Here is a 72089-nt window from a genome sequence, read left to right as displayed (position 1 = left end):
GGAATTTCTGAGGGCATACTTACTACTGTGGAGTAGATTTGATCTCAGCCTCTATAGCTCACATGTAGACTAATAAACAATCCTGGAATTTTATGTCAAGTGAGCAGACGTGTGGCGCACTGGGCTACATAAAAGAGGCTTAGACACTGGTTCTCGATTTCTTGGACCATGTAGCTCATGCAGAGAATGAGTAGATCCCTGGACCTAGAGTCTGGGTGGCCTAGTCAACAGCCCGACAGGGGTGGGGGAGCACTGTTCACAGTCCCCAAGTGCTGCAGATGTTCCTAGAGACCACACTGGGAAGAAGGAGGCGGCAGTGACCTAGCTCAAGGGTTGAAAGTGACTCTCCGCAGGGCTGTAAAATGAGCTGTTAGTGTTAATGAAATAATTAGAAGAGTCTTTTGTTCTGCGGCCCATAGGATTACACCACTTGATGCGACTTGTAACCAAACACAAGCCATTAGGCTTGATTGCTAGTTAACTTCAGTTTGGGGGCAAATATTAGGGGAAAGGGCTAATGCCTGCACTCCTGACAAAACACTCCTTACAACAATAACAAGGTCTATGTAACCACTTCTTGCACTGAGCAACTAGAGTGAAGGGGAGATAGTTTATAAGACAGCAGCCGCGGGCACCAAAGTAACATCTCTTTCCATAAAAACATCCAGACCTTAACTCTAAAACTCTAAAACCTGTGACGACAGGCATGCTCTCTTGGTAACCTTCATTGACCCTGGATTATGTACATTATTGTCAATGTCCCAGCGTAATCACAGGGTCCTCAAATGGGAGAGGAAGGGAGCAGAAGCTGTCAGACACTGGAAACAGAACATGAAGAGGGTGTGAAACATCTTACTGTTGCTAACTCTGCTCTATTGGCCATGGCATACTCACGGCCTCAAGAAGCTAAGAATGCTCCGTAACTGACACCTCTCAAGGAAATCAGATTGGGGGTTCTCCAGTCACAAAGGTCTCCAGAAGGGAAGGAAGCCTGCCACCTTGTAGTTCAGTGTTGACTCTAACCAGACTCCAGGTGTAGATGAAGGAACTGGAAGGTTTGTGTTGTCTTAAGCTATTTTTTATTCACTTGGCAGCAATAAAAACTATTATAAAGCACACGATGGCACGTGCCTATAGTCCCAGCTGAGGTGAGAAGATGACAGGAATCCAAGAGTTTCGATCCATTTGGTCAATAAAGCAAGACTCCGAATCCAAACAAAAAGAACAAAAGCCCTAAGCCTGCTATAAGCAGCAGCCTCATTACTGGAAAATAGTGAGACAGCATTTTAGGCATAGATTTCAGCCTGGAACCATGAACATAGATGGAGATTGTAATTCAGCTGCCAAAATAAATGCAGCAAAAACCAAAACAAACAAATAACAACAACAGCAACAACAAAACCCACCAGGAGATTCTCTCCTCCCACCCCTTTCCTTTTACAAACTAAGAAAGGAACCCAGAAGCAACACCACCACTGAGCCACAGCGATTAGAGATTTCAACACCCGCAGTTTCCATAGGATTCACAGACAGTGTAGGCACTGGGTGTAGTCGCAACACTTGGGAGACTGGGGCTAAGTATGTTATATAAAATAAACATTATCATTTTATAGCAAGTTCATAGAGCCAGAGGAATGGAATTACCTGTCCCAAGACAACAGGGTAGTCACAAAGTCACTTTGGATGCATCTTGCTTGTACTTATCAACGCCTGGGAACTAAGTGGCTTAGCGTTGGCAGTCTCAAAGGCCTAAAGATCTTGTGTCCTTACAAGCTTGGACATGCAGTAGCTAAGCATGAAACAGACACCCAGAGATCCTTGACTCAGTAATTACATCAGCAGCTGGGGACAAAGAGCAAGCCACCATCACAATGGGAAAGCCCCTCCCAGCCACCTAGAGGCCCTGGGTAGGCCCCCAGTGCTCTTAAAATTGCACAGGATTTCAGCTTCACCTACAGTGGTTTCCCTCTCTTTACAACCTGTTCCAGGACCTCAAATCCCTGGCTCATCCCGGTATTCCCAACCCTAAAATCCGTTTGAGTTGGGATTTTCTCTTTCAACCCACCCAGTGAAATGGAAGGTTTTCCATTTACAATAAAGTACATGACAAAAATTTCAGCTTGTTTGGTGCATGAGGCAACTCCCTCTTAGCCTCCCCAGACTGTTAAGAGCAATGTTGTGAGCGTCCTCATGGACATTCTGAGGTCTGTGTGTCAGCTCCGGAGAAGGGGCTTTTAAAAGATGGCCCTGGGAGGGATTGAAGTCTCCTTAACAATTGCCGTTTTCCAAATTCCCGGAGGCCAACCAGCTTTTCCACGAGCGACCTTAGTATTCAGTACCACCCTGTGAAGCAAGGCTTTCCCTTTAACTGACGAGAAAACAAGGTTAAATAGCTTGCTTAGGACTAGCTACCAACAAAAACAAATGGCACTCATTGCCTAAGGTTCTTTTCAAAGTCCTCCCTCAGAGTGAAGGGTGGCACCGCACCCATGCACCAAAAATATCTGCTAAACAGTTTTAAATTTGGACCTCGACCAGAAGAAAAGCAGTAAGTCATCGGGGCTGAGGCTACCCCTCGGCTCCCCCGCCGCTGCCTTATCTGAGCAGCGCGGTGGGGTGGGGGTGGAGGGGCGTCCCCCGGGCAGGCGCAGAGGGAATGCCGAGCTCCTGAACCGTGGGTGGGAGCAAAGTAGAGGCTTTAGGGAACCGGCCTGCGGCAGTGTGTTTTATTATAATGAAGAAGGCCGGCGGAGCTACAAGCCGGGGAGAGACGTCCCGAACTACTAAAAGGAGAAAGGCCTCCCCAGAGAGAAGAAACAAGGACAGCTTACCGAACGCATGCGCTCCCGCTCCCGAAGTACCCCCACCTCTCACCCCAGGTCCTGCTACAGCAGACACTGCGCCCTTGCTTACCTGCCACCTCGCAGTTCCGTAGACCCAGACACCGCCGTTTCTTAGTGCTGGAGGTTTTTCTGCTGCGTGCAAGCACCTGGTTTCGGGCTCCGCCAGTTGGCTGAACAGCTACGGAGCTCCTCTGGCCACTCCCAAGAACTGATGGCCACACCCCCAGCCGCAATTCAGTCTTTGCCTCCTATAGAGGGAGCTCGGCGGCTAGATTCTCAAAACCCAAACAACTGGAAAGACATGCGTCTGTCTCCCTCTGATTCCTTACCCCAAATTGCTTCTGATTTTCCCTCTCTGAAAAAAGTCACTCCCCAAAATGTTTTTGTGGCCATGTTTGCTGGCGCCCAGAGCTCTCTCTTTGCCCGTCGTGGGTATCTTTAGCTACGGAGTGTTTTGTTTGGAATCATAACAAAATTCTGTCGAGCATTTGAAAACTTCTGTGGGCTGACCAGGGACCAGAACTACCGCTCAGACCTTCCCGAGAGCAGGTGTAATATGAAGTTGCCACTTACCAATTGGAAAGAGTCACATCCAGTAAAGAAGCAACAGGAACAATAACTGAAAAAAGAGTAAACAGTCCAAGAGGAATCCTCCAAGGGGAACAGAAGGTACTTGAGAATCGGTCTGGGAAGCTGTGGCATCTCAGGCCTGCTTTGGAAAGGGAAGAGCATACATGAGACAAAAATCCAAGTTAGGCCATGGGGATGGGGGAATAAGGGATGGGAGAAAGGAAACAATGATCCAGTTAGAGGTTTTAGGGTTTTTTTCTAAATTTATTTTATTTTATGTGCATTGGTGTTTTTGCCATGGGTGTTGAGTTCCCTGGAACGGGTGTTACAGTTGTGAGCTGCCATGTGGGTGCTGGGAATTGAACCCAGGTCCTCCAGAAGAAAACCACTGCTTTTAACCACTGAGCCATCTCTCCAGCCCCTTAGTCTGTTTGTTTTAAAGTCTTTCAGCCCTCAGCAATAAGAAGTAAATTTTCATTTTTTTTTGTGGGTTTATTTTTTTGTCATTTTCTTTTTCCCCCAGTAATATCTATTCCTCCAAAACATGGCCCATTCTCCCTGGCATGTGGTGGGTTCTCTCTGTTCTGCCATATCAGAAAGAGCAAAAAAGGCTGGGACTCCACTCTTTCCCTAGCCTATCAATTACAGAGACTGAGCTTCAATCCCTGCTATAGAGGAAGCACATGGACACCTATAGAGCAAAAAATAAATAAAAAATAAAAAAAATTAAAGGGGGAAGCACCAGATAGGACATCCCCCAAACATATATCAAAATCCAATCCTTCCTAAAGTAGGTCATCTTCCCAGGTCTGGGCCCTTCTCTACTCTGGAAACTAGTAAGGCTTTCCGTAAACAAATCCTTCCATGGGAATGTTGCTGCAAACCTTCCCATTTAGGTGATCATGAGCAACATCTATGCCCTTCCTAAAGTCTTAACAACAAAGCTAGGCAGTTTCCCCAGAGTCCACTCTGACGGACTGTGAGTCTATTCACTTTCCTGCACAGCACAGGGCACACTGGAGAGTCAGACGTGGTGTCTTTCCTATAGGTGGGAAAACCTGGCCCTACATGTTACACTTTCCCTCAGATGCAGAGAGGGCCACCTGCCCTAGTCTTCCCAAGTTTGAATGGTGTAGCCCATCCTGAAGCCACATGCTGGTAGGGTGGCTTGCCTAACAGGTGAAATGGAGTAGCTGGGAGTGAATCCACAGATACTGAGCTCTTGCAGGGACAATCATAAAGCCGCTGGCATGCGCCCTTCATCATGATCCTTTGCCGAGTTCCAGGATCCGCAGGACCCAGATCCTGGTTTTCCTCTATGCACAGTGACTTTGAGTCAGGACTGCTTTGATAGTGTGCCTGTGTCCAAAGCTCTTTGTCTTGTATACATTGCCTATTCTATCTCCTAAGATCTATTCTTTTAGAATTCAATGTTCCTAAATTCTAAAATCCCAAGTATTTTGATACCAATTTCTTGATTTAATTTTTGAGATTCTTTTTCCCTACCTCCTAAGAATTTAGCGTTCTCCAGTGTGTGGGCTAATTTTATGTTAACTTGACACAGGCTAGAGTCATCCAAGGGGAGGGAACCCTAATTGAGAAAATGCCTCCATAAAACTAGCCTGAAGGCAAGCCTGTAAAGAATTTTCATAATTAGTGATTGGTGGGGGACAGCCCAGGTCATTTTGGGTGGGGTCATCCCTGGGTTAGTGGTCCTGTGTTCTGTAAGCAGTTTGAATAAGCCATGAGAAACAAGCCAGTAAGCAGGATCCTCCAAGACCTCAACATCAGCTTCTGAGTTCTTGTCCTGACTTCCTTCAATGATAACATCTGGAAGTGTAAGTCAGATAAACCGTTTCCTCCTAACTTGATTTATCACAGCAATTAGTATCGCTGAGACACAGGGTAAGCTGAGCTGTTGTCCCTGAAGACTAGTACCTCCACGCTACTTTATTACCACTTGGGAGTACCTGTTCACAAAAGACTGCCATTTTATTTTTTCATAAAGTCAGGAACAAAACATGGAAATCAGCTTTTTTCTTCTACTCCTGTAGAACTTTAAGACAATTCTGAGGCTATTTCTGAGCCCTCTCAACCTTAGTGCCTTAGTGCCTCCCACCCCGTCCCTGGGAATCTAACAACTATACATGCATGTACTGAAATGTTGGGAACTTCCCACAGATGTCCATAGATATTTTATTATTATTATTATGTTTTTCAAGACAGGGTTTCTCTGTGGTTTTGGAGCCTGTACTGGAACTAGCTCTGTAGACCAGGCTGGTCTCGAACTCACAGAGATCCACCTGCCTCTGCCTCCCGAGCGCTGGGATTAAAGGCGTGCGCCACCATCGCCCGGCGTCCATAGATATTTTGACTCTGTCCCTGGAAAGGAGTCAGAATGACCCCCAGATGTTTCCCGTTACCTCGTCTGATCTGGCAATCACTCTCCAGCTCTGGCTCAGGCCATTTGTTATTAGAAGCCCCCTGAATAAGCCAATCCTAATAATTGGAAAACAACCCCTGAGTTCCCTCCCCCCTTGTTTCTATGGCTTTTTGCTTTAATAATGGCTTGTGACAGGCATTCAGGGTCCTTGGCATTGAATGCTGAGTGACCCTGAATTAAAATCCTCTTGCTTTTACAACAACTGCGGTGTGAGAGTGTATTCTTAGGGTGACTCCTCCTTGGTGGACCCTAGGGCCCAACACTCCCTCATATCTATTAACTAATCAGACCTATTTACCATTTAGGTATTGCAATTTCACTCCCCAATTCATTCTGCTCCTATTGCTTCTGCCCTAAATTATGGTCTCTAGCTTGCCTGGGTCACTGACTCCTCCATATCAGACCTCCATGTTAATTCCTGCATTCCAGATCCCTTCTCCACATTACTGTTAGAGACCCAGTTTATCTACCTCTTTAACACCTTGCCTTGCCTTTAGGTTTTTTTTTTTTTTTTTTTTTTTTTGGTTTTTCCAAATAGGGTTTCTCTGTAGCTTTGGAGCCAAGCCTGTTCTGAAACTAGCTCTTGTAGATCAGGCTGGCCTCGAACTCACAAAGATCCTCCCGAGTGCTGAGATTAAAGGCGTGCGTCACCACCTCCCAGCTTTGCCTTTAGTCTTTAATTATTCTTCCTTGGCTGGTTGCTGTAATCTCAGCACATGTGAGAAAGAGGAAAGATCACAAGTTTAAGGCCAGCCTGGGCTACATGAGACTCCCCCCCCCACCTTGTGCTAAGGATAGAAAATCTGGAACACATCTGGGCCTGGAACATTGATGACAATGTGCCATGTCAGTCCTGAACTAGTTTCCTCTGAGTTTTCTTTAAGAACCAAATAATTTTGGGGGGAGGGGAGGGGTTTGAGACAGAGTTTTTCTGTAGCTTTGGGACCTGTCCTGGAACTCACTCTACAGACCAGGCTGGTGTCGAACTCAGAGATCCGCCTGCTGCTGCCTCCTTAGTGCTGGGATTAAAGGCGTGCGTCACCACTGCCCAGTAAGAACCAAACTATTTAAGCTACTGCTAATTTAGGTATGTCTCATCCGGAGGGTCAGACAAATATGTGAAGAAAATGTGTTCTTGAGAGGCCTGCAGGTGGACTTTGCTCCACCAGAGTCTGGTTAGGAGAACATTGATGTCAATAGTTAAATTTCATTTGAGAGTCTAGAAGAATGGCTCAGCAGTAAAAAACACTGACTGCTTTTCTAGAGGATCCAGTTTCAATTCTCAGAACCCAAGGAACCCCAATGACCTCTTGTGGCCTCTACGGACACCAGCCACACAGGTGGTACACAGATTTAACAAAAAGCAAAACACCCATACACATTAAAATTTCTTCTAAGAATTTCAGCAATGTAGTTAACAGAGGCTTATCAACTAATCACACTTTAGTGTAACCTGGAGGTTTATTGTATATCTAGTTCCTATTAATAAAACCGTAGCCTCCTGGAGGTAGCAGGGCGGCTCATGAAACACATGGCCTTCATTGAAGCAGATTGCTCCAACAGTTTGTCACAATCCTTCTTCGAGTACAGCTATGGTGCAACGGCCGACATAATAAGCAATAGCCATGAGTGACTTTTCTCCCACTTCATAGTCCTTGATCACCTTTAATTTCATTTCTGGGTCAGCCATTTGATGACAACTTACTATCATTATCTTGTTTCATAAGGAGGTACAAGACACTGAAGTTTATGACTGAAGACCCCTTCCAAAGGTTATATAAGCCGTACACACTTACATGTAGTGATGCTTTCGTGAGTCCTCACACAGGCTGTTAAGCTGTTCTCAGTTGCAGCTGTCAATCATCTGTATTCCTGTTGGTAATCTTGAGAAATTTATGGGCCCATCAAACTGGGCTTGGATGGAATCTTCTTTTGCTATTATTGTCCTCTCTCCAAGAAAAAAACATGTAACAAAGTCTGTTGAATATTCCAAGGAGGCAAATTCTGAAGGCACAAAAGGATGGCAAGGGAGCATGGGACCAGCTTTGGGAACTTTGACATGGTTTTTAACTACTGCTTTATTGGGAATGTCCTTTTTGAAGTTCATCGTGTCTATGTCCCCTTCCTGTGCATTATGTTGGAACTAATCCTCAAAGCAGCTTCATGAAGATGGGGGATGGTGGGTTGATGCAGTTATAAGGACTGTTTTCATGAGTGAGACTAGTGCCCTTAAAAAGACTTAAAGACTTCTCAGCCTACAGAACTAGATTTTATTTTTAAAGTCAGTTTTACTCTGTAACCCAGGCTGGTCTCAAACTCACTATGATCCTCCTGCTTCAGTCAGCCTTTCAAATTGGAAACGGTATGAGTCATGAGTGCCTAGCTACCTTTTTTTTTTTTTTTAACTGTAAACCATAATCAAAGGAGTTTCATTGCTGGGGCAGTGGTGGCACATGAATTCAATCTGAGCACTGAGTAGGCAGAGGCAGACAGATCTCTGTGAATTCAGGGCCAGCCTGGGCTACTGAGCAAGTTCCAAGATTGGTGTAGGAGGTCCTTCTGTATTTGTGTTGCTTTCATTGTTATTAAAGAAACTGTCTTGGCCTTTTGATAGGGCAGAACTTAGATAGGTGGGGAAAAGAAAACTGAATGCTGGGAGAAAGAAGGCAGGCAGAGAGAGCCGCCTTGGAGTCACCAGGTCAGAGATGCTGAATCTTTACTGGTAAGGCACGACCTCGTGGTGACATACAGATTATTAGAAATGGCTTGAATCAAGATGTGAGCGTTAACTAATAAGAGGCTAGAACTAATGGGCCAGGCAGTAATTTAACTAATACAAGTTCTGTGTGGTTATTTTGGAGGTTAAGCTACCAGGTGGTGGGACATAGCCTGTACCTTCTACAACAGTTTGGCACCCAACATGATGGACTAAATCCACTTAAAAACCTGATAGGGCTTAAAAGGGAGAGTTTAACACAGGTTTTTGCTGTTTGCTCATAGCATGCCACAGATTTTCTTGACTCAGCAAAAAAAAAAAAAAAAAAAAAAAGCCACACGAGCAAACTCCAGCTATGGAGCATTCGTGGGCTTGGATGTTTGTGTGCTCACTCGGGGTTAGAGTAAAGTAGCTGAGACCATGCCTTTGGCTCAGTTCTTCCTGCCTGCGTAAGCAGCGGATCAGGTCTACTAGAAAGTGGCAGTTTTGAAATACCAGTTTCTGGGCTGTGCTGCCAACGCAACCTCTGTCTCTTGTGGGAGACAGGGCATTTAAATGGGGTTTGTGAATAAAGTGCTATGGTATGCCCAAAAGGGGAGCATTGCGCAGCTCAGAGGCACAACTGACTCCAAGGCACAAGCAGCTCCACCATGCTAGCAGTGCAACAAGCGGCTCTGCCATGCTGTACTGGGCAGGGCGAGCCCACAGTAACTGTTTTTGACCCATGAATGTCACAGCTTAGATTCTTAAGCACTTAACGATTTAAAACTGCAAAGCAAAACTGTTCTTGGGCAGTAAAGAATTACAGATTCACAATAGGACAGATTCACACATAAAAGACCTCTAAATGGGTCACACTGTTGAATAAAGGTATGTAGTAGTCTTAAAAGAGAAAAGAATATAGAGTCAAAAAATAAAGTTAATGCTTTTTAAAAAAGGGATAAAGTGTTTAAAGAGACAGAGTACAGATAGTTATAGATTAAAAGAAAGAAAAATAAGCCATGTAAAAATGGAAAATTCAGAGTCTGGATTATGCATATTGTTTTCTTTGAATTTTTTGACTGCGAAGGAGCTAAATACAGAAAGACATTTCATTGTGTGGTCTGCTAATCTAAACCAGCATGTATATCATAAAGGTATCTTGACTTCAGAATTTGGGTCTAAGGATATGATGCTTTGAAAAAGGTTCTTCTTTTGTTTTCACAGAAGATGAAACCCTGTGGATTGCTTCTATACTAATATGGTATGATAGACCACGCCCTCCTGAAAGGTTGTTGTGAACACCCCTCAGAAAATTACTTCACCTAACTGGTAACTGAGATGAACCTAACACATAGAATACACCATGAAAGACCTGATTAACAGCGCCCCCATACCACAGGAAGAAGTTTGGAGAGAAATAGTTTCATCCATATTTCCAAATATTGTTTATAAATGTTCCTTTACATTTAAAGGGGGATATGATATAGATATGGATAATTTACATTGGTATAAATTTTGCTTTGTTGATATAAATTTAAGGTCAATTTTCTTATATGTATCTCTGATCTTGATTAAGGTATTGTGGTTGTGTAGTTCACTTAATGATTGTTAATGAACAATCATCACTAATCGTCAAGTTTGTAGTCATGTTTCTAACAGTTAGATAGGTATTATTCATTATCTTTCAAAGACTACAGAATATGGCATTTTAAATGTTTTAATAACTTAGGACTTTTTAGGACTTTTCATGACAATGAGACACGTCTGCTCCTGGCATCACCAGCTACTTCAAGAGGAACATGGGCACTGAAGAGGCTCCTTATGGAGTTTGCTAGCCACTTGCCTGGACTGTTACATAAACTGGACAGGAAGAACCCACAGAGAGAGGACTGCTGAACTTGCCTAAAGGTGAGATGGTTCTTCAGGGTTCCTAGTTCATGAAAGAGTCTGTGAGACATTGTGCAGGACACAGAAAAGTGACTGAACTGTCTTTGAAATTTCCTGCTTCATGGAAAAGTCTGCTGGATACTATAGGCCTGTAGGTGGAAGATGGATTCCCCAATGATAAAGAAGAACTTTGGGTGACTGTCCAGGCAAAAAGATGTCTCTTGTCATTTCTAGAGTTTTGGAAGTTGCTTACTTCTCGTTTACTTAGGTAATATTATATCCTTCTGGAGTCTTTGATGGAGTTGAAGAATAGATATAGTTTTCCTTTGTTGTGATAAAAGATAAAATAGATATAAATATTGTATCTGTAATTCTTGCTTGATAACTGTTTTGTTATATGTAATTTTACTAGGTTAAAGTAAAAGCCTTTCTTTTTTGTTTAAACAGCAAAAGAGGAAATAGTGTAGGAGGTCCTTCTGTATTTGTGTTGCTTTCATTGTTTATTAAAGAAACTGCCTTGGCCTTTTGATAGGGCAGAACTTAGATAGGTGGGAAAAAGAAAACTGAATGCTGGGAGAAAGAAGGCAGGCAGAGAGAGCCGCCTTGGAGTCACCAGGTCAGAGATGCTGAATCTTTACTGGTAAGGCACGACCTCGTGGTGACATACAGATTATTAGAAATGGCTTGAATCAAGATGTGAGAGTTAGCCAATAAGAGGCTAGAACTAATGGGCCAGGCAGTAATTTAATTAATACAAATTCTGTGTGGTTATTTTGGGGGTTAAGCTAGCCAAGCGGCGGGATGCAGCCCACACCTTCTACAACACAAGACAGCCAAGACTACACAGAGAAACCCTATCTTGAAAAAAAAAAAGCAAAACAAAAGGCATTTTGTTATCAAAGCCTAAATGAAACAACTGACCATTTTTCAAACAGGGTAGCCTGAACAGTATTTGGCAGCCTGATAATAGTTATATATCACTTAACAATGGTGATATAGTCCAAGAAATGAGTCATCAGGTGACTGTGTGGCCAGGGATTTCCTAACTGTGAAAACACCAGGGAATGTATTCTCTACAAACCTAGATAGAAGAGAGCTTTGCTCTGGCAGTTACTGCCCTCCACAGTCAGCTTTCCTAGCTTTTAAAACTTAGTCAGCTGTTCATATACCTTCACATTGAGTTTGCAGGTTCACTACTCACTTTTGCATTTTTAAAACAATCACCAAATCATTTTAGATCACCCACAGCTCTCAGTAATTCCGATATCCCGGTCAGGTCCACTCTTCTCTTTCAACATTGCAGACAAAGCCTGCTTTGACTGTGGTCATCGTGATGTTAAGAACACACTTGTGTCAAGTCAGGTCATTACAAGGTTCTCCAGACCTGATGCTGACCTTTCTTGAATTTTCTAATTCATTGCCTTCGATGAGGCACATGTTCCAACAGCTTATGTCACGCATTTGTTCCTGTTCTGAGTGTATAGCTATGGTGAAGCTTAGTAAGGAACAGCCATCAGCGAATTTCCCTCCCCTTCATAGTCCTTGATCACTTTTAATTTCATTTCTGGGTCAGGCACTTGATGACAACTTACTGTCAACATCTTGTATGCTTTGGGGCCATAACAAATAAAACATGAGATTTAATCAAACACAAGAGAAAATGACACATTCAATAGATGTGATGTACACCAGATGAGGTTACTGTTGGCTTCTGTTGTTGAAACATCAGGAGACTGTAGCGTTTTATGAAAAATAAGTAGGAAGCCCGGCGGTGGTGGCGCACGCCTTTAATCCCAGCACTCGGGAGGCAGAGGCAGGCGGATCTTTGTGAGTTCGAGACCAGCCTGGTCTACAAGAGTTAGTTCCAAGACAGGCTCCAAAACCACAGAGAAACCCTGTCTCAAAAAAACCCCCCGAAAAAAAAAAAAAAAAAGAAAAATAAGTAGGAAAATGACTCAAAATATTCTGACTTGTCATCGTAAAGCAGCAAGTTTGCTCATGGTCCCTTAGAGGGGGCACTTAGCCTTGATTATGGCTCTCTCTTCCTAAATTGTCTCCATGAGAGAACTGTTTAAGAGGAAAATTGGTGGAGAACAAAGAGAGCATAATCAAAGCCAGCAGACAACTCAGAATGGACATACTGCACTCTGGCTGTAAGCCAACAAATACCATTACCATCTCTTAGTCTTAATACTAAGTTTTTGGGAAATAGGCACTTACACAAAATCGTTTTTAAAGTATGAGTTTTTGACACTTGAAGGATTTCATTCCAAACTCTCAATTATGTAATTACAAAAAACAATTTTCATGTTTCAGGAAAATAGCCTTAACCCTAACATAAAATTCAGATCACTTACCACAAAGTTAGACAAATGTATATAAAGAAACAAAACAGAAAGCGTATTTACAAATTTAGACTCTGTGAGACATTGTGAAGTATCTTCAGCAACATTCTGCATACTTTTACAAACAAATTACATTTAAAATGAAGAATTTGTAAATAGTGTGAGAAAGGTCATAGCGTGAGAACTTTAACTTTAAAGTCCAAAGTTATGTTGAAGACATTAAATTAATGATGAAAATTTGCAACACAAGGTTTGTGTGACAAAGACTAAATTCAAGGACAGAGAGAGCAAACTATTCCCATTCAAACTGTCAGTTAGTTCCCTGTGAGTATAAAATATTAACAACCATGAAGAGGATAAAGCTAATTACAAATTTTGTTAGTTTCTAAACAACTAAAAAGGGATCTTTTCACAGTTTCTTTCTATGCTTGTTTGTGTATTTCTGCCACATGTCAAATCCTCATCCAAAACAATTTTTCCTTCACTTTTGTGTTTTTTTTTAAGAAGAAAATATTTTTAAACAAAGAAACATCTGTTCTTTAGTTATAGACCCACTCTTCCACTTCCTCCTGGAAGAGAAAACAAGATTCCCATTTCTTCCTCTACCTATGAAACAACCCAAAGCGATCCAACTCCTAATGTAGTGACGTGTACAACGCAGGTCTGGTACACAATTTCATGCTAGTTCTGCTATATGCTGAGCACAGTTATTTACATTATTGACAAATCTATTTAACAGAATAGTCATCCCAGCATTTCCTTCCACAGCAGCTAAAACAGACGCGAGCAGCGGCGTCTGCGGATGGGAACATCAAAGACCCTCCTCCGTCTCTCCTCCCCTTGAACCTCATCTGACTCATTCTCATCCTCATCTGAGTCCTCTGATTCGTCCATCTCTGCTGAGTCATTTTCTTCCTCCTCCTCAGCTTCCTCTTCCATCTCTTCATACTCATCAGGACCCATTTCCTTAAAAAAGAAAAAAAATCTTTTGATGAGAAGAATATCTACCATTTCTTATAATTCTATAGCCTAGAATACAGATAACTAGACATGCTGGGCACAAGTCTTTACAAACTTGGAATATACAATCTTATAATGCAAGATTCTAGACTGTATATTGTACCACATGTTAAATAATGCTCAATATGGTTTGAATGGTAAATACATTAAGACAGTAATACCTATTCTTTACATAGTAGCTGGTAATTCATACATGGAGGTAAGTATACTATTCCTAATAACCCACAATAAAGTTTTAAAGAACTCATAGTAATGTGTTTATTCTTATAAATCTGTTAACAGAAAAAAGATGCGACAATATTAATCAGCTATGACCTCTACTGCTAATTTTTATGCACTGTTCTTAAAATATTTTTATTAAGTTCCAAAGACACATCATCTTAAAGATCAGTAGCACTTTTGAAAAAGAAATATTTTTCTTTTTTCAGTTGCTTATAACAGCAGCAGTCACTCATTATCTCCTAGTTCCTGTGGTTGGGTATCTGAGAAGCACTCAATGGAACACTTCTGGCTTCAAGGCTCTCATGATGCTACAGTTGAATGGTGACTAGAACCAAGCTTCACCTCAAGGACTTCTTCCCTCTTAAGTCTGGTACCTGGACTGGGATGATCCAAATAGCCGGAGCCTGAAGAGTGTGCACCTCCTTCCATCGTGGAGCTGGGTCTCTACATGCCTTCTCCAGCATGGCGGCTTCATAGAAATGGACTTCTCACACTAGGTCTCATGACACCAAAGGCACGTGCTCCGGGAGAAAGAACTAAGCTCAAGGCATTGCCCTTTTCTAACTCAGACTCAGCCAGTGTCACTGCTGATTCCCAAGACAAGCGCAGTCCTAAGATCAGTCAATGCTGCAGGAAAAGGGAGATTTGGAGGCCCTGGGACAGACTCCTGTGATGATAGACAGGCAGTGTCAAACGTCCTTGGACTGTCATTCTGCTTAAGCAGGCATCCCTAATCAAGCCGTGGCTTTAACTTGGCTTTTCTTATACACACCACAAGACTCAATTGTTGTTATACTGGCTAGAATTTGAACAGCCAGAGCTCAACTGGTAATCTGAATACTGAGAAACTTAGCACATAATGTCAGTAAAAATCCTTCCACCATGACTTTTATGGCATTAATATCATTAGCACTGCTCTGGCCCCCGTTTTTTTTTTTTTTTTTAAGATAGGCTCTCATGTAGCCTAGACTGGCTACTCTGATCTTGTTTCTAACTGCTATCCACCTTGTTCTCTGCACTCAAGCCTCCTTGTGTCAAACACACTAAGCCCACAGTTGCTTAAGAATCCTCAAAGCCAGCACTTCTTTGGCTGATTAGCCAAATCGACTTGTTTTCTTCACTCCTTTTATATCTCTACTTACCTCTCACTAAGGCCTTTCCTGACACATCTTATACTAGTACTCTTTTTAGCCCCTGATTTTCTCCACCACACTTGTTACTTGACACAAGAGCACATGTTAGCTTATTTCTTCCGTTTAGAATATAAAATCCAAGACAGGGGTTTTGGTTGTATTGAGTACTACAGTATTCAGACACATGAACAAACAAATGAAAAATTTAGGAGAAAGAACTGTGTCATTTAGTATTTATTATAACACAACAGTAACAATCAGAAAATATACACAAAGAAATATGACATTTCATTATTTTTTAAATCTACGGAATGACATTTTCAAAATTCTGTAGGAAATACAAAAGGAGGGATAGGGAAGGCTTTGGAAATTTTAAAACATGATCATCAGGTAGTATAATTATTAAATTAATGAAGAAAACAAGAACTGTTAAAGGAATCAAATGTGATTAGAGAGAAATACTCAGATGAAAGTGTACTATACAAACAGCACATAAGAGAGGAGCAGAGAAGAACGGACACAAGGAATATCCATAGTGCCCTCAAGCCCAATAGATACCCCATCCAGGGATGTCATTGAACTATGCAAAGTGTATTAACAGTGGCAAGTATAAAGGAAAAGAAATTATGAACCCTAATGATTAGTCAGACTGGTAGAGGCAAAAAAAGCAAAACACAATTCAACTTCCATATCAAGGAAGAAAACAGAAATAGGGTCAAAAAGCACAACCCCACTATCTTTTTAGTTTAAGGCACAATTCTCATTTCTATTGACTGTTCATCTTTGAGAAAAACATTTTCTGTGAAGCAGGGCATCTACATTTTCTTGTAGTTAAGTAGAAACTAAAACTCTAAATAAATACAATTGAGAGGGTTGAACATGTAAAGGGTTTATTTACTGTAATTTTAAAACAAACTGATGCTATTATAAACGCTCTCTTCTAATTTCTAATATGGTAAATACTGACACATCCATGTAAACAAGTTCTTAGGAGTCGTCAATGATGCTTACACATCTAAGGAGGTGATGAGACACACAGGCTTGAGAACCCCTGTCCTTAAGTAAAACCCATACCTTTACATTCATTGAAATAATATTAAAAACAAGAAACAAAAGGATCAAGCTGACCCATTTTGACTGCCTGTCCAAACATACCTCAATGCTCTTACTCTTAGGACAGGAACGTTATTATAGATGGTAACTGAAGAATTTCTCCCATAAACAGACAACAATCCTAAGCACTGGCACACAATTCTATAACTTCAAAATGCATGAGGCCATCTGACGAGAATGAAGCAAGAAATGGACAAAGCCATAACATTAACTGAGTATTTCAACAATAATCTCTTCAATAGCTGAAGCAACAAACATGAAAGAGAGCAATATACAGATGACCTGACAAACTGTCAATCAATCAATCAGCTTGGCCTGTCATTTATAAATTCTTACATGGCAGAATATACATATTAATTTCAAATACACAAAGATCATTTGCCAAGATAGATAAATTCTTCACATAATTTTGGGCCATAAAACATTAAAAAATATTGGCAATACACAGTAAGTTCTCTAATCACAGTAATATCAGAAATCAACAAGTAAAAGATAACTGAAAAATTTCCAAATACTTGAAAATTAACATATTTCTATGCAGTCATAAGTCAAAGTTACAAGGGAAATCTGAGAATATTTTGAACTAAATATTAACCAAAACTATCATCAAAATCTGTGCAATACAGCTAAAACAATGCTTAGAAACAGGGAAGGCCTACAACCAGTTATCTAAACTCATACCTTTAAAAGCTGCATAAAAGTGAATTAAACCCAAAGTAGGTGAAATAAAGACAAACTGCACCAATCACTGAGATAGAAAAAAGCAAACAGTAGAGAAAATCCATCAAAACTAAAGCTGTTCCTTTTTGAATATCAATAGAAAAGATGTGATAAAAAGGATGTAAATCACCAATATTAAGAATAAAAGAGGCCGGGCGGTGGTGGCGCACGCCTTTAATCCCAGCACTCGGGAGGCAGAGGCAGGCGGATCTCTGTGAGTTCGAGACCAGCCTGGTCTACAAGAGCTAGTTCCAGGACAGGCTCCAAAACCACAGAGAAACCCTGTCTCGAAAAACCAAAAAAAAAAAAAAAAAAAAAAAAGAATAAAAGAGGATATATTTGACTACAGATTGTGTAGCCATTAAAAGGATATCAAGGGAATATTGTGAATAACCTTAAGCTAGTAAATTCAACATTTAGGTGAAATGACTAAATTCCTTGAAAGGCACAAACTAGCTAAACTGAAACAAGAAATAGAAAATATACATATTACAGAAATTAAGTCCATGTTTGTAATTTCCCCACAAAGCAAATTCCAGTCTCAGACAGCTTCACTGATGAATATCAACCATTTAAGGATAAGATGGTACCAAGCTCATAGATTCTGGGCTAACCAAAACTGGAAGTCTGGTCTGGTGTAGGCATGGTGGCACACATCTAGCACTTGGGAGGCTGAGGCAAAAAAACAGTGAGTTTGAGGCCGGTCTGGGCTACATAATGAGACCCTATCTCAAGCCCTCCTTTTCCTCCCCTCCACCCGTCCATCACAGAGAGCAGCAAGTACTGGGAACATGTTTCTAGCATTCTCCCATTGGAAAGAAAGCTAATGGTTCACTTATAAATCTGGACTAGTACAGGTCCTTTACACTAAGAAAATGGACCCTCTTTCAGTAAGGTTGGTGGCTTGTCCCTTTTTCTAGGACTATCTCAAACTCACCCATTCCAGGAGCTAGGACAGCATTTCTAAGTACCCGGTGTCTACAACACAGATGGATTCTGAATATCCTATTCCCAAGCTGTTACAGAGGACTTCACACACTTTGCGTATTATTTTACAGTCCATAAGTTAGGGTTACTGCTGTACCTATCACAAAGTAACCTTAAGAAAAGATTTATAAAATATGCCTGGTTGACTTGAAAAATAATCACAGGGGACTGCTAAAAGTATATTTTTATCCAATAAATTCTCTGTGAAGATATCTATAGATATTAAATTGGGAATCTTAGTAAAAATACTGTAGGAAATTGTTTTCCAATTCTTAACCACAAAAGTCAGTATTAATTGGTCTCGTTTGGTCTTTTCACATCATCTGATACACACAGGCCAACATAGCTATTGTTGACAACAGTGGAAAAGTTTAACCTGAGAAACAAGTAATAGTTTCTTGGCTGAAAAGTAAGGAGGAGCTAAAATAAACTTATTGGTTATCTCCCTTCATATATTAATACAACCCTAAGATACTTCCTCAAAATGTCCACTTCTTTTTTGGGGCAGGGGAGGGGGACAGGACATCATTTATGAACTACTCATCTACCTAAACAAAGATGGTCCTCAGAATACAAAGTCATGTACTCCAGCACTAGAAAAAAAATTTAACTTACCAGTCGGGCTATAGACACCCTGAATGTTGGACATGACATGTGGAATCGGGGGATGGCAACATTAAAGACCTTGTCCTTAAAGTAGAGAAAATGGAAGGTATAATACCCTTCCATATAGCCGGATGTTGTAGAAAATGTGGTGCAGCTTGTGTATTCGTATATCCGACCTGGGCTAATAATTGGAAATTCGCCTGCAGAGAAAACAGTAACAATAAGCCCAAGTATAAAAAGCACTTCTTCTTTAAAATAAATATGTTCTGGAGATGTTGTATAAGTAGTTTGAAAGTAAACTGCACAATTAGGAAAAGAAACTCTAAAAGGATATGCAACAAAGTACTGGCAGTGATGAGATCTCGAGGGCTTAATTCCTCTTGATTTACATTTTAATCAGATTTTTTTGGCTGAGGACTTTTTGCATGTGAAGGGCAAAGGACAACTTATGTGAATTCTTTCCTTTCAATTGTGGGTCCCAGAGATGGAACTCAGGTCATCAGGTTTGGAGCAAATCACCTTTGTCTGCAGAGCCATTTCACCCGCCCTTAACATTTTTATTTCCCAAATTCTCTACAAGGTAGCAGGTGGGGAATATCAAGTAAAACAAAACTTCAAAGGCACACATTTTTTTCAAAGTTGACATAATCTTTAAAACACAAATAATAGAAAAGTGTCACAGTTGAAGTCGGGCGGTGGTGGTGCACACCTTTCATCCTAGCACTTGGGAGGCAGAGGCAGGCGGATCTCTATGAGTTCGAGATCAGCCTGGTCTACAAGAGCTAGTTCCAAGGCAGGCTCCAAAGCTACAGAGAAACCCTATCTCGAAAACACACACACACACACACACAGGTTCCAAGGTGCATCCCTAAATGTTCTGTTCAGTCTGGATAAATGTCAGTTACTAAGAAGGGTCTTCACACCAACAAATGGCAAAAAAGAATTAAAACTGTAATATAATCCCTTAATACTAAATTCTCTCTTTTTAAGATATTATTTTATATTTCAGTCAGCTGTGGTGGCACACACCTTTAATCCCAGCACTCAGAAGGTAGATGCAGGTAGATCTTTGAGTTCAAGTCCAGTCTGGTCAATAGAGTTCTAGGCCACCCAGAGCTACAGTAAAACCCGCCTCCAAAAATAAATGCATAAAGCTGGGCGGTGGTGGTGCACGCCTTTAATCCCAGCACTCAGGAGGCAGAGGCAGGCGGATCTCTGTGAGTTCGAGGCCAGCCTGGTCACAAGAGCTAGTTCCAGGACAGGAACCAAAAAGCTACGGAGAAACCCTGTTTCGAAAATCAAAAATAAATAAATAAATGCATAAATAAAAAATAAAACTGTGTATTTTAATTATGTGTTTATGTATGTGTGTGTGCATATGTGTATATAAGTGTAATTGCTCACAGAGACCAGAAGGCATTGGATCCCTGGAGCTGGAATTACAGGTGGTTGTGAACCACCTAATGTGCGTGCTAGGAACTGAACTTGGGTCTTCTGGAAGAGCAGCATCAAAGGAAAATTAAATCTGTGCTATTAACTTCATCATTCACCTCCAAATTATATAAAGAATACCGATATGAAATTTATTTTACTGTACTGTACCACCTAACGCACAGAACATAATAATAACATTAAAAAAAAAGACCACAAGAATAACAATCAAAGAATCCTAGGTGATCCATGGAAAGCAAAACCTATCCCTGTATAATTGAATTTGCTATGGTTTTAGTAAAGTTGAAATTTCAGGGACTAAAATGATAGCCTAATGACCACCACAGACTATATTTATGGGTACACAGTCTAAACTTTCTTTGAAGCAAATGACAGAGAAATGCAAACTTGGGTGACTTACCAACTACTCCAGGTCCTTGAACTTCTTCCACATCCCCTTTAGCATTTGTTATCCTCCAGTAGCGACTGTCCAGCTGACAGGCCTTTTCTGGAAGTGCCTCCCTTGACATTTCAATCCTGGAGAAAAGAGCAGAGCATTTGTTTTACCTTTCTTTTTAAAGAATACTATAGCATTTGAGTTAATACTATAGAAGACCTTCAAGGGAAATTAACAAATCTAACCCAAAGTCCATGTTAGTTAGCCATAAGTTCTCAAAGACATTGCTTTAACTATGCTAATTCTCCCCATGGAAATGCTTTCACTTAATTTATTTAAGTATTTTTCAGTAACAACCAACAATAGAAGGGGCCACAAAAATACATGCAAACACTGTGGTAGCAATCATCTTTGGCTGCTCAAATAAATATCCATTGGGCAGACACTTTCTAGACACAGTGTCATGACAAACTTCTGAAGAACTCAGACATTCACTCATACAAATCTATGCAACACAATTCTTTTTTTTTTTTTTTCCATTAGCTTCTAAAAAGCTCAAAGTACAATGGCTCCAGTTACTGGGATTCTACTTCAACTTCTACTTCTAGATACTATCATTTCCTCTTTCTCTAGGAATCTGTGCCTCTAATTTTCATATTGAATACCCTGCAGTACCAAATGCAGTGCAGGAAGGTGTTTCTATTTTAAGCAAGTCTTTTTTTTTTTAATATTTTATTTATTATTCATTATGTATACAATAGTCTATCTGTGTGTATGCCAAAGGCCAGAAGAGGGCACCAGACCCCATTACAGATGGTTGTGAGCCACCATGTGGTTGCTGGGAAATGAACTCAGGACCTTTGGAAGAGCAGGCAATGCTCTTAACCACTGCGCCATCTCTCCAGCCCTATTTTAAGCAAGTCTTAATTCTAAGCAGGATCTAAATAAAAACAAACATCTAAACTACACTTGTAGCAATGGGTTATCTTTCTGCTTAAGCACAAAATATTTCTGAGTACAGGGAATTTAAAGCATTTGTTTTTTGGTATTTAATCAAATCAAGCATTCAATATTATGTATGACACACATGAAATACTCCATAAATATTTATTGCTCTTTAAAATTGAATATAGAAGACAGGCCACATGAAACTTTATATGCATGGTTTTCTGTTTGGCAATGTGAAAACTTCTAGATTACATTATAAATCTAAAATAGAGTTTTGAAAATTACAACTTAGTAGTTCAGTTCCCGCAGCAATTGTAACAGTAATTTATATTCAGGACACATACAAAAAACTGTAACTTATCAAACTCCTTTGTGAACACTATATTGTTGAAAATTGACTAAATTTTCTGCAAACTTCAGCAGGAAACTAATTTTCAAAATGTGCTTTAGCAGGACGGCAAAATGGTTCCGTAGATAAAGGTATTTCCTGCCAAACCTAAAGACCTAAGTAGCATCCCCAGGATCACAGAATAGCAAAAAACCACTTCCCACAAGCTGACCTCTAGAAACTATCCACACATGCATACACAATAAGTTAAAAATTTAAGTGTACTTTAGAACTAGGGAGATGGCTCGATGGGCACAAACATAAGGACTGGTGTTTGGAGTCCTAGAACCTACTTAAATACTGGGTAGGTGTGGTTGCCCGCCTATAATCCCAATGCACAGGAGGCAGACAGGATCCCCAAACAAGATAACTAGTCTAGTTATATCGACAAGTTCTAGGCTAACGGCAAGACCTGCTTCAAAACTAAGGTCAATCATGACAGAGGAAACTCCTGATATCAACCGTAGGCTTCTGCATACACATGAACCCACACATATGCAAATAAACACACATACACTAAAAAAATAAATACAATTTTAAGAATAAATAAAACCTCTTAAATGTACTTTATGGCTGGGAATTGCAGCTCAGTGACAGAGTAGTTGCCAATCATGTACAGGGCTCTTGGTTTAATCCATAGGACCATGAAACAGAACACTACCACCACCACACCACCCCCACCCCCAAAGAAAAAAAACAAAAACTCATTTTATAGACCATATCCAAATGGGCAAATACAAAACTGCCAAAAGATATCTGCACTTTAACTGAAAGGCGAGTCTTATGGTTCAGATATAAAATGGTTCCAAGGGCTCCCGTGTTGAAGATTTGTTTGCTCTTGTTTGTTTGTTTGTTTTCTGTTTCCTGGCTATTCTGAAGTGGCACTGTTCAACACTTCTGTGATACTCTGCCTCATCACACTCTGACCCAGAAATGACAGAACCAAGTGGCCATGAACTGAAATCCTGAGCCAAAATAAACCAAAATAAATAGGTCGACTTTGGGATGTTTTGTCATAGAAACAAACTGACAACTACAACAGTCATTTAAAATTCTCACCTGATTCGGTATGTGAAGAAATAGTGTGGTGGGTGTACAGAGCTGAGTTCTGGCAGGAATGATGTGGACACTGAAACTGTAATATCTCCAGTTGTTGCTACACATTCTGGGTCATGAATATATCTAGCAAGGAAGGAAATTAAACATTTTTAAATCAACTAGCTTCAATTCTTAAGCAGTTTAAAGATAAAGCACAATACTTTCCTTATACTTTACAAATTTAAGTCATATTGATACAATCCTGTAGAACTTGAATTTCATAATACTGTAAAACCTTGGAAACTTTGGTTCAGTACAGATGGTAATCAAAGATCTGTGGTCAGTGACTCAAACCATGGATCAGTGACCAGCTTAGAAACTAACAAGGGCTTCTCTTGGTTTTCAATGCTATAAAAGTTTTGGGAGTCTTCTTAACCTGACCATACTTATTAAATGGGAGACGAAAATCCCTAAGAATGTAAGGATCTTTAGCCTCCTATACATAATTAGTAATTCCTGCCTCTAATGGAGAAGCCCATGGCATACACTTAAACTACTGCTTCTGCCAAGGCTACTATGAACTTGTATCACCTGCTACCACCTCTAACACTAACTGCTAACATCTGAATGTTCCAGTTAGAGAAAATAAATGTTTGCCAAGAGTAAGTTGTTTACTTGCTGTTCATAATAAACCTATTAACTGGCTAACTTTCTTATTTTGCAAAGAGAAATCATGTAGCTACTGTCATGTTACTAAATCACATTTAGTTTTTCCTCTTGATCTTTCCTTTCAGAGAAACCTCAACTCCTGATAGATCTGCAGTAGTTAGCCTTTTCTGATTTATAGTCATCTCAATCCCAAAAGCCCAATTAAAATACCTGAAAATCTGGTCTCTGATGATGGGATAACCACCTGATACAACATTGTTGACATAGGATGTAAACCAGTCAGTAAAAGTAGCACCTATAAACCAAAAAGGGGAGAATGAGCAAATGGGAAAACTCTAGAAGAAACAACCAACTATAATTTCACTATATTTAAGGTATAATATCAGAACTAGAAATGTTTATAGATATTATACTACTAGTACTCTATTAGTCCAATTTGTCTTCCCAATTCTTATTTATTGTGAGTGTGGTGCATGCCAAGTAAGTGCATCCGTATGTGCCTGTACATACACATCACATCCCTGCTCCACCACTCTCCACCTTATTCCTTTGAGACAGAGCCTTTCATTTGAACCTAGAGCTAAACTGGTATCCAGCCAGCAAGGTCCAGCAATCCTCCTGTCTCTGCCCCATAAACTGCTAGGATTACAGGCATGGGCACACCCAGCTTTTACATGGGTACTGGGACTTGAACTCATCGATTCTTATACTTGCACACCAACTACTCTTAAACAAATGATCTATCTCTCCAGCCCTTCTGTTCTCAACTCTATCTACAGTATGTCCTTTGTGTCCCTATCATCACTATCCCTAGCCTCTGCATAATTGTTAGGAAATTCTACAGCTATTTCCACCTATTTATACACACACACACATAAACACACACACACACACACACTCAAAATAATTGTTTTTGGTACAATGATAAAAACTATTTGTCTACTAATTTTTAAAGCAAAGGAAATTACATCTAGGAAAAAGCATTAAGAAAAGGTTATCAGGCACCTCCTCTCAATGATCAGGGTTCATCTTATACATATTCTGATATACACTCAAAATACTGGCACAAGCTAGGCTCAGTCAGAGACATGACTTTGTAGAATTCTCAGCATCAGGTCAATACCAAAGTGGTCAAGATGCTCACTACTACAGATGCAGTTGCACAGTGGCCCTCCATATTCTCGGAGACTAACTCAAAGCGGAAAACATTTACATTACATTAACACATCCATATTATTGGTCCATGTTATAATAAAAGAATTCATAGCAAGTATTTATACGAATTAAGTATAAACATACTAGGTAATACAACATGATCAAACTTTATCATTTTTTGGGGGGGTTAGGACAGCTAAATGCCTAGCAATCTATAGTATGTTGTTCCCTGAATTTTTTTGTAATCTGGTTTCAATTAACCCAGTTCTTTATTGAGTAGCAGATGCTCAATTTATATCACTAATTATGTTTTTTAATTACCAGACTTCATATTTGTTGCAATGGTTGTGTATTCTGTTTTAAAGCAGACAAATATGAGAATAAAAGAAACTCAGAACCTAACAGTAACTCTCCTTATTGGCCAGGAGGCCTTTAACTCACAACTGATTAATCACTGATTAATCAGTGATTAATCACTGCTGGCCTAGGGCTGTGATGGTCATCTCTGAAAATATACTATACCAAGATGTCAATGAGGATAATGAACACAAGCATCCTGATGATGCTTAGCTTAGAAACAGGAGGCCATTTGTTTCAGAATAAGTTGAAAGCTAAGGCCTAAATTTAAAAACTTGCATAACTTGGATAAGGGTGAGACCACTTTAGATAATGTGAAACATATCACAAACCCGTACCATGTCACAGTATGGTAAAAAAAAAAAAAAAAAAAAGACACTTGCTTTCTGTTTTAGGTTTCAATTAGAAGAGAAATTAAATGCCAACGTTTATTTTCTTAGAGCTGGGGAGTAAAATTGGGCCTTGCACAGACCAGGCACACAGTCTACCACTGAGCTAGCCCTTAGCATCTTCTGTACTACGAATACACAGAAAGATGTCCATGTCAGAAACCCCCTGAAAAGGAAGAGTCAGTAGGTAGGAAGCTTCTGCTGTGAGCAGAGTCTCAGCAGGACAGACGGCATGAAGAGCAAAAGGGGAGCTACACCTCCACATAAAGACATCCCCAAAATTATTAAGAAATATCTTCCCAGCCAAGGCAAACAAGTGCCGAAGAGTTTGTGAAGCTGTAATTTATATTCATCTTGAAGAAGAATGCTTCTTAGGTCTCTACCGTGATTTGTTAATTAGCATCAAATAAGAAAAAAATATAATCACTTTAAATAATTTTACCTCCAATTATATACTAATACGCTCTGTGGAAAGCCCATGGATATGTTATATAGGAATTAATCCTAGTTAGCTGAAACTATCAACCTGACACAGCCTAGAGCAGCAGTTCTCAACCTGTGGGTCGTGGCCCCTTTGAGTTCAAAGGACGTTTCACAGAGGTCACATATCCGATGTCCTGCACATCAGATATTTACATTATGATTCACGACAGTAGCAAAATTAGTTATGAAGTAGCAATGAAATAATTCTATGGCTGGGGATCACAACATAAGGAACTGTATTAATGGTCGCAGAATTAGGAAGGTTGAGAACCACTGGCCTAGGGTCACCACTGAGGGATTGCCCAGATGAGACTGGCCTGTGAGGGAGTCTCTGGATTACTGATGTAAGAGGGCCTGGCCCATGTGCACAGCTCCATTTCCCAGGCAGATGGCTGTGGCTACATTAGAAAACTGGCTAAACACAGGGCTGTGAGTGAGCCACATGGCGAGCAGCACTCCTCCATGGCCTCTGCTTCAGTTCCTGCCATGAGATCCTGCCCCAGCCCTAGCTTCCATCAGTGACAGACTGTGACCTGTAAGCTGAAACAAACCCTTTCCTCCCCAAGTTGCTCTCTGTCAGGGAATCCTATCCCAGCAACAGTAAGGTAATATTGAACCTATATCACTTATCTAAAGAAAATTTACAACTTAAGACTGTATAGGATATGCCTTTTTTTAAAAAAAAATTTAAGAGCTGCAAGGATTTGCAGGTAATGCTGATTCAGGAAGCCTCTCTCTTATTTTTTTTAGATTTTATTTATTTATTATGTACACAGTATTCTGTCTGCATGTGTGCCTGCAGGCCAGAAGAGGGCACCAGATCTCACCATAGATGGTTGTGAGCCACCATGTGGTTGCTGGGAACCGAACTCAGGACCTCTAGAAGAACAGCCAGTGCTCTCAACCTCAAGCCCCGCCTTTTTTTTTTTTTTTTTGTAAACAAAATGCAAAGAAAACACAAGGGCTGCCCCAACAAGAAAACACAGACATAGAACTTTAAAATCCAGGAAGTACTAAGAGGTGCAAGTATAAAGTTGCTAGCTGCTCAAGTAACTCAGTTTTACTAATTCATTTGCTTTTTTAACCAATAGGAAAAAGGGAAAAGAGACTTTTCTGTTTCTCTTACCTATGATAAACATGTCAATAGCAGCAGGATTCCGAGCCACTTGGTCCTACATGGGGGGTAAAACGAAAACTGATACAAATACATTTATTTTTATTCCTTACCTAGACCTCTGGGAACAAAGCAAAATAGATAAAAAGGAATTCATTGTTCTAATCAATACTCAGATAATCCTAGTTGTTGTGAGTTAACTGTCTTCCAGGCCAAGCAATCACCATTTGAGAGGTCAGCTATACTCCCACCACACACAAGCAAAAGATCATCCCAGCTGTTTTGGTTGTTTATACCCCATCTCCACAGAAGAGCCCAGGAGAGCACAAGGTTCTTACCCGAGTCGCCAGCTGTTCCCTACTACCTGGTATAGAAGACTAGGGCTGAGAGTCCATCGTACAGCTATGGGGAAGTCCCCATACCTGCTGGGTAAAGCTTTTGAGGTGCAGCCAGTTCATGGAGGGGTACCCACAATGCCTCTAAGTAGTCCCTCACTATGAAATATACTCACTGGTTCCCCAGAGTGAACTTTGGTGGGCTCATGCCTCAGTTTGTCATTGGGACCTTAGGAGGAGGGGTAGAAAGTACTTATGTCTCTCCTTGAGAAGGAATTTTAGCAACACCTGTCAGTTCCTACTATTATAATTTCTAGCTTGGACTTACTCTATAAAATGTTTGGAGGCACCCTCAAATGAAAACATAGAGTGCTATTACTATTAAGACAAGTTAGGAAACTATCCTTCAAGAATATAATTAGTAGGTAGAAGTGATAAAACAGATTGCTTGTTATCCTAGAAGAAAGGGCTTTCAATTCAGAGTCAAGAGATCTGAACAATTCTAGGATGCTCAAAAGATAATTTTACATATTACAATCAAGGACTCTGATAATAAGTTCCTTAATGTGAATCACAACTTTCCATCTAAACACGTCACAGTCTGTACTATTTATCCAATGGCAAATCTTCCTTTTGGTTATCCACATCACCATGTGATGATATAATAATAAATAAATAAACAAACAAATAAATAAATATCAAATATAATAAAATGTATAATCCTCCAGCTTATTTTATGTCCCTGAATGTAGCTAATACATACATTTATTGTCAGAACACATTAAAGCCATAGTCAAGCACACTTCCCACTTACTGGACATTGGTAGAACACTTCATTTTTATTTCGGCCCTCTGCAGCTTCCACGGCTATGTACTGACTCAAGCCCGTATGTATGCAAAAGGTTAAAGGGAGGCAGTATTTCAGTCCTTGTCTCTGCTGAAATCCTCCAGCAGCAGTATCAACATCTAGTAAATCTTCAGAGCGGTAGTGATTTGACAGTGCCATACTTCCGAGCAACCTGAGGAGAACACAGACACAAAGTTGTCAACAGCAGAGCAACAGAAACACACAGGGCCGTGGGGTTTGGGGTTCATCTTCTCGGTGAATAATTTCACGTTGAAAAGTTTTGTTTTCGTTTGGTTCTTCCTATACATCCTTGGCCAGCCTGGTACCACACTCTCTCTGTTCAGAGTGAGCTTGGATTATTTGACAAGGTTTCTCTGTGTGTAGTCCTGGCCATCCTAGAACTCACACTGTATATTGTAGAATATTATTTTAAGATGTGTTACATTTGTTTATGCTGTGGAATGTTTAATGATGCAAAGATGTGTTGCATTCTTTTGTCGCATTTGTTTAACTCTGTGATGCTGTGTTACTTTGTCTAAAACACCTGATTGGTCTAATAAAGAGCTGAATGGCCAATAGAGACAGGAGAAAGGATAGGCAGGGTTGGCAGGCAGAAAAAATAAATAGGAGGTGAAATCTGGGAAGAAAGGATTAAGGAGCGAGGAAGATACCAGGGGCCAGTCACCCAGATACACAGCTATGGGGAAAGAAGTAAAGAAAGGTATACAGATGTAGATAAAAACCCAGAGGCAAAAGATAGACGGGATAATTTACATTTAGAAAAGCTGGCTCGAAATCAGTCAAGCTAAGGCCAGACATTTATAAAAAAGAATAAGCCTTTGTATTTAATTGGGATCTGGGTGGCAGGCCCCCAAGAGTAAAAAAACAACACTGCAGACCAGGCTGGCCTCAGAGATCCGCCTGCCTCTGCTTCCTGAGTGCTGGGATTAAAGGCGTGCACCACCACTGCCTGGCTCAAATTCATTCTTTAAATCAGAATATTCTTATTTAGATTTAAAAATTAAATGTCTAAAGTACTTAAACGTCAGTCATTTTAGAAGAATTATAACTTTACTGCTTTTAAGGAACTTAGTGTCGTGGTTCATGCTGTAACCCACACTAAGACTAAGGCAGAAAGATGACTCAAAGAATGAAACTAGGGCTAGATAGGGAATTTTTGGACAGTGTGCACTAGAAAATACTCTCAGGCTGGGCAGTGGTGGCACACACCTTTAATCCCAGCACTCAGGAGGCAGAGGCAGGGGGATCTCTGTGAGTTCGAGGCCAGCCTGGTCTATAGAGAGTTCTAGGACTGGCTCCATAGCTTCTGAGAAACCCTGTCTTGAAAAACCAAGAGAGAGAGAGAGAGAGAAAGAGAGAGAGAGAGAGAGAGAGAGAGAGAATGAGTGTAGGTGCCAGAGTCATTGGGAGTCCCTGGAGTTGGAGTTACTGGCCATTGTGAGTTGCCCAATGTGGGTGCTATGAACTGGGGACCTGTGCAAGAGCAATATTCACCCTTAACCACTAAGCCATCTCTCCAGCCCCCTTAACTGGCCTGTTTATGCCCTATCCCTGCTATTTCATTTCTGAAAAGTACTCTGTGTTAACAGAAGGATGCCCTTGGAGAATGCCAGGACATACTCAACTACAGTAGAGAGAACTTGCATCAAGTTCCTAAAACATTTTGCCTAACTTGTAACAGGGTAATAAACACATCAAGTGTCCTTAGCAGGTTAGTTAACTATACTCACAAATACACGCACATATATCTCTCTCCTGTGTCCCACAGCTCCCATCCCCAACCAGATCTCACTTTAATCATAAATATGTGTTGTCAGGCATAATGCTTCTATGAGACACATTTATTCTGGTAAAATTTAATTTAACCTATATTATCTTATATATTGCTATAAAGAAAAGGGAACTCCCCCTCTCAACAATACATACATTCATAATATATAAACATACATTTTCTTATATATAAGATAACTAAAGAAAACTGTGAACAAGATGTGTAATGTCAATGTCTGAGAATTACTCAAACATCAAACATCTTACCCTGGAACCACTAACTTCTGCCCATTGTGAATCCGGTATGAACAGCGATAATCATCAGGGAGCTTGCACCCAATCTGAGCTTCCACAGCATCCAGGTCTTCCTCACGTGCACCTTCTGCAAAAGCACACCAGAATCAGAACTGTGTGTGCACAATGAGACGTCAATCTAGTAGATCAGTTACCAAATCAGGAAACAATCTTATAGCAAGTGAATTCTGTTCAACATATACTAACAAAATATAGGGCAATGAATTGAAAATTAATTTTAAATACTGAATAAAGTCCTCAGTTTCCTCTTAACAGGGAAAACACTAGCACAAAGTAAAATGGAAAGGGGAACCACCAACAAAATACCCCCACAAAGTAGCCAGAGGTGGTGCACATGCTTGTATCTCCTGGAGAGTTCAAGGTGAATTCCAAAAAAGGAAAAACAGAAAATAATCAAATAAAAACACAAGAGGTCAATTAGGCATCTAAAATCACCTTGATTTTAAGCAATTATCAATTCTAAAACAAGTGGCCAAAGAAATGAGCCCAGCTTTAGGCAATACTATAGGACTAATAGATTAAAAAAGAAAGGGGGAGCCGGGCGATGGTGGCGCACGCCTTTAATCCCAGCACTTGGGAGGCAGAGGCAGGCGGATCTCTGAGTTCGAGACCAGCCTGGTCTACAAGAGCTAGTTCCAGGACAGGCTCCAAAACCACAGAGAAACCCTGTCTCGAAAAACCAAAAAAAAAAGGGGGGGGGGGGGCATCAGAGTCCACAAAGTAGAAAAGGCCCTGTTCAAATAAATAAACATGCTTTTGCTAGGTTACAGAAAGCCAACTCCTAAGAAAAAGTGAACTGGAAACAAACCAGTCCTCATGGACAAAAAGCGCATTTTCCCAACTTTATCAACCTTAGACCAGGTTAATGTGATCAACCCCCTGATGGTCTGCAGAAAAAGCAGAAGGAAATCTCTAGAAGAAAAATTATTACCCCAAGATCCAATAGTGCTGTGCAGTCACTCAAAAGAACTAAGCTTCAATAAAAACAGGAACTGACTAAAGAGCAGGCAGTGCTGAGACATAAGAAATAGTCTAAAAATTAAAATCACAAATCAACACTAAGGGGCTCAGTATGGACTAACATATATAGGGACCTGAACTGGAGCCCAAATACCCTCCCATAAAAAGGGGAGGGAAATGATCAGAACTAAAACTCTTTCAATGCCCAGGAAGTGGTAAATATTAAATTCTATTAGCCTTCAATAAATCAAAAATGCGTATTTTAATCTATATTGTGATCACTAAAAAGGAAAAAAGAAAAAGCAAAGAAATTAAACATAATTAAGAATGCAAAAAAGAGTGAACATTATGTAAATGACATAAATAAATATCTCTAAGCCAAATAATCTGATGAAAGGACAGACCAGGTAAAGAACAGGGGCTCAAGAATGCAGTGCAGAGGTAGAGAGCACAAGCTTAGAAGGTGTCAGGCCTTGCCAGGCGGTGGTGGCGCACACCTTTGATCTCAGCACTCTGGAGGCAGTGGCAGGTGAATCTCTCTGAGTTCAAGGTCAGCCTGGTCTCCAGAGAGTTCAGGACAGTTGGGGCTACACAAATAAACCTTGTCTGCGGGGAGCGAGATGTGTTATGACTCAGTTTCAATTTCAGCACTGAAGTAATAAAAAAAAAAATTCTACTCAAGAGACTCATCTTACTACAGACATGGAAAAAGAAAGCTAGGATGGCTGTACTCAGAACACATGAGATTGGCTTTAAATCAAACAGCTGTATTAAAACTAATGGAGAACTTTCATAGTAGTAACAGGTTAAATTCACTATGTAGGAATCATCTTTATATACCTAAGTAAGACAGCATGCACTTGTGCACAAACACACATACATATATGAATACACACATTTTCCCCCTCTTAAACCCTGGAGTACACTGCAAGGGGACAGCAGGCTAAGCAGGGAAGTACCACCTACAGCCCTAAATATATTCTAATGTCAGAGTTAAAATGGCAAAAAAGGTTTACAAGCAGTGAATTAATTCTCCAATGCTACAATGGGTATTAGCAGCTTAAACAATGCTCACTTGTTTGCTTATTTTGCAAATAAAGGTGAGGCGACAGTCCGGCAGGGCGAGGCTCCTTGCCTAAGCCCCCCTCCCACTCAGGCACACACCCGGCCCTCCTCTGCCGGCTTAGCTGAGAGGATAAGTACATTGAGCTTATCCCCCCCCCCCCCCCCCCCAGGACACCATGCCAAGAACTCATTATCTGTTTCTACAGATCAAAAATTCAAGTAAACCCGACCTCTATTTAAATCACAGTGTTGAAATCCTGGTGTTAACTGAGGTGCTAGCTCATCTTACTCATCTTTTGCTTCAGATTCTCTAAGCTCACTTATTTGCAGAATTCAGCAACCTGTAGTTTTTTCAAAGAACCTCTCAGAGCCCCCTGACATTTCCTATTAGGTAGCTTTCTCCTCAACATACCAGTCTGCTTACTCAAAGTAAACAGGAAAAACATTATGAATCTGCCTTCTGAAAGGCCCAGATGCGTTTTAATGTAGGCCCATTCAAGATCATTTTCATTTTAATTAACATCCAATGCAATTCATTTGGGACCTTAACTATACCTGCAAAAATCTCTTCACCTTTCTTTTTTTTTTAAAGAATATTTTTTCTTTTTTTTTTTTAAAGATTTATTTATTATGTATACAATGTTCCTCCTGCATGTACTCCTCCCTCCTGCATGTACTCCTCTATGCCAGAAGAGGGCACCAGAACCTCATTACAGATGATTATGAGCCATCATGTGGTTGTTGGGAATTGAACTCAGGACCTCTGGAAGAACAGCCAGTGTTCTTAACCTCTGAGTCATCTCTCCAGCCCCCGACCTTTCTTAAAAAATAGAGAAGTTACTGTAAATAATTGGAATATATTCAAAAATGGGAATCAAAATAACTTCTTATATACCTGACTTATATGTATATAAGGAGAAATAACTGTACCATGCATGTATACCATAAGCTGAAAATCTTGGGCTACTTCAGAACAGTGCCTACCACAATAGGAAATTTTAGCAAACCTCCCAGTAACTAATAAAAACAAAAAGACAGATGCTGGAGAGATGGCTCAGTGTTTAATAGCACTGGCTTACCTTACACAGGACCTAGGTTCAAGTTCCAGAACCCACATGGTGGCATCTGATGTCCTCTTCTGGCCTCCAAAAATACCAGGCACAGCATATGGTGCATAGATGTACACAGATAAAATGCCCACACACATACAGTATTTTTTCATCTTTAAAAAAAAATAAGCAAAAAATGGGCAGTTTCGGCCCACGTCTTTAATCCCAGCACTCAGGAGGCAGAGAATGAATTTGAGGCCAGCCTGGTCTATCAAGCTAATTCCAGGACAGCAGTCTCAAAAAGCAAACAAAAACCATTAAATTTGAAGCCAGGTGGTACATGCCTTTAAGCCTAGTGCTTGGAAGGCAGAGGTAGGTGAATCTGTGAGTTCAGGACAGCCTGTTCTACAAAATGAGTTCCAGGAAAGCCAGGGCTGATACACAGAGAAATCCTGTCTCAAAAACTAAAAAGCCAAACAAACAAAAAAACACCATAGTTAACAAAATAAGATAAGGAAATACATGATTACAATTCCAGACAATCAAGATTGGACATCAAACACACACACCACCCAAACTCTCTTCATATCCTTTCTCCAATGTGAAATGAAGGTACTTGTAATTAACCAGGGTCTGGTAAATTATAGTTAAGAGGCTAAATTCTTTTTATTGGAATCCAGCCACTCCATTTTTGTTTCTGTATTATCTATGGCTGTTTTCCAGAAACAATAGACTAACAGCAGGGGTAAACATACAGGTCTCTATGAGACCATGGGTCCCACAAACTCTAAAATATTTACTGTTTGTTCCTTTAAAGGATTAAACTCCCAACTCAATTCTAAGCCAACACACAAGGAAAATATGGTTTGAAAATACACAATTAAGAACATCAATATAATATAATCTCAAGATACTCTATAAGATTACCTCGTGTCCAATGCCTAGTTATCGGCTAATTTTCCTTTTTCCTGACACCTTTATAACCTTAAAATTGAACGAGAGCTGCGACACCTGAGGTCAGCAGCTAGGTTCTTAGTTGTGAAACTCCTAAGTCTGAAATTCCTAGCATTTCCAGCACTATAGATATTCTAGACTTTAACCTTATTCCAAACTCATGACACACCCTGAGAACTGGCACCTTGTGGTAATGCAGAAGTGGCCAAGGAATCTGACAGCTAAATACAGAACAGACACAAGGAGCCTAGGAATAACAAAGGACAAAAGAAGAAAAGCTGTAAGTCTGTCCAAAAGAACAATCACACTACTGTCTCACAGTCTAAGTGCCCTAATATAGAGTCACCCTCTAAGGAGACCTTGGATATGCTAAACAAAATGGGCTAAATTCTCTCCCTTCAACCACAATTAAAGATTACACTTCCAAAGTGAGACCAGGCAGTGGTGGCTCACACCTCTGATCCCAGTACCCCGCTGAGACAGGCAGAATGAGTCCCAGGACAGTCAGGGCCACACAAAATAACCTGTCTCAGAAAACAAACAACAAAACATTTAGTTTCATGTCTACCTTTGTGATATTATAAACTATCACCTATTTTGCATATCACCACTGCATTCTTATTTTCAGATTATGTCCTCTTGAAGTAGTTTATGCTCATGCCAGGTGAATGTTACCACTCATTTCTTCTTAGAGAATAAGCTGTTAAGATTATTAACGGGGGACTCCAGTGTTCCACCCTACTCCTTCTACTAAAACCATCTATTCTGCCTTCTAACTCAGATTTAAACATCTTTTCATGAAATCATGGTTTGTCTGAAAGTAACAATGGAAATCTGAAAGAATAAAGGAATGATAATTCAAAAAGACTCGTTCTAATGAGAAAGAGTAAAAAAGAACAGATTCCAGTTTTAGCTTAGCAAAACCACAGCAAACTCATGGTTCCACTTAGCGAATAAGTCTGAAAAAACATAAAGTGGAAAGCAGATTATAGTGGTATATATTTTTTGTTTTAATAAAGCTTGCCTGAAGATCAGAGTGCAGAGCTAAGCCACTACTCAGCCACAAAAGTCTAACAATGGTGGCACACACATTTAATCCCAGGACTAGGGAGACAGAGGCAAATGGATCTCTGTGAGTTCAAGGCCATTCTAGGCTACACAAGATTGAGTCTGTCTAAAAGAGAAACTGAGCTCACACAAAGTTGATCCCTGCACTTGGGATCACATGCCTTTCTAAGGCCAGCACTAGCAGGTGGAGACAGGAGCGATACGGCTGGGCAGAGAGGGGAATATAAAGAGAGAAGAGACAGGAACTCAGTAGTTGTGGAGTCTGAGGTTGGTGGAGAGTACTGAAGGATCACCCTTTTGGTCTGAAGATTTGGTAGAGGTAAAAGGTCTCTCTAGTGGTCGGCTGCTTTGCTTTTCTGATCTTCAGATTGAACCTCAATTATCTGTTTCTGTTTTTATTATTCATGTTACACAGATAAGCAGTTACAAATGTATTTTACAGGGATTAGCTAACAAATCCAACAGAAATAGCTTGTTACTATTTCTAGTCATAATTAGGCAATAGAATAGAAAGAACACAGATTCTGGGGTGAAATAGACTTCAGTTCAAATCTTGGTTTGACTATTTTGTTTTTTGTTTTTTTTTCTTTTTTTTTAAATTTTTTATGGTTTATTTAACTTTATTTTATGTGCATTGGTGTGAAGGTGTCAGATCCCCTGGAACTGGATCTTCAGACAGTTGTGAGCTGCCATGTGGGTGCTGGGAATTGAACCCGGGTCCTCAGGAAGAGCAGTCAGTGCTCTTAACCGCTGAGCCATTTCTCCAGCCCCCGGTTTGACTATTTTGTAAAACTCTGCCAAAAGAAAAATTTCTAGATTCTTGTGTTACTCTAACATGCTTAAAGACCCAGGTTCTTTCCTAACATTTGATAGACATCAAACAAGAAAAGGTATTGACAAAAGTTTTCAATTAAAAACTAATCTTGGGTTGGAGAAATGATCCCATGAATAAACATGTCTTGTCACATAAGCATGAAAACTGGAGTTTGGATTCCCAGAAATTACATAAAAGCTGAGCAGGTGAGGCAGCATTTGGGAGGTAGAGACAAGAATACTTGGCGTAAGCAGGCTACCTAGACTAGCTCAGTCATTGAGCTCAGTAAATAAAGTGGAGAGCGATCCAGAGAGACATGTGATGTCTTCTAGCCTCCAAATAGGGATGCGGGAACACATGTGAACATACATATACACAAAACAATAATAACAATAATCATCTTTAGGGCTGGGTTACAGTTCCATGGTAGAATACTTGCCTAAAATGCATGAGGTCCTGGCCTCAATCACCAATATTGCAAAAATAAAAATAAACCCATAATGGTTATTCTCAAGCAATTTTAGCATTGTTTCTTTATATAAAACAGCTAAAAAGATAAAGTAGCTCAGCTTTTATTTAATATCCATATGGGTTTCCAGGTTAACCAAAAAAGGGCAAGATTCTTGTAACAACATCAGCACTATGCTTCCTTGTCTATTAACAAAATGTGTGTATGGTGAATTAATTAAGAGGTTGGATTAGCCCAGGTACACAACAGATCAAAGTTATTTCAACTAGTCTGTTGTTAATGTAAATCTAAATATGAATGGGGGACCCTGTATTCCTAGTACCTTTCAGAGATAAAACCATCCGAGGACACCTGGGCTCCAAGTACTTCTTGAGGTCATCCCAGGCCTTTTTAATAGCAGCATAATGGTTAATGTATCTTCCTACATCTGAGTAAGTAGCTATGAAGAGAGATTTCCAGCACTGATTCTTCCGGGATTTCTCTTCCCTAAATAGATTTAAAAAACAAAACAAAACACACACAAGATTAAGAAAGCTTTTAAAATGATTTTTAACATATCTTTTTTCTTTTCCTCTGCTTTTTGAGACAGGGTCATATATAGTAAAGGTTGGTCTTCAATTAGCTATGCACCTAAAGATAGCCTTGATTTTCATGCCTCTAGATGCCAAGTACTAGAATTAGAACTAGAATTAGAAATGTGTACCATAAACTTAGCTTAGCACATAATTTTTGATACTTACCAACACACCTTTAATGGAAGTTTGTAGTAACTCTGCCTTTTTATTTTCTTAATTTATTTTAGCTACAAAGAGAACTAGATAATGAGAAGTGATAGACCAAAAACTTTAATAGTTACTGCTATTCTGTCATGGTAGGGTTATTTATCAGTCACTACTTTCTACATAATTTTCCCCCAAGTTTCCCATTTCTTAACAAAATATGTGAATAGTATATCAGTATAAATTTCAACTTACTCCTAAAAATACATCAGTTAAAAAAACAAACTTTTTTGAGACAGTCTCATGGCTGACATGAACTATGAGTCCCCGGCCTCTAGGTTACAAGTGTGTGCTACGGAACCTGGACTCAATTATAAATACAAAAAGCACAAGTTGTCCCATTTTTGAGAATATTTAGAACCCAATGGCATAATATTGCTCTAGCACATCTACATTGATCAAGCCAGAGAATCTTAAAACAAATACATAATTCATTATCTTTTCTTGCTTTAATTATACAAACATTTATTGTCTACTTGCCTACTAAGAACATTAAAAAATGCACTTTTCTCTCCTTCAAAAAGTGGATAGTCTAATCATGAACAAAGAATAAAATGTTAACAGAGGATAAGCAACCACAAAGGGTACTTGAAAGTACTGTCAAATGGGCTTAGATCTTTTCCTACAGAAGATGCAGAGCCATTGAGGGCTTAAGGGGAAGTTGAAAGGGGAGAGTTGAGGCTGTGGTTTAGGATGCTGCGGTAGACTTAAGGGAGAAAACCAGGACCATTCCAGATCATTCCAGAAGACTTAGGGAGGTTCTGAAGCTGGAGAGAGGCCACAGACTGAAGAACGCTGTGGTACCCAGGTGGGATGAGTGCGGGTGGAGACTGGACGTGCTAAGCTAGGGATTCAGGTGAGCGCAGGGATAAAGAAAGACTTAGGATGACTCCTGACTCTGGCCTGGGTTCACGGATGGGTGCTACAATGAAAACTAGAAATGTAGAATCAAAGGTTTAGATATAAAGGAAAGAATAAATCAGAGAGCAGAGGTCATTTTGGTTTTTTGAAACAGTACATGTAGTTCAGGTTAGCCTCAAACTCAGAATCCTCTACGACGGTCTCATAAGTGCTACACTCCAGGTATATACCACCACACCTGACTCCAGGTGTACGTTTTGTGTGGTTTCAGTTTGGTTGGGGGAAGGGGTGCAAGGAGGGCATAAAGCATCTTTTTGTTAATATGTATCATTAACATAAATATGTACAGCTATCAACAAGGCTGGGGGTTGTAAGGCAACTGAAGAATGCTTGCCTAGCCTGAGTGAGGTCCTGGGTACAATACCCAGCACTGTAAAAATTGAGCTTGGGATTTTTTTTTTTTTAAAGTCTTGAGAAACCCTGTCTCAAAACAAACAAAGCAAAACAAAAAATAGTCTTTAGTTCTATGCCTTTAGAAGTTATTTATGGAAACTCTTTCTATATTTCCAAATCCTTATAACTCGGGTCCGTGATTTATAGATTTTACAAATGCCCCAAAGTGAAAAATGAGGCTATACTGACACTTAGAATTCCTCCTTCCTCATTCTTCCTCCTCCCAATGCTTGACAGCTGTTACTAACTTTTCCCCTGGTAGAACTAATGCTTTCAGCTTCAATAATATACTTAGTTCAAGGCCAGATTGGTCTACAAAGCCAATTCCAGGAAAGCCAGGGCTACACAGAGAAACCCTGCCTTGAAAAACCGAAGTATATTATATACTAAATATATATTAACTATATTAATTATATATACACATATATACATACACTTAGAACCTATAGTTCTCTACCAACTTTAGCAGTCCTGACTTCCCACAACTGAAGAAATATGTTAGGTATTCCTGCCTTTCCTTCTACTTCTCCTAAATCTCACTGTCATCTACATTTTATTCTGGCAATGTGGTAACTTTGACTGGACCACTAGCAGGAACTAGGGCTGGAAAGGAAAACCAGTGCATGGTAGTAGTATGGTAGTCAAAGGTCAGGATTCAAAACTATGTATTCTATACTAGAGTCTGGGAAGGGGAGAAAGAAAGGGGGGGGGGGTCAGAGCATCACTGGAAAACAGAGTTAACTAGAAAGGAAGTGTTAGTAGACAATGGCTACAGTTTACTACAACTTACTATGTTGTATAACTATAAAGAACTAAAAAGAAGACGGTAGAAAACTCCAAATACAGTAAAATGGTACACACTTAAAGAGCAGGAAATACTAATTAGCCTGACTTATTATATACTGTAAATGTATACTGAATTACACTTTATCCCATAAACATGAGCAATTATTGAGTATCAATAAAAATTACTCTAGTGCAGTAATTCTCAACCTGTAGGCCATAACCCCTTTGGGGGTTGAATGACCCCTTCACAGGGGTTGCCTAAAACCATCCCGCATATCAGGTATTTACATTATGATTCATAACAATAGCAAAGTTACAGTTATGAAGTAGCTATGAAAAAAAATTTATGATTGGAGGCCATCACAACATGAGGAACTGTATTAAAGGGTCACAGCTTTAGAAAGGTTGAGAACCACTGCTCTAGTGCCAAGCGTGGTAGCTCACCCTTGTAATGCCAGCAAAGAGGCCGAAGCATAAGGACTGCAACAAGGTCAAGGCCAGCCCGGACAAGAGAATGACAACAATGAAAAATTTATTCTTAAAACAAAACAAAACACCTACACAATAGCCTACACCCACAAAAGATCAAATGGTCACAAAATACTTACTCAGTTATCAGCCAGTATTTTTTGCAATGTCTTCTCCACAATGGATCATGAGTTGAAAGTTGGCTAAGTCTCCGACTGACATAGCAACAACTGGCAGGAACCAGATTCAATTAGTATAAAAGGAAGAAAAATTAAAAACAAAGATTAAAATAGTCATTGTTAAATTTTGTTTGATTCTCTTTATTTTTCCTATTTCCACTTACTACCTACATAGCTGTAATGCAGTATCTCTGAAAATCTATTTAATGTATGAGTTAATATAATTGCCCTGTGAGCAGTAAGGAGAAAGTAGCATACTGTCTCATATTCAAACTAAATTCCCGATAGAGTAATACAGTTTAATACAGCAGCCAAGCACATAAGTACCAAACCGTTAGGGCCTGGCAACAGGTTGGACACTTGGCAAAGTTGGGCTGTACTGGGCAAGAAAAAAGCTGCAGTATGCTGGATGAGTCTGTAGACAAAAACAGTGTTCAACGCCACTCATTTCCACAAACATTTATGGAGGAGTCATGCCTCTTCTGCTTAAAATTCTGATCACTACCTACAGCTCTGAATTGAAATCTGCTCTTACGAGAACTACATGATCTCACCAGACACCCTTCAGGCAGCCTGCCTGTTACTCATTCCCACCTTCAGCACAGCTTTCTCGTTTTTCTAGTTGAACAGGCCACACTATTGTTTACAGACCCCGAGCCTCTCAACACTGCTCCTTGCACGAGGACAGAACTGCACTCTGCCACACTTCGGATCGCCCACCGAGTTAGTCACCTCAGCCTCCACGTCCCAACAGTACCACATATGGATTCCTTCCTAACGACTGTTCTGCACTTATCTGTTTCCATCTTGTCTAAGACAGAAATGTATTTAAACTACATCTTTAAAAGATCATATTTCCAATTCACTATTGTATGCCTACATTTAACTGACACATGACAGGCACTCCATAATATTGATTGAACGAATGAATACAAAAATAAACAACCCTTCCACTCTAGAAGCGCACACAGTTATGACGAACTGTAGCTGAAGGAAGATGGTGGGAGAGTAAGGTTGCCAAGCTGAGCAGAGTGCGTGCTCTGGACAAGAAGCAGAGCTTACACAACAATGTGCGAGTGTGTGGGGTGTCGCCTGATGTCTGCTCTAGCTAGAGTGGACTGTGCAAATACGATAATGGGGGAAGGCCTGAGAGGCCTTAGACAAGAAGCTGGATGATAAGGGCCTTAAACGCTGCAGAGGTTCAGGGCACAGTCTGCAAACAGGGCTATTGCGGGCTTTTAAGAATGACAGCCAGGTTGTCTTCGGAAGATAACTCTGGCAGCAATCAAAGACAGAAGGCTGTCAAGATCAGTTATAGCTGGAGAGTATTTCAGATGAATCAATTTGAGTAGGACAGCCTTTCTTACAGAAAAACTTTCTCTGCTTTAGTACAGGCTGAGTAGAGGAGAATGTGTTTTCTGGACAAACTAAGTGTGAGCAGGTACGGTGGAGGCCATAACTGAAAATTCAGGACATACCTCTGCCACCACTTAGGTAGGCCAATCTGTAACTCCAGGAAGTCCATACCTCTAAAAGGCCCCCAAACCCGAGGTCACAATCATCAAAGCGCCAGGATCCAGTAATCAATCAAAAAACAAAACTGTATCTTCCCCATAGGAGACGGCCTTTTTACCTCCTCTACAAACACACGAAAGCACAAGAAACCCTGGCCATGCTGTAAAGGATGTAAACAATCCTAACATGGGGGTGGGGTGACATGAAGTGGGGTAAAAAGGGGGGCGCAGCTGCGCCGTTTCTTCCTCCAACGTAAACAGTCCTGTTCTCTGAAAGAATTGAGTTTTTGGCCACCCTCACTAGCATGCCCGGTGTTTCTTTTTGGAGCAAACGTTGGTAATCTGGGAAACCCTGAGGTAACCGCAGTCAACCTGTAAGGCCTCACCGGAAGTCGGTGACAAAACACAAAATCCAACCACCCACCGTAAAAAGGAAAACTGACAGCCAAAAAAAGTCGCAAACACAAGAGAAAGTGCATGCTGCCGGTGACCACGGTGGCACCAGAGGGAGTCAGAAGGTCGCAGACCTCCTCGCGCGCGTTCTACCTGCCCACGTGGGCTCTGGTCACCCTGGATCCCAGGCCCGCCAGGGATGCTCGTGGGCCGGGACAGTGGCCTTTCCACGGCGCCAGACCAGATCCCCAAGGGCCAGCGAGGGTCCGCGGCGTGCCGCACCAGGGAGCCACTTCTCTCCTCGGCAAACCGGCCTAGCCAAGGTTTGAGGGAGAGGGCGCGAAGTCCCCAGGAACCTGGGCAGGAGTGGAGCCTGGATGCCCAGCCCCCTCCTCCGCGTCTCCCCCCCAGCCCCCGCCGTGGCTCTGCAGGATAACGGCTGCCCTGCAGTCACCCCCTGGTGCGGAGGAAGCCCGCGTCCAGCCAGCGACCCTGGGCCTCCTTCCCTGCCTCCTTCGCCGCTTCCTTCCACGTTCCCACCCATGCCATGAGCGCCGCCCCATTACTTGATCAGGTCCCTGTAGTCGACGAAGGATAAGATGAGCAAAAGGGGGTCGGTGGGCAGCGACTCCAGGGTCAGCGGCGCCGTCTCGGCCTCCACGGCAGCCATCTTGCCCGGCCCGCTGCAGCCTGGCACCACCCCGGCCCCGCCCCCGCCGCCCGAACCGTTCCGCGGCGCTTGCACAGGTTAGTTATGTAACTGTCGCCCGGCCCCGCCCCCTTGTGCCACGCCCACCCCGCGGCCTGTGCCCCGCCCACTCCGCGGCCTGTCTGCCCCGCTGGGCACTGCGGGCTGCCGCTGTGTTTGGTCTGCTGCTGCGTATTTCCCTTCCCATCCCGTCTCCTAAGGTTAGCTAGAACCCTGCCAGTCGTTCCCCAGTCTTCTCTCTCTTCTTCCTGCCATTTTATATGTGCTATCCTCCAAGCCTCTCCCTAAAACTGACACTAATCATCCCGGGCCTTTGGGTCCCAAACCCATTACTTCATTTCCAATCCAAGATCTTTAGTTGCCTGACTCCTCCGCCCCACCCCCATCCACACTCTGCTTTGCGGCTCTGAGCCCTTTCTACCGAAGGAATGGCAGAGACACACAAGGAAAGGCACTCCAACTTCAAAATAATCGGGAGGTTAGCATTCGACCACTGCCCACAAAGCAAAATGGACCTAAACATAAAAATAATCGGCCGGGCGGTGGTGGCACACGCTTTTAATCACAACACTCGGGAGGCAGAGACAGGCAGATTTCTGTGGGTTCGAGGTCAGCCTGGTTTACAAGAGCTAGATTCAGGACAGGCCTCAAAGGTACAGAGTAACTGTACAGGTGGGGAAGAGGGGAGAACAACAGAAAAAAGAAAAAAAAAATCCCTGGGTAAATTCCTTATCTAGATATCCAACAAATGTTAATTTTGAAAGCCTTTACCCACATCCCGGAGAAAGTTTCTACCAACTACTTAGTGTAAAATTATCAAATATGCATCTTTTCCATCAAGTACTAGGAAACTCATGTTTAGGACAAGTAATTTAATTATTTTTATCCCCAATTTGTAAGATTTCTCTACAAATGTTTTAATCCTCTCCCCCAGTAAAACCTTCCAGTAATTTGAGTCAGGTGGAGGCGGCTGCCCTGAGGGACCTTTAATCCCCTCACTTCGGAGTTCAAGGCCAGCCTAGTCTACAAGAGCTAGTTCCAGGACAGCCACGGCTGTTACACAGAGAAACGTTGTCTCGGAGGAAAGAAACAAAACAAAACAAAAAAACACTTTCCAGTAATTTGATGACCTGGAGCAGTGACCCCCACCCACCACCAATTTTTTTTTTTTATTATTTCATTGTAGTCAATTGAATTGAGGCAATGAGGAAATTTCCACCAATGGGGAAAGACACAGTCACTACCTGATAACCAGAAGTCCTGCCTGAGTCTGAGGTGCTGGCTCTTCTGAGCACACCCTCTTTATCTAGAGGAAACTTATCTTGTGCAGACACGATAGCTGGAGTGGTGGGCTCAGTCTTTGAGACCTCAACCTTATTTCTAACATTGGCCCAGAGGATATGCTCTCTCCTGCCTCTCTGATGAATTTCAAATTTTCAGCCTGAGAGTAAAATGTATGGAAAAGGAATTTTTAAATTTGTATTCTATAAATCCAGATTGAGTTCCACAAGCGTGAGGGGCTGAACTGACAGGGACCACTGCAGGACCGGAAGATGCAGTTCTTCAATTTTGTAAAGCTGATAACAAGGTGGGCGTGGGAGAAGGGGTGGGGTGGTGGACCCAGGAGCGAATTCTCCTTTATGTTGGTTTCACAGGGGCTGTGTGTAGAGAGACTTGAGAGATCCGAAAGACCTGGACTTCGTGTACCAGGCACTTCCGTCACTAGTAGCGAGATGGAGCATTAGCTCTCTGTATCTAAGTTCTGTGAACTGGTCCTCCTCTCTGAGACCACCCCTCCTATCGTGGGTTAAAGATAATAACCCTTGCTAATAAACGTTGATTTCCCAAGCTTGTGAGTACAACAGTCACCACATTTCCTTGGTGACTGTAAATATCCTAAAGAAAGTTTCCCTTCTTAAAATCACATTTATTTTTGTACTGTGTATGCATTTGAGTGGGGGAAGGTATGTGTGTGAGCAGACATGGAGGTCAAGGATACCTTGCTGGAATCCATTCTCTCTTGTCAGGCTTGCTAGCAAGTGCTTTCATTACCTAAGGAGTTTCACCCCTGGAGAAAGTTTCTCTCACGTACTTGGAAAAGTAGATATAATCTCCCTCAGCCCCCTACAATAGTGCATTTTCTCAATTCATTAATGCTTTTATGATCCCTCCCTCTGCCCAGAAAAGCAAAACATCCAGTGCCTATATTCCTATACACCTAGGTGAGCGGACACTTTTTCCGGGATGCAGCTGCCTTCTTCCATGCTTCTGGAAATAATCCTTCGTTCACACTCCTAAGCAAGGCCAATAAACTCACTGGCTCACTAACCTATATTTAAATGGAATAATTTCTTTTGTCTGTGCACTATCTGAGGGAAAAAATAGAGTAACTGAGAGAAATGTTACTTTAACGAAATATATTTAGAAATGAAAATAAATGCCAAAAATCTATACTGGAGAAAATGGCAAAGCAGGACCGCACAGTGCCATATTAAAGCATCAGGTAGACAAGGATAAGGTGTACCCTTGAATACATGATTCGTTTCCCCTGTCCAAAAAGTCAAAGTGAGTACTTTGTTAAAGGCCTTGCTTTTCACAGATAGGTAGGCTCAGAAGTCCTAACAGGGACTTTCACCACCTCTGTTTTTCATGCTGCCAGTTCCTGTCTTGTCTCATGGAAAGTGTTGTGGGATTACCAGCTCCTCCCACCAGGCCCAGGCTCTGTTTTCCTATCCAACATGATAGGGGGAAGTAAAGATGATTGGGGGAGCAACATAGGTGAACAGGATCTACAAGAGCCCATCCTTTCCTGGCTTGCTATTGCCCCTCTCCACTACCCCCAGTAATGGCTGGACAAAGGAGCAAGAGAGCTCACAGGACTGAGTTCTCTGGGTCTTCTATTATAAAGACAGGAAGAGGTGTACCTTGGTCTGAGTGGGGATAACTACCCCCCAAGATGGCTAATTGTTTAGAAAGCTGTTCTCTAAAGGACACAGACGAATGTCAGTATCTTCTTGCCATTATAATGCCTTTGGCAAATCTGCACCAAGCTTCTGAATGAAGTGGCCATATGCAGATTTAAGTTTCTCCTCTTCTCTGGAGTAGTCTATCCCCGATGCTTTTGATATATGTTCCCTTTAGGACTCCACTGCTACCTTGTATCTGACAGCAGGTAACGTCCCACTTGGTTTTGACCCCCTTGGCTTCACTGGCTTCAAAGTTTCTATTGTCTGTTCCAGTAAGATCCTCACACATCAATCCATAATTCCTGCCTTACCGTGGACACGCATCTGGGCCCTGAAGACTAGGAAGCACTGGCAGGAGCATATTACTGGGTCTGTTCTTTCGAATGTGGAAGGGTCACCCTGTAACAGTTGGCTGGGGACAGACACATCCAAATTGCCCTGGAGAGCACTCGAGATTGTGTCAAATTGACAACTACAGCAAACTAGAACACTGAATAAATTACTAAATTTTAAAGAAAACCAAAATCATACGAAAGTTTGAGGCAAAAGAGGGGAATGTACTCTTACTATATGCTTTTATTTTCCCTTCCTAAAATGTCTAAAAGAACTTGCTTGGAAGTGGGGCAGGCGATGAACAGATGCCAAGCTCTAGATTCTAGAACAGTGGTTCTCAACCTTTCTAATACTGGGACCCTTTAATAGAGTTCCTCATGCTGCAGTGTCCCACACGGGTAAGATATTTAATTGCTACCTTATAACTGTAACTTTGTTACTGTTAAATATCTGATATGTGACCCCTGTTCAATCCCAAAGGGTAGAGTCCCACAGGTTGAGAACCACTGCTCTGGAAGGCGTGGCTCCTTCTAAAATGTTATTTTTTTTGGTGGCCTCTCTCCATATGTAAAACACCATCTTTTGGCAACCATGAGCATTTTCTGGAATTTATTGTATCTTGCTCTTTCCAACCTAGGGGCACCTCTCAGTGGAAGAAGAAAGCTGGAAGCTAGGGTCGATTGGGGGAGGATATGAAATATGGCCGTGGAGTCAGGTGCCTTGTGCGCTGTTGTCCCAAATCCCCAGTTTCTATTTCCACCACACAGTACTGGAGTTGTATACACCCGGCCCCTGAACTGCAGGTACATGAAGGTTGTGTACCAACTGCAACCTTATCTCAGTGCTGAGGGATTTCCGCACCCTCTTGACTGTAATGAGGTAGCGCATGTGCGTGAGAGGCCAGAAATGACCAGAAGGGAGGATCACCGTTAGGACACCATCACCTGGACTGAAAGGCTGCTGGGGATTAGTCCTCCTCAGCAGAGCCCAGGAAAATCCAGGAGTGGATTTATGCTTTATGGCAGAAAGCAAGTAGGATAAAAGTACAGGGGTGACTGAAGATTGGGGGCCACCACTGTTGCTGAAAAAGCAGCCCGGTGGATGGATCATGCAAAACCGTGGCATGGATTTAGCTGCTCTTGTGGAACACAGCCAGTTCCTGGCTAGTGAGAAGCATGGGAAGGGCGTAAGAGGATTAGAGGCGGAATGGTAGCAACTACTCAAACTGAATCCTGGAACTGGGTTGCTTTGAGCTCTCTTTGGCAGAGACTTAAGTATTTCTGAATTCACTAAACAAATGGGTTATTTTGCTTTTTTTTCTGGCGCCCAAGGATATAACCCTCTTGGCCAGGTGCTGGGCTGGGGGTGGTGATATTCTTGCCAGTTAAATACATTTTAAGTGTTTCCCTGTTAACTGTTTCTAACATAGTGGATTGAGAGTGTGTCCAAGAATGACTTGTAATCCAAAAGCCTGCAACACTGTATCACCGAAATGGTGTCTCCTACTAGATAGAGGAGGGAGAAAGGCTGTATCTTTATGCAAAAAAAAAAAAAAATGACACTGTCTAGGATGCTGAACACTGGCGCTCACCTGTTCAAAAGTCCTGTAGAGTCAGGGTGCTGGAATCCTACTGTGTCCTACTGAGATCTAAACAGGTAGATAGCCATAGTTAATCTTGTGGTGACCAATGGTCTGTGCCAAGAGCGTAGCTAGGCTATATCTGTGCCATCAGAAATATTTGCTATTCAAACTTGGGTGGGCTAGTGTTCTGCTTTTATTTTGTTGTCAATATTCTCCAGGAAAAAGGGAAAAATTGGTCTCTGCTTTTTTCTGTTCTCTCAGCTCCTTCACCACGCTGCTTTTCTTATTTTCTTATTTGGCTGTCTTGATCAGCCAATGGGATGTTCCAGGGAGCCCAGGGAAGGAGTGAGAAAAGATAATATTTACTCTCCATCTGTGAGGGGTTGGCTGTGTTTTCTGTTAAAAACACCTCCTGTTGGTGCAGTTTCCCATCTTTAGCTCCCAACTTCCGAGTCAGAAGGATCAGAGGGACAATATTTCCTCGCTAAAGCACCTGTTCAATTTCCTCACAGATGTCCAGGCTAATTCTTTACTGGGTTTTCGGGTATTTGTTCCACCGGACACAATGCAACCACCCAGCATTCCCTTGTGGGGCATTTACTTTAATAAGAATTATGGTTTGACTGCTTTAGCTTTCGTGATTTCAGCATTCAGAATTTTAATCTTTTGAGAATTCTAGACTTCGTGGATTTGGATCTTTCCTGAGGATTACAGTGTGCGGGATTATGACTGGGTACCACAGCTACGACCCTAGGGTCCTGAAAACTGACGGGAAAAGAAAAGACTTTGAAACCTCAATGCTGTGAAGAGGAACCACCTCTTCCGTAGATTGTTGTGGAATATTTGTCTACACTGGAAAGATGTGTCTCTGCCTAAGATGCTTTCTAATTGGTTTAATAACAAGCTGAATAGCCAGTAACAAGGCAGGAGAGGATAGGCAGAATTTCTGGGGAAAGAGATGAAGAGGAAGAGGAGGAGGAATGCATGCATGGGGATTTGGCCAGCAGACTTGGAGCAAGTCAAATGTACTGAGGAAAGGTAAAAGCCACATGGCAGAAGGTAGATTAATAGAAGCAGGTTGATCTGAGTTGTAAAAGATAGTTGAGGACAAGCCTAAGATAAAGGCCAAATTGTTATAAGTAATAATAAATCTCCAGGTCATTATTTGTGGGCCGGTGGGCCAAAGAAAGTCTGGCTACAGTAGATAGCAAAGGGTTTGTCTTCTGGTGTCTGAGGTGCAGACCCTGAACTTGATGTTGTGATTTCTGGGCTTGGATATCACGGCAGGTAACTCACAACAGATACTCAGAGCTCTGCATGTAGTATTGTCGGGTGTGTGTGCAAGTTCCTGTGCATACTAAGAAACAAAAACTCCACTGAGCCAGACAATGGTGGCGCACACCTTTAATCCCAGTACTCGGGAGGCAGAGGCAGGTAAATTTCTATGAGTCTGAGGCCAGCCTAATTTACAGAGCTAATTCCAGGACAGCTAGAGCTGTTATATAGAGAAACCCTGTCTTGAAAGCCCAAACTAAACACACACACACACACACACACACACACAAAACTACACTGAACTAGAAAAAATAACAACTAGGAAAGCCAGTTAAAAATGAATTCTTCCTAATCACCTATATTTTGTACATTGGGATAAAAATATTACACAAGACATATACTTTAAAAGTAGTCGTTCTTTGTCTAATATACTAGGCACACAAATAATCTGTCTCTTTCTCTAATTCTATTTCCCTTATGATTTGGTTCTTCTTTATGATTTCTTTTTGCTGAACTTGCCTGTAAATGGCTCCTATATAAAGTCTAAATTTCACAGACATTGTAATGGTTTATAATAGAATAATGATAGCATCAACTTATTTTATTTGTCTATTGAATATTTATTCACAAGAAAACATGTCCAATGATAGCATTAGGAGCTGCTGTGCGAAGTGCTGGCTGTCACTAGTAGGCTGGAGGTCAGTCACAAGGCCATCAATGATGAACTACGGCAGTGAGGCTTTCCATAAACTGGCTGATTTCAGAACATGTTATTCCTAATTAGTAGTTGTTCTTTTCAAATAACAATCTTTTCCTTCCTTCAATATAAAAAATCAGGGCTGTTAATTGTCAGGTCTCCCTTTGGAGCTCGCCTCAGCCAAACCTGCAGGTGAGACCACGTGAGATTGTTCATACTTGTGTCTGCAGAGATAATTTAAATAGCTTAAGTTTCAACTATTATGGTAGAAAAAAAATAGCTCTAGTTACCAATAACTTAAAAATTGGTCAAAGAGGGCTGGAGAGATGGCTCAGAGGTTAAGAGCACTGCCTGATTTTCCACAGGTCCTGAGTTCGATTCTCACCAACTACATGATTGGTAGCTCACAACCATCTGCAATGAGATCTGATGTCTTCTGGCCTGCAGGTGTACATGCAGGCAGAACACTGTATAAATAATAAATAAATAAAATCTTTTTTTAAAAAAAAAAAAAGAAATCGGTTAAAGAAACAGTTGAAGTCAAGGCATTTAGGGTACCCTAAAAAAATCCATAAAGGATATAGATAGTCATTCTAGAAGAAGTCCTGAATAGTGAGAACCTCTGTCACCCAGGTCAGTAGCTGAATCTTTTACTTAGGATATTACAACTGGTCCTTTAGAAACCTGAAATCCATACGTGGGCTAGGATCCATAAAATCTAAAGCCTTGAAAGGCAGAGATAGGATGAAGACCTGTGAGTCCAGCACTCGGAGACAGAATCAGTAGGAATTTTGCAAGTTCCAGGCCAGCCAGAGCTTCAGAAGATCCAGTTAATTTTTTTCTAAAAAAAAACAAAATCAAAACACACAAGTCAATGTTGCAGGAGGTCCTCCCACTCCTCCAGCCTATAGCTGCTGAGATACCAGCCCATTGGGGCGTGGTCTCTCTCCCTTTAAAAACGTGGCCACTTCCCTCTCCTCTCTCTCTTCACTTCCTGCTCCTGGCCGGCGACTAGACTCCCTTCCTGGTTGCATAGAGGGCTGTTGCCTGGGACAGTGATCTGTAAGTTTTTTCCCCTTTAAATAAATACCACCCTATTAATCATAATTCCAAACTGGTGTGGCATTGTTTGTGACTTACGCCTTCATTTTGGCGCCCAACATTTGGTTTTAGAACCTCTCCTTTCCCCTCTCGGCTGCCGGACGCGAGTTCGGCTTGGTGGGAGCCCTCCCTTCCTCAGCCGCCTGTGCCTTGCAGTGGCGGCCTTGGCCTCCCCACGTGGATTTAAACTCCACAGGCCCGCGTAGTCTCTGCCCGCGTGGTTTGCTCTTTTCTGAGTCGTTTTTAAATCTCCCTTGCAAGCACAGCTCTTAAGTGGCGCGAACCAGAGCACGCGGTTGCTGAAAGCTGCAACCCCTCAGGGTGACTCTGTCACGTGGTGGCATAAGCGGCTTCCAGGTTGCTCTTCTCTACCCCTGGATTCTGGGTTTCTGGTTCCGTCTCTGAAATTGATTTAATTACATTTACTTTGTTGAGAAACTCGCATTTTCCAGTTTTTAACATCTACTAAGGCACGGAAACAGGACCCCGTTTTTCATCATGACTCAGCAACAGCGCCACCTGCTGGATAATAGATAATATGGCAGTTTTCGTTTCTAATGCAAATTTTACTGTTTTGTTTTCACTAATACAATGGATTAGTAAATTTATATTTACTAATACAATGGATTACGTCATACAAGGTTTATATGATTATGGGGATACCTTGATTTGCTTGTTACTAGGTTTCAGTTTTCTTTTCCATATTCTATCATTAAGGAAGAATATGGCACTCCTAAGAACGATAGAATCTTTACGAACTAATAATGAACAACTAATTGACAGGATTAAAATTATTGAAAATCAGAGGTTATCTGAACAAGTGGATACTATGACAGACAAAATTGACTCCATATCCAAGGGTATTAGAAAGTTACCTGAAAGGGTTCAGGCTGTTGAATTTGACGTTCAGACTTTATCACAAAGTTTTGATAAGGTAACAGACAGAATGTACCTCCAAGATGGGAATCTACATGATATACAAGAAAAGTTTAAGGAGGACATGTTATCTTTGAAGGAAAAAAATTAAAGCTTTGGAATCACAGGTGCAGAATGGGCACCAAAAAATTGATGCCTCAGTGAAATCACTGGAAATATATACAGGTCAGGAGATTCAGGATTTAAGAGAGACAATGATAAAAAAATTTGAAAAGATTGGAGAAATTATTGCAGCTGGTGAACAGAGTAAGGAGGCACAAGGACAGGATACAATGCCTCCATCAGCTATTAGAACTGGCTCACCCAGGGTTCTAGCAACATACTCTATACTTAATTCTGACAAAGCATCAACTTCTAAAGTCTCAAAGGGAGTCAGAGAAGCTAGATGGACACCAATAGCAATGAATGATCTGGAAGAAATTAAGCAAGCTGTTGTTAATTTTGGCTTGCACAATGCATATGTAAAGGAAATGATAAGGACTTGGGCTTCTAATGCTAGATCTACCCCCCATGATTTCCATCAGTTAGTGTCTGCAGTTTTAGATAATGGACCTTCCTTGATGTTTGGAATTTATTTCAGAGAAGAATCCAAACATATGGAACAGCAAGGAAGAACAAAAGGTGTCGAGGTTTCCCAAGATCAAATTCTTGGTGCAGGAGAATAGGATACAAGATCCAGCAAAAAGGGTTGAATCATATACCAGAATTATGCAGGGACAGAGAGAACCCTTTATTGACTTTTTGCAAAGATTAATTAAAGCTCTGGACATAGGGGTAACAGACCCAGAAGCTAGACGAATACTTCTTGAATCTCTAGCTTTTGAGAATGCAAACATAGAATGCAAAAAGATAATTGGGCCTTTAAAGTCTAGATCAGCACCTATGGATGAATGGATTCAGCATACAATGAATGTTGAGACGTTTAGCTATAATGATGAATCTTGGGTAGGAGAAGCGATTTCCAAAGCAATGAGGAGACAGCAAACTGCCAGGTGTTTTAATTGTGGTAAATTAGGACATTTGCAAAGGGATTGCAGGAAAAGAATTTCTAGGAATAATATCTCTTCTGGGAATGACAAAAATAGGAGACCTCGGCCTTCAGGTTTATGTAGGAGATGCGGTAAAGGCCGGCATTGGTCCAATGAATGTAGGTCAACAACAGACAGACGGGGCAATCTGATATCATCGGGAAACTCCTTGGGGGGCCTCTCGCAGGCCCCCAAGCCAACAGTGGCCCAGTCATTCCCAGTCACAGTGGAGAACGTGCCTCACCAAGAAAATTAAAAGCTCCAATTTCTGCTGTAAATTGTAATACTGGTCTAAATGATGAATTACGTGTGGAGGATGAGTCAAAAAACCCAGTAGGACAGAGTAAACGTATATTTTGGCAGACTTCTATTAATGATCAAAGACCAAAGCTAAGAGTCTGTATAAATGGCACTTTTATTGAAGGCTTATTAGACACAGGTGCGGATGTAAGTATCATTACCCCAGAATCTTGGCATCCGAATTGGCCTCTTCAAGAGATAGATGTTCAGTTCCTGGGAATTGGAACCCTATCTCGTGTAAAATAAAGCACAAGATGGGTTGAATGCATAGGGCCCGAAGGACAAATAGGAAGACTAAGGCCATATATAGCCAATACTGCCATAAATTTGTGGGGCCGTGACCTGCTACAGCAATGGAATACCCAGATTAACATTCCTGTAGTTCCAGGAACTCATAATTCTGGGGAGGATATGATGAGGTATTATGGAAAAAGGTCACCAGCCATTCAGGCTGTACAAGAACATACAGCAAATACCAAACTTTTAGAGGTATCAACAGCCCTACCTTTAAAATGGCTAACTGAGAAGCCAATATGGATCAAACAGTGGCCTCTAGCTGAAGATAAACTACAGGCATTGGAACAGCTGGTGCAAGAGCAACTAGATGCTCACCATATTGAAGAATCAACCAGCCCTTGGAATTCTCCTGTGTTTGTTGTAAAAAAGAAATCTGGTAAATGGAGAATGGTGACAGATCTAAGAGCTGTCAACAAAGTAATTCAACCTATGGGCCCACTACAGTCTGGAATTCCTTTGCCTTCTCTGTTACCAAAAGGATGGCCTCTTATAGTTATTGATTTGAAAGATTGTTTTTTCACTATACCATTACAGGAAAAGGATAGAGAAAAATTTGCCTTCACAGTGCCTACTTATAATAATTCTCAGCCTAATAGGAGATATCAATGGACTGTCCTCCCACAGGGTATGCTCAATAGTCCCACATTGTGCCAATATTTTGTAAGTAAGCCATTGGAAATAATTCGTAAACAATTCCCCAAGTCCATAATTTATCATTACATGGATGACATCTTGTTATCTGATTCAAATAAAGATACTTTAGAAAGGATGTTTGAAGAAGTAAAGAAAGTCTTGCCTAGGTGGGGATTACAAATTGCCCCTGAAAAGATTCAAAGAGGAAATTCTATTAATTACCTAGGTTACAGAATAGGGTTAGAGAAAATTAAAACGCAAAAGGCACAAATTAGGAGAGACCGGTTAAAGACTCTTAATGACTTCCAAAGATTGTTAGGAGACATTTCCAGTCTACGACCAGCTGTTGGGATAACACCTGATCTAATAGTTCATTTAAACAAAACTTTAGATGGTGATAAAGATTTGAATAGTCCAAGAAAACTGACAGCTGAAGCAGAAAAGGAACTGACAATGATTGAGGAAAAATTACAGGAGGCACATGTGGATAGGGTGAACCCAAATCTTAGCTGCATCCTAGTCATATTGCCTTCCAGAATTTCTCCTACAGGGATTCTAATGCAGAGGGAAGATATTATTTTAGAGTGGATATTTATACCTAATAAACCAAGTAAAAAAATTAAAAACTTATGTGGAAAAAGTCTCTGAATTAATTATAAAGGTAAGCTGAGACTTCGTCAACTAGCAGGTATAGACCCAGCAGAAATTATAGTGCCTTTTACTACTGAAGAAATAAAAAAGTTATGGGAAGACAATGAACCATGGCAAAGAGCTTGTGCTAATTTTTTGGGAGAAATTAATAGCAACTATCCCAAAAGTGGTAGACTTAACCTCATAAAAAGAACTTCTTGGATTCTTCCTAGAATTGTATGTGATGCTCCAATAACTGGAGCCCGTACGTTCTATACTGATGCAAATAAATCAGGGAAAGCAGGTTACAAGTCAGATGAATTGAGTAAGGTGGAACAAAGCCCTTATAATTCTGTCCAGAAGGCAGAATTATATGCCATTCTTATGGTGCTAAGGGATTTTAAAGAACCTCTTAATATAGTTACAGATTCACAATATGCAGAAAGAGTTATTTTGCATATTGAAACCACTGAATTTATACCAGATGACACAGAGTTGACTTCATTATTTATCCAGGTACAAGACATAATCAGGAACAGGCTTTGTCCGATGTACTTAACACACATCAGGTCCCATACAGGTCTGCCTGGTCCTCTAGCCCAAGGCAACGCTGAGATTGATCAATTATTGATTGGAAGTGTGTTGCAGGCCTCAGAATTTCATAAGAAGCATCATGTCAATAGTAAAGGCCTAAAGAAAGAATTTTCCATTACTTGGCAACAAGCTAAGGACATTATAAAGAGATGTCCTACTTGTTCTTTCTATAATCAAACACCGTTGCCTGCAGGGAGTAACCCAAAGGGTACTAAGAGAAATGAAATCTGGCAGATGGATGTGTTCCACTTTATGGAATTTGGTAAATTAAAATATGTACACCATACCATAGACACGTATTCAGGTTTTCAATGGGCTACTGCCCTGAGCTCAGAAAAGGCTGATTCAGTAATCACACATTTATTGGAAGTTATGGCCATCATGGGTATACCTGCACAAATAAAGACAGATAATGGTCCAACATATGTATCTAAGAAAATGAAACGCTTTTTTGATTATTATAATATAAAACACATCACAGGTATACCAAATAATCCTACAGGTCAGGCAGTTATAGAAAGATCAAATCGTACTATAAAGGATATGCTGAACAAACAGAAAGGGACCAAAAAATACCCCCAGAAATAGATTACATAATGCTTTATTAACCTTGAATTTTCTTAACGCTAATGAGAAAGGAACGACAGCAGCAGAAAGACATTGGATAATGGAAAAGTCTGCTGAACTAAATCAACCGATTTATTTCAAAGATGTGCTGACCTCTCAATGGAAGTCAGGAGATGTGCTACGTTGGGGAAGGGGTTTTGCTCTTGTTTCCAAAGGAGAAGAAAAATTGTGGATAGCATCAAAATTAATAAAGTTTCGATTTGAAGAGGAGAAACCTCTTGGAAAGGAGAAATGACAACTCATCCACAATGATGATATTCATACAGGTGGTAAGAAAAACATATAGAATGGGGGCAGGGTTCTGTTCCTATCTCCACAGGAAAACACTCATCTTTGAAAAATTCAAGGGACCCTGGATGTTTGGATACTGACAGATGGAAAAATACCTGCCCAATAGGAAATATCAAGAAAACTGAATGGGTTGTGTAAGTAATATTAAACCATATTTCTAAATTTATAAAGCTGGTTTTGAAGTTGGACTCTGGCTCAGTCCCTCTCCAATTCCAAGCCTGTTAGTAAGAGAAAAACCCAGAGTTTCTGGAGTTTCTGTCTCATGTCATGAGCCATGATATGGGACAGAAAGAAATATGAGTTTAGAAAACATCTTTGCTTTTCTTCTTATCTATCATACTTTTCATTGAATATATCTATCATGCCTTTCAGTGAATATATACATATATGTCTATATGATTAATGTTTAAGTTTTTCACAATGAACAATAAGTTTTTCCTGAAGTGACATTTGAAGTTTCCAGGAAGAAGATGGGGCCCCATAACAACAACTCCACCTGGTTGATATGACGTCATGATACTGATAGCGCTACTACAAGACCTGCTTTGGGTACCAGCTGCACAAAACAGTTCCAACTTGGTTAGCTGAAATGGTGCACATCTTATGCAACATTTTGGCCAGACCTGCACAAAATACTCAGAGACTATTTGCAATTTTAAAAGACATTGATGCCTTTGTTTCTATGGCCTGCCTGCACCTAGCAGGGTAGGCGCTTTGTTTGCGACCTGCCCAACCAGCACAGAGGCCTGATCTCTCGGCGCCAGGAGAGCCAGCGTTGGGGTGAGTTTCTCGCCCCGCGGCGCCAGCCTGGGACGGGGAGCTCAGAGGTTCCTTGGCCCCCTATCCTTCTTGGGCTCTCTGCAGGGCCTCTACTCCCTGCATACCTCTCCAGCCCCTAGAACTCTCTTATTTAAACAAAAGGGGGAGGTGTTGCGGGAAGTCCTCCCACTCCTCCAGCCTATAGCTGCTGAGATACCAGCCCACTGGGGCGTGGTCTCTCTCCCTTTAAAAAAGTGGCCACTTCCCTTCTCGCTCTCTCTCTTCACTTCCTCCTCCGTTTCCGGCGACTAGACTCCCTTCCTGGTTGCGTAGAGGGCTGTTACCTGGGACAGTGATTTGTAAATTTTTTCCCCTTTAAATAAATACCACCCTATTAATCATAATTCCAAACTGGTGTGGCATTGTTTGTGACTTACGCCTTCAAGTCAAGGCCTGAAAAACAAGTGTTCTCTGAGAATGTGAGCAATATGTAAGAGAAACTCAGCTTATAAAATCCATGGGTTCCCACAACTGAGCAGATTATATAAAAGTGGGACCAGGGCAGGAGACAAGGTTATTACTCTGCTATGTTCTTTGCTTTGGTTTCACTGGGAGAATGGAGAGTTCTTATGCCTGGGACGCCCAATGACTGTGGACACTGAATTTGCTGTGGATGGTTCCAAAGGTTTGGGGAAAAGTAGAAGTTGTGATTGAGTATGGCATGTATAGTGGTTTGAAAGAAAATGGCCCCCAAAGGGAGTGGCACTATTAGGCTTTGCTGGAGTGGATGTGACCTTGTTGGAGGAAGTATGTCTCTGGGGTGGTAGGCTTTGAGGTCTCATATATGCTCAAGCCACACCCAGTGTCTCAGTCTACTTCCTGTTGCCTTCTGACCAAGATGTAGCCTGTACTATGTCTGCCTGCATGCTGCCGTGCTCCCCACTGTTATAATAATGAACTAAACCTCTGAAACTGTAAGCTGCACCTGATCAAATATTTTCCTTTGTAAGAGCTGACATGTCATGGTGTCTCTTCACATCAATAGAAACCCTAACTAAGACAGAAGTTGGTTCCAGGGACTGGGGTAGTCTTGTGAAAGACCTGACCATGGTTTTGGTTTGGAGGAATTTGGACTTTGGGAGTTTGGGCTAGGAAAGCAGTAGAATGCTTTAAGTGCTGCTTCATGGGTGATCCCAGAAGAAGCATGGAAGACAGTGGTGATAAGAGTGATTTGAACTGTGTGGGCTGCTCAAGATGTAACAGAGGAGAATTTTAGTATGCTACCTAGAGATCGTTCTTGTGATATTTTGCTGAAGAATGTAGCTGCTTTTTCTCCTTACCCAAAGAGTCTGCCTGCGGCCAAAGTGAAGAGTTCTGGCTTAATTCCTTTGTGAAAGGATATCTCAAAATAGCCTAGTATAGACTCTGTCGTGTGGTTACTAGTATTTATGCTTATAAAGACTTATAATGAAAAGGAGCAAGCTGAGGAGAAAAGGGCACCAGGAAGAGGAGTGGAGCTAATCCCCTGTTCAAGGAGATAAACAGATTAAGAAATGAAACAAAGGGATTGGTCACCTCAGGGCAAGATCCCACCCAACTAAATTTCCAGTTTGTTTAAAGAACAGTTTAGAGCCAGGTGTGGTTGTGCATGCCTTTAATTCCAGCATTCAGAATGTAGAGGTTGCTGAATCTCTTGAGATTGAGGCTAGCCTGGTCTACAAAGCAAGTTCCAGGACAGTTTAATCTTAGGCAGTGAAGGAAACCATGGAAAATAGAAAGCTGCTGAAGATAAAATTATATGAGGGACCATGTTCCAGCCCCAGCAAGCAGCAGAACTTGACAACTTCAGCCATATGGTTAGAAAAAAGGGGTTGAAGAATATTCCTCCAAGACTAAGGAAAGTCATTGAGGCCAGGGGTGTCCCTGAATGGAGGTCTAGAGAGATCTTTGTGTGAACCTGTGAATTGAGAAGCCTGGGTTGCCTTGGATGCTAGAGATTCCAGAGTCATGTGATACCTGCGCCAAGAAAAGATGCTAACAGGAAGTGGCACCAACCCAAGACAAAGTATCCTGCAGTAAACAAAGCAGAAAGGAATTGGAGATCTGAAGAGCATTTTAACATCAAACACGGAAATGCAGAGTTTGGAGGCTGCCCTGACTCGGGGAAGTGAGGGAATAAAGAAAAGACAGACAGAAAGAGCTGGGTTTGGGTGGTGTGGGCTTTTAGTTTTAGCACCATGGAAGTTCAGTGTGTTTATTATATAGGTAGGGTTATTGCATACAGCTGGACTAAGAGGAGACAGGTTTACAGTATACAGCTAAATCAAGAAGCTGTGCTTAGCTAATCTCCACAGGCGCAGTTCCTATAGGGGAGCAATCTTCAGACCATAAAAATGGGGGAACAGGGGAACTCAGCTGGGATGGATGGTTTCTGCATCAACATTATCAACATTCACTTTTGGCTTTGCCATTTTCCCCTGAGCCTCACCTCCAAGTATGTGGACATTTTCCCATGGGGCTGAGGCCAGGGTCCCTGACCTAGCTGTGCTCCTATCAACAGCACACATTCATTCCAAACTTCACTCGCTTGGAGCTTCTTTTGATCTCCACACTCATTTTGGAAGAGAGCATTACTAGGTGTTTTCATAGCAGAAGATTGGGAGCTAAAGAAATGACAGGGAAAATCACTGGAGTGATGAATTGCAGCAAGAGAGAGGTGCTGAGTCTAAGACAGGGTGTGTCTGTAGGGGCATTTCCAGAAAAGATTAACTGAGAATAGAAGACCTTCCCTCAGAGTGGAAGGTGGTACCTTCTAATGATTGGTCCAGTTATAAAGCGGTTCAGGAAAAAAGCAGTGTTACTTGTCTTTGCTTGTTTTGGACAAGTACGTCTGTAGAACTTTAAGACAATTCAGAAACCATTTCTGACAACTCTCAGTACGTCCCCACCTCCCCTGGGAACCAAGGACATAACAGCTATGCATGCACATACTGAGATGTTGGAAACTTTCCATCCCTGAATAGGGGCAAGATAAGCCTTAGGTGTTGACTCAGTTACTGATGTTTTGACTTAGTCCCTGGGAAGAGGCAAAGTGACCCTCAGAAGTTTCCCTTTACCTCATCTGATCTGGCAACCACACTCCAGCCAATTATTGGTAATAGCCTTTTTGAATAAGCCAATCATAATAGTTAAAGAACAGCCCCCAGACACCCCTTCCTTCTGTGGTTTTTCCCTTTAAAAATAGCCTGTACTAGACATTCAGGGTCTTCTGGCCTCCCAACTGCTGGAAGACCCTGTCATGACAGAATTAATAAAATCCTCATGCTTTTACATCAGCTGTGATATGAGAGATGGTCTCTTGGGGCGACTCCTCCTCCTCAGTGATTGGACACTAGGGTCCAACACATCTACCGATGCTGAATACCTGCGGCCATGATGCCTGCCTCCGCCAGTACCAATAAGCAGAGACAAGACCTTAATCTTTAAGCTGTGTTTCATTCCAACAGCTGGCAACCCAAGAGGACAGGATGAACATCCCAGAGATATAGCCAGGGAGATGGGGCTGGACAGGACCAGTTTCTTTTTATTATTATTATTTATTATATATACAACATTCTGCCTCGATGTATGCCCGCACACCAAAGGAGGGCACCAGATCTCAGTACAGATGGTTGTGAGCCACCATGTGGTTGCTGGGAATTGAACTCAGGACCTTTGGAAGAGCAGCCAGTGCTCTTAACCTCTGAGCCATCTCTTCAGCCCCCAGGACCAGTTTCTAAGCCAAAATGGCACCATCTTCAGAGTTCAGGAGGCCTGCCTGGGAAAGATCGCCACAGCTGGCCTTGTTGACTGTCAACCCCCTCCCTCAGAGAAGGGGGGGTGGGAGAATCAGGGGACCTTCACCTGACTATTTAGCCATCTCTGGTTTGGGGTCTCAGGGAAGGACTAGAGGAGGGTCTCCATCTATGCAGGGAAGCCACTGTGCCTTCTAGGCATAGACCTTCCAGGGTGACTGCTTTAAGGTCACCTATCCTGCCCAGAACCCCCACCCACTGCTCTGTAAGCAAGCCTAAACTCAACATTCCCAGGTGAACTTTGGTGGAACTGAACTTTAGTTTGTCCTTGTGATCTTACCCACACTAGACATTGCCCAATCCTCCCAAAGGGAAAATTTTCTCCAATAGATGACTAAGTAGGTTTTTGTCAACAAGGCTGATGGCTTGAGTTTGATCTCTGGAGTCCATGTGGTAAAAGAGGAGAGCTGGCTCCTACATGATGCCTTCTGACCTCTATATGTTTGCTGTGGAGGGAACATATGAACTCAAGCACACATTAAAACTAAATTAGAAAAACCAGGTCAGTGAACTTATTGAATATACCAAATCAAAGAAGGATGTAATGCCCTGCCAGACCCCATAAGAAGGACCCCTAACACTGCCATGGCAAAGGCGACACCAAACCTGTCATCTGACCAAGGGAAGGACAAGCAGAAACTTTCAAGTGTCACTAGGGCTTCAGTCACAGCCATGGATACAGTGCACTTGGGTTCCCAGCTGTACCTCTGTTCAGTGATCTAGACCTGTCCTACGCCTCACCTCTTGGTCCCGCAGTCCTGTGTCTTTCCTCTGTTGGTCCCGCAGGCCTGTCTCTTGCCTCTGTTGGTCCCACAGTCCTTGCCTCCACAGCCTCCAGGGTCCTGATAGAATGTCTACCTTTTGATTCAACAGTAACTACTTCTGAGACCCTGCAGAGAGGTGTCTTGGTGATCTGACACAGTTGCTCTCTGTTTCCCTAGGGTCCTTTCTTTCCAGGTCCCTTTTCTAGTGACTGAGTTTTACCCAGTTCTGTGCTTGTGAGTTCTCAGAAAGATTAAGACGTGGTCTCCTGTGCTCTGGAGCTATCTTCCAGTGGGACAGCTGTAAACTTCAGTTTCTCTTGGGTTACTAAATGTTAGAGGGGTGCGGAATGCATCAGGCTGACTTCCTGCAAGATGCCCAGCCTGATCTTCCTGCTAAAAAGAATGCCAACTCAAACCCATCCCATGGACTACCACCTTCCCTGGGGTACTTCACAAATATCGGCCACACCTCTGCTTTGCTTTCTTGTGGATTTTAAACAGAATCCATTCTTATTTGGGCCTTCCCAGGCCTAAGAAAAAAAGATACCTGCACTCTCAGGTGTTTTTTGCTCTAGAGGCAGTAGGACCTGGGAGAATGGAGCCAATAAATCAGGCAGACTAAAGTCTCCCACGATAGCCAGGTAATTTATACTCTGAGAGATGAGTAGAGTCACACGAGTAAGGAGTACAGTCACAAGGACAAGCTGCACATGGTAGGGAAGCATGTGGCAGACCACCCACACATGCTGGACAAGCCCCATGTTGAAGTCACACATGGCAAAAACATGTTTTTCCATAGAGGCAAATAAGTAACAGTTCCCAATTGTAATAGATAATCTGAACTAAACTCAGTCTTATCGGCCACACCTGGAAGGAGCACAAGAACACATCCCAAGAACAATTTCGTGGTTGTGAATAAACTGAAGTCACAAGACTCTTGTCTTGGAGTTTTCTCACAAGCGCTCAGAATTCTTCTCACATGACTCCATTTTTGGACTGTGTCCAAGCATATAGGTATCTCTCTTTATGGACATTCAACTTGCTAAAGTCAGCTCTGAGACTTGTGGTCTTTAAGAGGTGTCTGTACTATTATTTATTGCTTTGCTTGTTAGTGTGTCCAAATATTTGACAAGAAGAGACCCAAGAAATAAAGGGTTTGGTTTGGCTTACGGTTCGAGAAGAGACAGTCTATTATAGCCTGTGTGTTCTAGTTAGCCTCTCTGTTGCTGTGATACACACCATGACCAAAACATCTTGGGGAAGAAGGGTCTAATTTGACTTTTCTGCTACAGTCCATCATTGAGGGAAGCTGAGTCAGGAACTGAAGCAGAGACCATGAGGAACTCTGTTCACTGCCTTGCCCAGAACCACTGCCCAGAACCCCCTGCTCAGGGACACAGACTTGTCCATAGGCTTATCTGGTGGAGGCAGTTCCTCAGCCGAGGCTCCCTCTTCCCAAATGTGTAGCATGAATTCTAGTTGGTATTAATAAATAAAACCCGGAGTCAGATATTAGGGGGTAAAAGCTGAGGGATGAAAGAAGCAGTATGGCCAGCCACCAGAGAGACCTTTTACCTCTACTAATGCTCAGACTAAAGGAATGATTCTGTCCTCAAACTGTCTCTTCAGACTTTGTCCTCTGACTGCAGGGGTGATCCTCAGACTGCACTGAATTCCTGGCTCCTTCCACTTTATATTCCTCTCTCCACCCAGCCAGATCACTTCTGTTTCCACCTCCCCAGTAACTTGATTAAATGTGTGGGATCCCAAGTGCTGGGATCACCTTTATGTGAACTCTGTTTCTCTTTTAGACAGACTCAATCTTCTGTAGCCCAGGTTGGCCTTCAACTAACAGAGATCCCTCGCCTCTGTCTCCAAGTCCTGGGGCTAAAGGTGTGAGCCACCACTCCATGGCCTCTAGTGGCTTACCTCTGCACTCTGATCTTCAGGCAGGCTTTATTTATTAAAACATAAAATATCACTACACAAATGAATCTAGCTTATGTTAAGTTGACCAAAACTACAAAACAATAGCCCCTAAAAAAAAAACAAACAAATGCAATAGCCAGCATTGTAGAGAAGACAAAGCTAATCACATTATGTCTGCAGGGAGAGATGCAAGTTGTCACCTGTGGTATAGTTTAACTATGTAAAGACGTGTTTCAGTTATTTATGGGGCAGAATGTTACTCTAACTATGTGAAGGTGTGTTACATTTTTTTTCTGCTGCCTTTGTTAATGATGTAAAGATGTGCTACATTTGTTTCACCTTGCCTGCCTAAGGCACATGATTGATCTAATAGGTAGCTAAGAAGCAGAGAGTAATTGTTATGGTAAAAGTAAAACGCTGCAGGTCCCCAGCGGGCAGTGGGCCACAAGACTACAGCGGGCCACAAAGGCAGCCAGTCCCAAGAGGAGCCGCAGCTGCAGCAGGTGAGAGACAAGACAGACAGGGTAGACACACCATGCAGAGTGAGGTTGGATATTTATTTAGTGGGTTATGGGGGGAAGAGAAAATGGAAAGGGGAAAAGGAGAAAAGGGGGAAGAGGAGAGAAAAAGAGAGGGAGGAAGGGGGGAGAAGTGGGGCGAAGGGAGAAAGGCAGAAGCTGCCTCTTAGGGAGAAAGCTGGAAAGGAAGAGACTCAGGCTGGAAGGAAGATCTGCTTGCCTCAGTGGAGGTGGGGGAGTTTGTCCTTTAAAGGGACAGGACAGATCATTACAGTAATGAATTCATGCTTGATAGTGCTCAGTAACTTTTCTCTGCTTTATACAGTCCAGGATTCCCTGCCATAGAACCAGGCTATCTATACTAGATAGGTCTTCAATCAGAATTCCCATCCAGGCATGCTCAGAGGTCCATCCCCAGTAAGCCTAGATCTTATCAAACTGATAATTAACACTAATCTTCACATGGTTTTGTGCACCAATGTTGACCAGTGTATCCACAGGCAACACCAAGCTAAAGGCTGAATACTTGCAGGCACTGTACTTGTGCTCCACAAAGCTACTTGGAGTCACCCCCTCATGAGTACCTTGGATTTTCTTGCAAACAAATCCTTTCTGGCTGAGCTTGGGAACAGGGTGGAGGTGTAGGCTGCTACCAGACACCCAAGCAGATACTTTTCTGCTTTTTTAGTCAAAAGTCAGCAGAGGCTGGGCTTAGAGCCCCTCAGGGAACCCTCCAGGGCACCTCCTTAAGTCTCCCAGGACAGTTCTGGCTAGATTCTGCCTAGGACCCAAGGGTGCTCTACCCTTCCTGCAGGCCTGCTCTGTCCACTCCATAAAAGAGTAGGGAAGAAGTCACAGCCTTTCCTTTGTACACAGCCTGCCAAACCTGCACTTCCTGTCAGCTCTTCCCCTGTACTGAAGCTGCTTAGTTCTGTGGACAAAACAGTAAAAGCTGATGTCTCAGTCACATGGCTCATGAGTGAAGTCACAGCAATTGATCACCGCAGATTGTAGGACAGTCTAGACCATAGGGTGAGGCGATCTCAAAAACAGAACAAGCCAAGAAAACACCAACCTGTCTTTTGCCACCGAGGAGCAGCAGGGTTCAAGACCAACTGGCATCTCCTGGTTGTCTCTCCAGGTTCCCCTGAGTCTGTCTCCTCTTTCCTCACCTCTATCAGCTGCCCTTCCACCTTTCCTCTGTCTAAGCCCCAACCTTGCCTGTAAGCCTCTCTAGACTTTCAGAGACTAGCCCCAGAGAACTGGGAAGGGCATGAAGGAGCAGAGCTTGACTGGATAGTATTAGTAATGCATTCCTTTCATCCTTTCTAAAAAGGGCGTCCCAGCCTGAACGCTGGGCTATACTTTTTTTCACTAAACCACACTAGGAGTCTTGTTGAGTATCTTGGTGTTGGTGCTGGATTGACTCCAGGGCCTCTGGCATGCACTGTACCCCTATGCATCGCTGTTGGCAATCCAGTAAATGGGCAAACCGGTAAATGCAGACGCCAAAACTGTGTTTGCTCTTTGTGCTGGCAAGTAATACATTTGTTTCAAGATACCAAGGCTATGGTTTCTCTATTTGCAGAGAACCAGTTTATACGATTCAGTTAGATTTGCAACTTCACTTCGAGGAAGTCTGAATGGATGAAGGAGAGCACTTTGCTTAGAGGGTCCGGAGGCAGCCCCCAGGGAAAACCCGTGCGTGCACTGTGACCAGGTGAGGTCCTAGAGAGGAGCCTGGAGTCCTTGCTGGGCCTGGGCTCCTCATTCCGGGTTACTATCTAATATTCCCACCCCTCTCCCATTAACCTGTTCCTCTTTGGTTCCTCACATTTGCAGGGGCAAAGTGACCGTCAATGTCCGGAAGGTGGCGCTAGGCGCATGGAGACAGCATCGGCAGCATCGTGAACCTGTGCAGAAGCTTCCTGAGATTTCTGACATCTGATGCATCCTCTCCAGGCGAAATCACTCCACCAGTCCCTCAGAAGGGGACCCTCAGGAGGCTGGAAGATGTGCAGATGGGGCGGACTTACCTTCTGGGCCAAGAAGACCCGAAGCAGGTCCCAGAGTTTCCGGGGGTACACACTCCCGGAGGTGTCCGCTGCTGGGATGAAACCAAACTCAGAGCAAAGTGCTCCTTAGAAATCAGATGACGTTGGTACTGGTTGCTCAGCCATTCCATTCAAGTTCTACCACAGACGTTGAGGTTGAAGGACCGCCTCCCCTCCCCGTTTTTTGTATCACTGCAACTGATTAACTGGAGAACTTCAAATTCTGGGGTCCATGGCCGCGGTTACCATACAGGACCCCAAGGGAAGGGAAAGAATATTCTTCTGCCACCTAGGCACCCTATCCCTTTCTCAGAACACCTGCCCACCTAATTCTCGCCATCCTAACTCTAACCATCGTCACGAGGAAACTCGAAAGCACACACGCAGACACTGCTGCCCCACACTAACGCCCCGTCGTTGGTCCATACCAACCCTAAGGTTAGCGTGTGAACATCTTAGCTTCCTCCTATTCTTGGGATGACGTGAGAGACAATATGACCCGAACAGGACTGCTCCTGGCTGTGGACTATACCTGCCATGGGGACAAGACATTCCAGCTAAATGAGTGAGTAGAAGGGACAGGGACTGAGAGTGCACACTCTGTGACCCTCGGGAGTTTTTAACCAGTGGGAAGGGTGAGTCCAACCCCAGACAAAGGCAGCTGGTCTAAAGGGTGGTTTCCGACTGGAGGCTAAGCGCAGCACTGCCTCTTCCTTGTCTCACAGCAGTGACTATTTGCAGACCACCCCTGAGATCTGGACTGTTGACCCTCCTTTAGAGAGCGAGCTGGTGGGAAAAGACGTTATCCATCACCTGAGATTTCAGAGGCTCCCTCCTGTACCTTCCAACCATTTGAATTTAAGTTTTCCCTAATTGCAGACAGTAGCCTAGGGCTCTTGGAAGTACTAGCGTCCAAAGGCTAGGGAAGGTTAACTGAGGGGGACTCCATCTACTATGGGAAAACAATCATTCCTGCTGAAGACTTTCGAGTGTGGCCGCTTTGGGTTTCTCTAAAAGCCTGTAACTACCCCTGCACCCGTGCCTTTTAAACCCGCTGCTTCCCCAGGCTGAACTTTGGTAGAATACGGTGGTTTGTCACTTGGGACTTAAAAAGAGAGGGTAGACTCTTTACCTCTGATGTGGAAGGAATTCTCACATTAGTGCCCCTGTGCCTACCTGTGGGCTTCATCTTTCCTGTCCCCTAAAGGCTTTTATCATCAGGGCCATCATCATCATCAACATCAGCATCATTATCTCTTCCTTAGCACCTGCCATGAGCTGTGTGCCACGCTGTGTATTGACCTCTCTGTGTTACATAAACAAACTTACCCAATATCCCTAACAGTCCTATGCAGTAGGCGCTAACGTCATCCTTGCTGTTTTACGGTGCTGGGGATCAGATCTAGAGCCTTGTGTGTATTAAATTAGACCAGTGCTATACCAAGTTTCATTCCAGCTATCATCTCTGTTTTAAACATCAGCTGCTTTGTGGGCCTGCCTCATTCATGTCTATCCTTATTCTCCATCAATTTCCCGCTTTTCTCTTATATTTTTAAAATCCATACGCAAGCTCTCTCTGCATGGCATATCTGTCTGTCCCTTACCTGCCGCAGTTTCCCACCTGCCGTAAATCGTAACAATATATATGTATGTATGTATGTATGTATGTGCATCTGCGTGGGGGGATGAGCATGCGAGTGCAGGTGTCTGTGGAGGGCAGAAAAGGTAGCTGAGTCACCTAGAACCTAGAGCTGGAGTTACAGGTGGCCATAGCTGTCTCGTGGGTGTACTGGGAACTGAACTTGGGTTCTCTGGAAGAGTGTGTGTGCTCTTTAATGCTGAGCAATTTTTCCAGGTCCCCTCACCTTCCTCTTAAAGGTTCTGCCTTTCCCTCTTAGCTAGCTCCTCTTGCCAAAAACAAATACAATCTTGTCTTAGTGTTCTATTGCTATAAAAAGACACGATGACCAAGGTGACTCATGAAAGAGGGCATTTAGTTGGAGGCTTACTTACAGTTTCAGAAGGTTAGTCTGTTATCATCGTGAGGGAAAGCAGGCAGGCATGGCACTGGAAGTGGACCTGAGAGCTTTACATCCTGATCTGCAGGCAACAGGAAGAGAGAGAGACATTGGGCCTGGCATAGGCTTCTAAAGCCTCAACCCCTACTCTGGGTGGCACACCTCCTCCAAGGCCACAGCCGCTGAACAGGGCCACACCCCTCCTAGTCCTTCCAAACAACTTGTCAACTGGGGCCTAGGCATGTAAATAAATGAGCCTAGGCTGTCTCATTCAGGCCACCACACCTGCGGTGCTGGCTGGTCTATGTCAGCTTGACATAAGCTAGAGTTATCTGAAAGGAGGGAACCTCAATTGAGAAAATGCCTCCAAAATTCCAGCTGTAAGGCATTTTCTTAACTAGTGATTGATGGGGTAGGGCCCAGTCCATTGTGGGTGGTGCCATCCCTGGGCTTCCTATAAGAAAGAAGGCCGAGCAAGCCATGAGAACAAGTCAGTAAGCAGCACCCCTCCATGGCCTCTGCATCAGCTCCTGTCCCAGGTTCCTGCCCTGTTTGAGTTCCTGTCCTGACTTCCTTTGATGATGAATAGTGATATGGAAGTGTCAGCTGAATTAACACTTTCTTCTCCAACTTACTTTTTGGTCATGGTGTTTCATTGAGGCAACAGAAACCCTAAGACACCTTCCTTACCCCAAGACCAGCTCCATTGACCTAACCACTAAAGTTACAGCCCACATTTCTCCTTTTACCAATTTATTTTTAGTCCTTCTTAAGACTACGTTAGAAGTCAAGAAGGCAATTATTCAAGCCATATACATATATGTATATGTGTATTATTCAAGACATATACATATATGTATTAAATGTCAATAAGTCAAAGCAGAGTTGGATAACTGTGCCCTCTACAGCCTTCCCTTCCTTGTCTGCAGCTCGGCCATGCCCCTTTCTTGCAATTGAGCTTCCATGTCCACCCTCAGAGGTCACAGAACCAGTGGTTACTATCCGAGCTCAGCTCCCTCACAGGAAACATGGCCTCACTAATGTTCTCTCCTCCTCCAGCACCTCTAGATGCCCTCAGTGGCCTCTGTCTGTATGCATCTTGCTCAGACAGTTATTTCTGCCCAGGATGCTTTTCTCCTCCATCTCTGGTCTCTGCCTGACTCCCTGACATGACCTAGCTCCATTATCACCTCCCCTGCATGGCCTCCCTTCTACCACCTCAGTGCCTACAAAGCACTTTGGGCTCAATGTCTGATGTGCTAGTCTCAGGCTGGGGCCCTGTGGTAGTCACTGCTAATCTTAAACTTCACTATCTGAGTTGTGAGAAACAGTCACTCAGGAGTTACTTCAAGTACTTGGGATTGTGTAATAGGAACTTTACATTGAACAGTTTGCCTACTTCTAGAAACAGAAAACACGAATACATCTCTGACCATTGATTCCTTTTTCTATTGCTTCTGGGGTGTATGGTGGTGGGGATGCCATGGTGCATGCATGAAGGTCATAGGACAACTTCTATCCTCACGTAGGATCTTGTAGAAGGAACAGCAGGCTGTGTTCCTGCCACCTGGCTCCTGGCTAGCTTATGCCCCGAAATAACAACACACAAATTGTATTCATTTAAACACTGCCTGGCCCATTAGTTTCAGCCTCTTATTGGCTAATTCTCACATCTTGATTAACCTATTTCTATTAATGTGTGTAGCACCACAAGGTGGAGGCTTACCGGGAAGATTCTAGCCTATGTCCATCTTGGGTCAGAGCTTCATCGCATCTGCCTCACTGCCTTCTTCCCAGCATTCTGTTCCCAGCATTCTTCTACTCCACCCACCTAAGGGCTGGCCTATCAAAAGGCCAAGGCAGTTTCTTTATTAACCAATGAAATTAACACATAGACAGATAACCCTCCTACATCAGGATCTGGTGTTTGAACTCATATCACCAGGCTTGCCTAGAAAGTGCCTTTACCCACTGAACAATCTTACCAGGTCCCTTTTGACCATTGTTTCTAAGCAAGCATGCCAGAGTTGTGCTGTCCTTTTTTGAAAGAGATTGTGAATTTACACTAGTGTGTGTGTTGTATAGTAATTTCCTGTGAGATAAAACATTCCCTCTTCGGTCTGGAGAGATGGCTCAGTAGTTGAGAGCATTGCTGGCTCTTCAGAAGGCCTGGATTCAATTCCCAGGACCCTCATGGTCTGTAACTCCACTTCCAGGGCTTCTGATGCCCTCTTCTGGCCTCTGCATGCACTCCACTCATGTGTGGCACATACCTGCACAAAAAAAAAAAACTTTTAAATGCCATTTTGGAGGTATGCTCTTTAAGACTTGGGATATTCTAAAGGAAGTAAAGCATCCAGTCCATCAGGGAAGCACCTTAAGACTCATGAAATAGACAAATCAGCAGCTTCAGGAAGTCACTGAAACAGACCAGATTCACTAGGTCCCTCCCTACCAAAGTGTCCCTGGATGATCTGAACTTGCTGTGTAGAGCAAGCGACCTTGAACTCGCAGAGACCCACCTGCCTCTGCCTTCTTTGTTCTAGGATTAAAGGTGCCTGGTTTTGTGTATTTTGTTGAGCTTCCACACAAGGAAAATCACCCACAGTCAAAACCAACAGAAGATATAACATTACTTAAAAATGAACTATGAACAAGAATTTACTTTTTTAAAGCAGGGTCTTACTACGTAGTCCTGGCTGGCCTAGAATTTATTGTGGAGACCAGGCTGACCTCAAACTCACAGAGAGTCGCTTGTCTCTGCCTCCTGAGTTTCAGGATTAAAGACATGTGCCGTCATGCTCAGCTAAGAAACTGCTTTTTTAATCCTTACTTATACTGACAAGCGTGTAATTCAAAACTCCATTGTGTGTGTGTGTGTGTGTGTGTGTGTGTGTGTGTGATGGGGCAAGGTGTGCCATGATGTAGAGGTCAAAGGACAAATTTTGGGAGTCTATTCTGTCTTTCCACCTCTGCATGGGTTCTGGGGATTAATCTCATGTTGTCAGACTTGCATGGCAAGCTTCTTTACCTGCTGACACATCTTACTAGCTGGTAAACATATAATAAAAGAAAAATCAAAGCCCTGTTGTTAGTCATGCACTGAATAATTTAGTGTTCCCTACACCTTTTATAGCATGCTCTGTGTGCTGTATCCGAAAGGTACTGTGAGTTCTCAATTGAAATCCACAAGAAGTTTATTATGTAACTCATCATCAAGCAATTCACAGAATAAATTATCTAAACATAAATTAGAAGTTAGCGCTTAATGATATAATTATATAATAGAAATTGCTCATTATTAGGGCTATGCTGTTATTAACAGCATCAACTGATCATTAGTAATATAATATTTAACAGGTTATTAATTGTATGTTTTGTATATTAAGTACATGGAAGTTCTCAGGTAAGATGCTATCTACTGGGCTTTTGTTTAGAGACTCAGGTCTTTTTAAATCAATTTCAGAATCAGATAATAGGGGGATAAATGAAAGAGAATGAACTAAACAATTGGCTATATTTTTGCAGAAAATGAATAGAATGGGGAGCAAAAAAATACTGGGTTAGGATATAGATTGGCTGCTAGTGTTTATGTCAAGCATAACCTGAAAAAAAGCAGAAAAGCAAACAGGAGACTGAATTTTTTTCTATTCAAGTATTAGCATGAAACAGCTGATGTTTATCTATAAAACATTATCTCTGAAATTTAACCCTTTGAGGCTAAGGATGTAGTTCAGTTGGTAAAATAAATATTTTATTTTATATGCATGCCTGGCATACAAATATCAAGGTTTGATCCTCAGCACCAAATAAATCAAATGTGATAGCCTAATGAGAGAAAATTATAGACCTGTTATTCCAGTACTCAAGAGGTAGAGGCAGGAGGATCAAAAGTTGAAAGTCATCCCCAGCTGTATATGGAGTTCAAGGTCATCCTGGGCTATATAAGATAGAAATAAAGGAAGGAAGAAAGGAAATAAATTTAATTTTTCATCAAATTTACATTATTTAAATTTACCATCAGTACAGGTAGGAGGTTTTCAGAAACAATTTATTCAAAAATTCTTGCCAATGCAGAACCTTTCCCCCATCAACATCTTACCTTAATAATCACCACCTTCTCCATGTTCTAATTTCT

The 72089-nt window shown here is 42.0% G+C and overlaps 2 protein-coding genes across 3 annotated transcripts in view; both read right to left on the bottom strand.

Annotated features, from left to right (window-relative positions):
* Cd59 (CD59 molecule (CD59 blood group)) overlaps positions 1-3046 on the bottom strand; it is an 18913-nt gene extending 15867 nt beyond the window's left edge. Inside the window, exon 1 of the mRNA XM_041678688.1 lies at positions 2914-3046. The gene's annotated coding sequence lies outside the window, so the exon portion shown is untranslated. The remainder of the gene's footprint in view (positions 1-2913) is intronic.
* Positions 3047-12063: 9017 nt separating this feature from the next.
* Positions 12064-42780, bottom strand: Fbxo3 (F-box protein 3). Of its 2 annotated transcripts, none has more exons than XM_041678876.1 (11): positions 42623-42780; positions 40111-40200; positions 36946-37109; positions 30197-30311; positions 28106-28310; positions 26969-27014; positions 23669-23753; positions 22811-22933; positions 20440-20555; positions 18597-18787; positions 12064-13752 (listed from the first exon to the last, which is right to left on the bottom strand). In XM_041678876.1, exons 1-11 carry the CDS (start codon positions 42724-42726, stop codon positions 13558-13560), a joined length of 1434 nt encoding a protein of 477 aa, XP_041534810.1. In that variant the 5' UTR covers positions 42727-42780; the 3' UTR covers positions 12064-13557. The 2 variants fall into 2 exon arrangements, with proteins under 2 accessions (XP_041534810.1, XP_041534811.1); XM_041678877.1 differs by lacking the exon at positions 12064-13752 and adding an exon at positions 17328-17666.
* Positions 42781-72089: the final 29309 nt, after the last annotated feature.

The sequence above is a fragment of the Microtus oregoni genome, unplaced genomic scaffold, assembly GCF_018167655.1.
Source record: "Microtus oregoni isolate MIOR12 unplaced genomic scaffold, Mior012 000031F_ref0000149, whole genome shotgun sequence".
Classification (NCBI taxonomy): Eukaryota; Metazoa; Chordata; class Mammalia; order Rodentia; family Cricetidae; genus Microtus; species Microtus oregoni.
This window is presented reverse-complemented; position numbering and strand designations above follow the sequence as displayed.

Excerpts from the sequence above, each read along its gene's own strand:
- Fbxo3 (XM_041678876.1), bottom strand. The coding sequence starts at position 42,726 with ATGGCTGCCGTGGAGGCCGAGACGGCGCCGCTGACCCTGGAGTCGCTG. Across the intron at positions 30,312-36,945 it reads GATGGTTTTATCTCTGAAAG|AAGGTGCACGTGAGGAAGAC; the intron begins GTACTAGGAATA and ends GTGCTTTTGCAG. Across the intron at positions 20,556-22,810 it reads TTCTTCACATACCGAATCAG|GATTGAAATGTCAAGGGAGG; the intron begins GTGAGAATTTTA and ends TCTTTTCTCCAG.